This window comes from Nicotiana tabacum, chromosome 7, assembly GCF_000715075.1.
Source record: "Nicotiana tabacum cultivar K326 chromosome 7, ASM71507v2, whole genome shotgun sequence".
Lineage (NCBI taxonomy): Eukaryota > Viridiplantae > Streptophyta > Magnoliopsida > Solanales > Solanaceae > Nicotiana > Nicotiana tabacum.
This window is the reverse complement of record NC_134086.1, coordinates 80,302,052-80,374,140: the sequence shown is the minus strand read 5'-3', so window position 1 is coordinate 80,374,140 and position 72,089 is coordinate 80,302,052. Positions and strand designations below refer to the sequence as shown.

General features: G+C 39.9%; 2 protein-coding genes and 1 non-coding gene across 4 annotated transcripts; 1 reads left to right on the top strand and 2 right to left on the bottom strand.

Annotated features, from left to right (window-relative positions):
- The first annotated feature begins 38,095 nt into the window (after positions 1–38,095).
- Positions 38,096–42,095, top strand: LOC142162149 (uncharacterized). Its single transcript, XM_075218466.1, has 4 exons — positions 38,096–38,894; positions 39,033–39,397; positions 39,538–39,655; positions 40,909–42,095. The coding sequence occupies exons 1-4, from the start codon at positions 38,096–38,098 to the stop codon at positions 42,093–42,095; spliced, it is 2,469 nt and encodes an 822-aa protein (XP_075074567.1).
- Positions 42,096–53,363: 11,268 nt separating this feature from the next.
- Positions 53,364–68,788, bottom strand: LOC107777389 (uncharacterized). 2 transcript variants are annotated; one of them, XM_016597397.2, is made up of 5 exons: positions 68,598–68,788; positions 68,297–68,348; positions 68,004–68,198; positions 67,598–67,774; positions 53,364–55,258 (listed from the first exon to the last, which is right to left on the bottom strand). In XM_016597397.2, exons 2-5 carry the CDS (start codon positions 68,328–68,330, stop codon positions 53,571–53,573), a joined length of 2,094 nt encoding a protein of 697 aa, XP_016452883.1. In that variant the 5' UTR covers positions 68,331–68,348; positions 68,598–68,788; the 3' UTR covers positions 53,364–53,570. The 2 variants fall into 2 exon arrangements, with proteins under 2 accessions (XP_016452883.1, XP_016452884.1); XM_016597398.2 differs by lacking the exon at positions 68,598–68,788 and having other exon boundaries at positions 67,598–67,726; positions 68,297–68,576.
- LOC142162536 (small nucleolar RNA R71) lies at positions 57,346–57,448 on the bottom strand. Its single transcript, XR_012693786.1, has one exon. It is a non-coding gene; the product is annotated as a small nucleolar RNA R71 (small nucleolar RNA).
- Positions 68,789–72,089: the final 3,301 nt, after the last annotated feature.

Below are 72,089 nucleotides of genomic sequence, written 5' to 3'. Positions count from 1 at the left end.
GCACCGTGTTATCTTTGGAGATCTTAGCTTTTCTCAACTCTTCGGGGGCAAAGCATCTCCCCAATTGAGTCAAACCATGGGTCTCACAAACTTCTTCTTTAATATTTTTCCCCTTGTAAGTCACTGTCACTCGTTCATAATTCCACGGGACCGCCTTGCTGTTGACTATCGGTAATTGAGTTACCGGCTTGATATTGACAGGATCTGTGCGGGCACCCTCCACAATTACAACAGGCTTGTTTGCCACTCCCGGCACAACCACTTTTGCTCTTTTTTGTTTTACTGCCATATCACTTGGGGTCCCCTTCTTAACTACTGCAGATGGTTGACTGTTTGCCCCACTCAACCTGATCACTGATTTATCACTTGTTGGCATTTCAACCGGCCTGACTTCACTGGACCGAATCATCATGACGGTCTATGAAGGCTTCTTAGGCACCCCTCCCCTATGCACTATCTCGATCATATTTGTCTCATGATGGGCCGACAATGGATTTTAGTTGATATTGGGCGCCTCCGGAGTTTGGACCTCAATCCGATTAGTATCAATGAGCTCTTGAATAACTGTTTTCAATTGCCAGCATTTTTCTGTGTCGTGCCCCAGAGCACCAGAACAATATTCACAATTCACAGAGTAATCAAGATTCCTTGGGGGAGGATTTGGTAGTTTTGGCTCGATCGGACTCAGCATACCCAATTGTCTCAATCTGTGGAACAAACTAGTATAGGATTCTCCCAATGGAGTGAAGGTTTTTTTCTTTTGCAACCTCTCGTTCTTAAATGCTTGGTTGGGCCGGAAACCTGATCCAAGAGGGTTTTGGTAGGCTCTTGGGGGTGGATAGGCATTTTGTGGAGCTGGGTAGGTATTCTGTGGGTTTGCTGCATGCCATTGCGCGTGGGCCAGAGGTTGGCTATATGTTTGGCATGATGGACAGAAAAATGGGGGTCTGGTGGTGGGTAGTAGTGTTGGGGTGGATTATACGGGGTATAGGAGTAGGTTTGGTGGTGGGGACGAGGCTGATGATAGTGGTGAGGCGAACCTCTGGGTCCTAATCAAGCTCCTGAATCAATCGTTACTACATCCTCTTTCTTCTTCTTTCCAATTACTCACCCAGTTCCGCTTTGAATGGCCTGGGTGGTTGCCTTAATGGCTGAATAGCTCATAATTTTGTTTGTCTTGAGCCCTTCTTCTACCATACCGCCCATCTTTACCACTTCATTGAAGGACTTGCCTATAGCTGATACCAGATAACTGTAATAAGTAGGTTCTAAGGCCTGCAGAAAATAATCCACCATTTCACTTTCTTTCATCGGAGGGTCAACCCTTGCTGCCTGTTCTCTCCACCTAAAACCATACTCCCTAAAACTCTCATTGTGCGTTTTCTCAAGTTTCGTCAAAGACAGACGATCCGGAATAATCTCGAGATTGTACTGGAAGTGACAACCAAATGGCTGGGCTAGATCTTCCCATGTGTACCATCTTTCGTGATCCTGCCAAGTATACCATTCCAACGCTGATCCACTCAGACTCTGACTGAAATAAACCATTAGCAGCTCGTCTTTCCTGCCAGCTCCCCTCATTTTGCTATTAAAACCTCTCAAATGCGCCACTGGATCACCGTACCCATCATACAAATCAAACTTGGGTATCTTAAACACTGCCGGCAGTTGCACATCTGGAAACAAATATAGGTCTTTTTAGGCAACACTTACTTGACCTCCCAACCCTCGCATGTCTCTGAATGACTGTTCCAGGATTTTAACTTTCCTGAACATCTCCTCATGTTCAGGATTTTTAGATGGTTTTTCGGTTTCCGCAGGGAGGTCAAAATGAGGAGTGTAGGAGTAGGTTTCGGGAACCATGAAAGTGGGCTCCGGGGGGTTATACTGGTTTTCGCGAGTCTGGAACAGAGGCTCACTGGAGGATCGGTATAATGCAGCAGGTGGGGGTGCCACAAAAATAGGAGTGACTGGTGGAGGAGGGTACGAGACTTGTTTGCGTGGTGGAGCTTGTGATGTATGGGAAGTGGTGTCGTGGCATTGTTGGTAGAGGGGAAAGGCCAGAGATGAATTCACAGTGGGAGGTTCTTAGGGCTGAGCCAATGGCGGGATAAAAGCAGGGTTGGCAGGGTAAACTGGCGGTGGGTGCTCTTTTGCCCATGCTTGGTACATTTTAGCCATCTGCTGCTTCAGCTTATACAACTCATCTCTTAGATTAACCTCCGATTCTTCTACCTCTTTTGACGGATTGACAATGCTTGCCTCAAGTTCTTGGTTGGTCATGTTCAGCTTGTTTTTGGACCGGGTGTTGTAGGAGTGAGTTGCCCGAATGCCAATCAAACTAACCACTTGCCTGTTACTTGACGACAACAACAAACTTGTTAACGATCAGGGTTTAACAGATAGGCAACCGCACATTTGGGGAATGAATGCACCTAAGCAGTTAACTATTTCTATTATGCATTTGATCGGTTGCTTGCGTCATCCCGGCTTTTCCTTATTTCCATTTGCAACTTCTCTTCTTTTTTTTTCATTCTTTTCTTTCCTTGTTTGATCTCTCTTTGTTTTTATCCTATCATTTCTCTCTCTTGTTTTGCCATTGTTTTCTCCTCACGGTTTCTTATTTTCTCTCTTTTCCTTTTCTTTTCGCTCTTATTTATCCTCTCCTTTTTTTTCCTCATCTTTTTATCACTCTTTTTTTTTTCTTTTGGTTATGGTCGAATCCTGTGGAGATTGCCTACGTATCATGACCCCGCATGAATCAGACCTAGCGTAGTTCTGGAAGATAAGTGCAGAAAATAAATAACAAAATATTTTTGGGATTTCAAATTTTTCCATAAAATAAAACAGTTTTGATTACAACCACTTGCTCTACCAAATTATAAAATTAACAGACTTGAAAAGGGAAATTAACAGACTCTGACTCAAAACAAGACCAACAGACTCTAACAGAAAGGTGAAAACAACAGACTCGAAAACCAACTAATAGACTCCAATAAAAGAAAATACAGACTCGCAAACAGATTAACCGACTCTAATGAAAATAATGAAAACATTAATGCCTCAAATGCTCCTGGGCCCACAGGACATCATTCGGTCTTGCCACGGGCCTATATGCAAGCTCCCTTTGAAGCCTCTCCAAGTCACTCATTATCTGTCGGACAAATGTCATCACTGCCGTGAAGAAGGTGGTGCGATTCATATCCTCACATGCTTGGCATTTCACAACAATGTAGTCGGCAATGGTTCTGATCCTCTCTCGGATTCTACCTTTTTCTTGAAGAAAATGCCCGACCTGTTGATTCCGAGCTTCTAACACCTGATTTTGCAACTGTTGTATTCCTTCATACATATGAGCCATCAAATCATAACAGTGTTCCCTATCAGCTTTAAAGTACTTGGCCTGCTTAGCTACCTCATTCTCGAGGGTATTCATTTTTCTCTTCAGGCTAGTGATTGTCCCTTCATACTTTCTTTCATTCGTCGCACAAACTGTGCCCGCCCTTTTGCATTTTCCGCCAATTGAGAGCGGACTTTCGCCAGAATGGCCTCACACTTTTCTAGGTCATCTTGACACTCAAGGGCTTTCTTTTTCAGACTGCTTATGAGCCTTTCATCTTCTCGACTTCTTTCCGGGTTTCTAGCAGCTATTTTCATCTTTCGGATTTGGGCTTTGAGGACTTCATTTTCCTGAGTTAGTTTTTTCTTCACTCCCTCATCTGCGACGGCTTGCAAACCATTTTCAAACTGAAGGTCCATGACTTGCCTTTCTAACTTGATTATGGTAGCCCTGTACTCGTTTTCTTTGGTCAACCAGTCCGATTGCACCTGTGATTCGTCGGTGAACTGTTGGACATGGGGTCTTTTTGCGAGCCTTTCGGGATCATGATGAACTCGTGATATTTTACCATACCAAGCAGCATAACTAGGCTCCACCTCGCTTCTGGATAGATCTCGTACTTGAGTTCTAGGCTCTAAGAATCTGCACTGATGCCATATCTGACGCAGTCTTTCTTCTGGAAAGCGGCTTTTGGTTCCAACTCAATAACCTGGCGACTCAAATACTCATTGTGTGGGATGGTCTGGTATCGGCCTAACTGACGTAGAACTCAGTGCGGAGCATAAGGCTGGATACCCGGAGACCCACCAATAGCAGAAAACATACCTCAGCTGACATGTAAATTACTTCACTGACCGAGAGCCACCCGAATGTCCATTCGATCTTATTTGCAGTCAAAGATCTCAAATGAGCATGCCATGCTTCCGTACCATCCGGGAACTCATAACCCTCTACCCGCTTTTCATGTTTTTCAATGCACTCGAGGCCAGTCATACCACAATTCAAGTATCCAAGACGGTGGCAAAGGTGTTGCTCCATCCATAATTGTAACAGCATATTGCACCCTTCAAAGAACTTTCCCCCTTCTCGACAAAGGGTCAGAGCTCGGTAAATTTTTGCCAATATCATCGGCACTATGGTCCCATTTGCCTTTTTCATCATAAAGTCAACTATACCCACGAGTCCCAACTCTATGTTCCCGTCTTTTCTGGAGCAAATCAAAGTACCGAGGAACGCCATTATAACAGCTAATCCTCTCCGAGCTTCCCACTTGTCTTGGTTTACGGCATGAGTAAGACCGGTATCTGGCGTCTTGAAGCCACAGGAATTCCCGTAACATTGGTACAAGAAGTAGAAGGTACAGAATCCTTTGGCCAAATTTCCATCTCGGATATCCCGACTGATGCTTAACAAGTTCAAAAATTTGTGAGGGGTTACTGTTCTCGGTGCTATCGGGTATTGATTTCTAAGATTTCCCTCGAAACCGGCGTAGCCTGCTATCTTATCCAGTGTAGGAGTTAACTCGAAATCAGCAAAATGGAATATATTATGTGCTGGGTCCCAAAATGGTATCAAGGCCTCAATTATGTCCTTTCTCGGCTTAACCTTCAAGAGCCCGACCAGACCACCCAACGCTTTTGTCACAACTTTTTTGTTATTGTCCCCCGAATCATGCCACCACATATGTAGCTCCAATGAGATCTCTTCAGACTGAGAAAGGTTCATTTTGAATTGTGTTCATCCTGCACATTTATTAAGCTGATTTTAATTAAAAAAAATTATGACTCATTTTGACTCAGGAAAAATGACCATTTTTTTCAAAATTTCCACAAAAATATTCGGCTTTACCAATACGGCCTTTCAGCACTCCAAAAATGAAGATTTTAAGGTTGTGTTCGCTAACCGGCAAAACCATGAAAAATGACAAAAGGTGGCTATTCTTGCAAAAACGGACTTCCGGCGCCCTTTTGGGGGCATTCGACTAATTTAGCCAAAAATGGCATCACCTTACTTACTTGAAATAAAAAAAAATTGTTCTTTTTGGGCTATTTTTGCAAAAAGGAAGTTGGACCCGATGGGGGTTGCTTACGTATCTCACACCCTGTGAGAATCAAACTGGCGTAGTTCGGGCAATTTTGACAAAACGAACAATCAACTATATTTTTTTAAGAAAACAAAATTTTATTCTTTTTTTTTTAAAATTTCGACAGAGTTTCAGTATATTTTGGATATTAGTTCTTCAAAAACAGACAATTATCTCTTTCAGTCCTTACATTGATTTTCCTTTTCGCAACTTTTCCCTATAAGCCGGTCAACATGCAAATCCAAAGCAAATGAATGCAGAAGTAGCAAATAGGATGCATCAGGATGGTCCTTTGATTTCAGGTGCACCTGTCCTAGACGGACCCAACCCCTGTGATGAGTCCCCAAAGTCAAAATGCACATGATGCAAACAAGTGTTCCTACTAGGGATCTGGCATGAGGCTATGTTATACTAGGTTTAAATACCTGGGTTTATTTGTTCTAGACCTGTCTTACCCGAGCGGACAGCTCGAGCCGAGGGGAGGCAGCGTACCGGGAATACAGAAGCTTCACCGGCTTTGCAACTTGTCCGAACCTCGTTCTAAATTTGGGATATGACTCTAACAGAAAAGAAGTCACACGAAGTGCACACTTCTCCATGATGTAGAAAACGCAGAAGAGGAGGGGTTTCGTAGCAGTTTATATACAGTTCACATAATATCAAAGCGGTAAAAGCAACAATTAGAACATTAGGCCCAAACATATGAATAAAACTAGATAATAAATAAAGTCAAATATAACAATTATTCTAAGCTCGAATTCTGAACCCTGAACCAGAGATTTTGGGTTTGATCCCCAGCAGAGTCGCCAGAGCTGTCACACTTCCTTTTTCCTACACCCTGGAAGGGTATAAGGGAGTTTTTCCAATTAAAGGACAACCGAAACGGGATTAATTTATTAAAAGAGTCAGAGTCCACTTGGAAATTTATGGCGTCCAAAGTCACCGGTTCAAATCCCGAATCGAGGAAAAGATTGACTCTGTATTACAGTCCGCGAACCAGAAATCCGGGTAAGGAATTCTGTTAACCCCGGAGAAGGTGTTAGGTATTCCTGAGTTTCGTGGTTCTAGCACGGTCGTTCAACTGTTATAATTAGCTCATTATCTGATTTAAAACATTTTAGACCTATGTGCAAATTTTAACTTTTAACCGCTTTTATTCATTTTAAAGAAGATTTAACATCGTGTAAAATATGTCTTTGGATCGCGCCACATAAAATGCACCCGCAATCCGAAACACATTTTATTCAACGTTATTAGGATTTGGATTTGGGTCACATGAAATGCACACCCGAGTTTAAGGAAATAAATTATTAAAATAACGCGCCTAAAATGACTGCGTTTGCAATTTGCAAGGGCCATGAAATTTCAACGAAACGGCACGCCTCGAATTCTAAGGATCAATACAAGATTAATTAAAGGAGGGCCATACAATTGTCATTTTTGTTTGGCACGGCGCACCTCAATTCTAATTTTAATAAAAGAAAGAAAGTTCGAGCTAAGTGTTTTGAGGGCCATAAACTATTTTATTTGATATGGCACACCTCTATTTATTCTAACTTCTATACTTAACCATGAGGGTCATAACTATTTATGTTAAATATGGCACACCTCAACTGATTAATTAAAAGAGCAAGAAAGGTTGTCACTAATTTTAGGCTAAACGCTTGGACCAAGTTAAAACTAATAATCCCAAGTCAAGATAACCGCAGGAGGGGCATGAGTGTTTTGTTATTGTGCAAGGATCTTGAGCCCAAACAGTTGGCCCTACATATATAAGGAAAGAACAGGAAATAAAAAATGACGGGCTTACATCCCAGGCCCAGCGTGAACCCCGAATTTGGAGCTTGAGCATCACCAAGTACTGGACTCAAGATCGAGTCTCCAAGCATGTGAAACATCCAATTATATGGGAGTGAATGTGATCCCAGCTTTTGCAAATAAAATGAATATCCCAAGATAAACCTGGCCATTTGGGCTTTCATTAGTTGGGCCAGGCTCCAGCCCAAACCTTAAGACCAAGTCTTCATGTACAGTTACTACTTACATCCCAATTAGAAACCACCTAAAATGAAATTGAACTTTGTTTTCCAAGTTTTAAACTATTAAGTGAACATTTTGAATTATAACCCACGAGTTCCACTTACACATGCTCATAATCAAACCAAAATAAACTGAACCTATTATTGAAATACTATGAATCATTTTTCTTTAAAGCACAATTACAATACCCATGAATCCAATAATACACTCGGCCAACCCAATGGATGAGAACACGCTCAACTCAACACGATTAACATATTACCAAAACTAGAAAAGACTACTCAGCATCCAAGTCCAAACACCTATCTACAATTACCATACTCCTCAAACATGCGTGTATGACCGGAAATTAGATTAAAAATTGTCCCTTCAGTCTTAGAATAGTCCCAAATCAGATACAACAAGCCAAAAACTTATCCACTTAACACAGAGATTGACTAAAATGGCATAGCATACCAAATAAGAAAAGATATTCAAAGTAAAACATAATTAAATCAGAAAACAACTGAAATTATGCTTTAAAATCCTTCTTTCTCATTTTATTCTTCAACTCAAAGCTTCACCAAAACATGTAGAGTTTCAGAAGACATGTACCTGGGAATGAAAAGGCAAAGGGAAAAGTAAGGAATCAGCAGTATGCAGAAATCAACACCAGCAGCAGAACAATCCTAGATTCAACTAAACTCAGCAGTGAAATCGAACCAGAAGAAGGACACCTATTCAACAACTTGAACTAAATCTTGCATCACCCAAGTTTAAACCATTTTTGACCTCAATTAGGATCAGCTATTGTTTAGAAGATGAATGAAAACTTCAAAGTTCAAAACCGAAATTCCAATGGAACAATATTTTTCTTTAAATTTCAGTCGTTTGCTATTTTTCAGAATTCTCACTCTCTCATCTCTGCCTTGAAAGGCAAGAACGTGTGTCTTTATAGGCAAAGGAAGTAGGGGAGCCTAGAAAAGCTTGAGACCAACTTCCATGATCCACTAGCTATGCGTTCTCACAGCCCAGACAACTTGACCGATGAGACGTCTACCTTTACCACGTATTCAAGAGGCAGAATACACTAGGGTTTTCTAATAGCTAGAGAAAGGGAGGTTGGCTTGTATTTATAAAGAGTGCCTACCTGTCACAGGCCAATAGTTATTGGGCCTCACTTATCCACACACAATATTTAATATTAATCCTTTTATTTATCCACCACTTGAGTCACGTCACTATCCTTTCAGGCTATAACCAATTAATGTAAGTCCAAATTCTAACATTCTCCCACTGGGACGCCAACGTTAATTGAGGACAAGAAAATAATTTTAAAACTTTTGAGTTTTAAGAAATCATTTTGAAAAAAGATTTTAGACTCTACAGTGGCCGCACTACTCACATAGCCAAGGATAGAATGACCCATATAACAATCCTTCCAGTCTCTATAGAGAAGACTAACAATGAATTGTAGCATGCATCATACCATTTTAAAGTATGAATTCTATCTACGACCACATATGCTAGAATTTCCATCAACATGGATCAAACATGTGTGTTAAGTATATTATCTTTCTAATCAAGGGGAATAGATTCACACCTCTTAGAAAGAAATAATCCGCCAAGTGATATAATAATCATATCACATTAGGAGCCTCCAAATTAAATGACATTAAAATCATATCACTTTAGGATCTTTCCTTTGTGCCCTACCCGGGATAATCAAGGCAACAAGCAGCAAAACTCAAAGATATCATGAGTTTATGCAATATCCAATTGGAAATAAATAAATTATCATATTAGTCAATAAGCATAACAAATATAAAATAACACAAGCTTGCATAAAATAGAATTTATTAAAAGCAATATCTCATTCAGCAATTACAAAGTAACTCCCACTGACTAAAGTACATCAAAAGACGATAAAATACACATATTTTTAGTATGTTCATTAAATACTACATGCCTAAGACCTTTAGTCAAAGGATCAGCCAACATAGATTCTGTGCTAATATGTTCAATACATATATCACCTTCTTTTACCATGTCTCTTACCTTAAGAAACTTAAGACTAACATGCTTAGAGCCTCTTGTTCTCTCGTTATTCTTAGAGAAGAACAAAACTGCATTATTGTCACAGAAAATAGTCACCGACTTATATATAAAATCCACAATTTGCAATTTAGTAAGAAAATTCCTCATCCAAATAACATGTGAACCAGTCTCAAAACAAGCAATAAACTCAGCTTCCATTGTGGATGAAGTAGTGATACTCTATTTCTTACTTTTCCAAGAAACAGCACCTCCAGCCAACATAAAAATATAACTAGAAGTTGATTTCATATGTCTTGACAACCTGCAAAATTAGAATCTGAATATACTAGAAGGTCCAGATTATCAACTTTTTTGTACACAAGCATGAAGTCTTTGGTGCGTTGTAGATATCTCATCACTTTCTTTGCAGCCACCAAATGTGACCAACCAGGATTAGAAGAAAATCTTCCCAACATATTAACATCAAATGATATATTAGGCCTTGTACAAATATGTATGTATATCAAATAGCCAACAACACTTGCATATGGAACATCTCTCATAGTTCTATTTTCAACATCATTTTTCAGACATTGATCCTTGCTAAGTTTGTCTCCTTGGTGCAACACCAGGTCTACAGTCTTGCATATTGAAAAGTTTTAAGAACAATCTCAATATAGGAACGTTGTGATAAACCCAATAAACCATGTGACCTATCTCTTATAATTTCTATCCCAAGAATAAAAGAGGCTTCAGCAAGATCTTTCATATCAAAAAACCTAGATAAAAATTGTTTGGTTTCATTCATCAAGCCCAAATCATTTGTGGCAAGTAGAATGTCATCAACATAGAGAACCATAATAATGAAATTACCATTAGCTATTTTGAGATAAACACATTTATCAAGCTTATTTTCCACAAATCCAAATTTTGTAATAATTTCATCGAATTTCAAGTACCACTGCCTGGAGGCTTGTTTAAACACATATATGGATTTGCTAAGCTTGCACACTAGATGTTCTTTACCAGCTTCTTTAAACCCTTTAGGTTGAACCATGTAAACTTCTTCAAGCATACTCCCATTCAGGAAAGAAGTTTAACATCCATCTGGTGCAACTCTAAATCAAAATGAGCCACAAGAGCCATCACAACTCTAAATGCATCCTTAGATGAAACAGGACAAAATGTTTATTTATAATCAGTACCTTCTTTATAAGTGTAACCCTCAGCAACCAACCTTGCTTTATAATGGTCTATGTTTCCCTTGGAGTATCTTTTAGTTTTAAACACCTATTTGCAACCAATAGGTCTAAAACCTACAGACAATTCATCTAACTCCCGCACTTTTATGTGTTCCATGGAGCGCATTTCATATTCCATTGCCTCGTGCCATTTATCAGAAAATGGAGAGGAAATAGCTTGAGCATATGATAAGGGGTCAATTAGCTCTCCAGTATCACTAATATTTTCAGTCAAATACACGATAAAACCATCAGAGATGGCAACCCTTCTTTCTCTTTGTGACCTGCGGATAGATTCATTGTGTACATTTTGCTCAGGAACTATGGGATATGCGTCGTTGTTCCCTTGATTCTCCCCCTCATGAATAGGTTGTTTTACCACCTTTTCATGTACAACAGTTACAAGGACAATGACTTCCTTCTCTTACAATACACTTTCCTACCACATGAACAATCACATACAGCATGCTCAAGAAATTTTGCATTAATAGACTCAACGATTTTAGTGTCACGCCCGGGACAGAAAAATCTAAAACCTTTAGAGTGATCAGGATAGCCCATAAATAAACAATTGGTAGTTTTAGGATCAATTTTCTTTTCCGTGGGTGAATAAATACGAACTTCAGCTGGACATCCCCAAATGTGAAAATGGTTCAAGCTAGGTTTTTGGGTTGTCTATAGTTCAACGGGAGTTTTCAAGACAGATTTTGTAGGAACTCTATTCAGTATATAACTAGTTGTTTTTAAGGCTTCACCCTAAACAGACTCAGGTAGGCTAGTCCTTGACATCATACTTCTCACCATTTCCATGAGAGTACGATTTCGTCTTTCAGCCACACCATTCTGCTCAGGAGTACCAGGCATGGTATATTGTGCTATTATCCCACATTCTAGCAAAAATAAAGCAAAAGGCCTCATATATTGACCAGAATCATCATATTTTTCATAGTACTCACCACCACGGTCAGACCTCACTATCTTAATGGACTTCCCAAGCTATTTTTCAACTTCAGTCTAGTAAATTTTAAACTTATCAAGTGCTTCAGATTTTTCTTTAAAAGATATATAGATAACAATATCTTGAAAAGTCATCAATAAAGGTAATAAAATACTTATGATTGGTCAAAGTAGGTACATAAGGTCCAATAATATTAGTATTAATAATTTCTAAGAGTTCAGAGCTCCTACTGGAACCTTTTCTCTTAACCTTGGTCATTTCACCCTTAACACAATCTATACAAGTTTCAAAATCTTTTGGATCAAGAACAGGTAAAATATTTTCCTTTACCAATCGCTCAATTCTTTCTTTAAACATATGACCAAAATGCCTATGCCATAATATGTAAGACGTTTTACTCATATCAGACCTTTTGTGGGCAATATTTTCAACATGCATTGCAGAAACGTTTCATTCAATATATTCAAGCGATATAGGCTATCACTTAAAAAGACATCAACAACAACATGCGAATCATAGGAAATTTTAATAATACCATTATTTTGTTGAAATTAATAACCAACTTTGTCCAAAAGAAAAATCGAAACTAATTTCCGTCTCATAGACGGTACAAAAACAGTATTTTCTAAACGAATACTAGAATTATTTTTAAAAGGTAAAAGAGATGTCCCTATAAACTCTACTTTTGCTTTGAGTCTGTTGCCCACATCAACACTAGCTTCATCCTCTTTTGGCTTTCATCTTCTTACTAGATCCTGCTAGTCATTGGTAACATGAACAATTGCACCACCATCCAACCACCAGGAATTTAAAGGAACATGAACAAGACTAGTTTTAAAGCAGACAAAAGCCAAAAGATTACCTAGTTTCTTTTTCAGATGACAACCAGCTTTCTTATGACCTACTTGTTTGCAATCCTAGCACTTCATTTCTTTCTTAATTACAGCTTGAGGACCAAGAAGATTATGAGACTGACCTTGGCTAACACCAAGCTTATTAGTATGACCTCTATTACCACATGGACAATGAGACTGGCCATGTTTCTTTTTATGAAATTTGGGTTCACCTTTTCTTTTATAAGAGGGATAATCAGGTGATCTAGATGAACTAACAAAGTTCACTACGCCCTCAACTTTCTCCTTTTGGATCCTCCTTCCTCTACCACACAAATAATAGTAAGCTCATCAACACTCCACTTATTGTTTTGTGCATTATAGGTTGTCTTAAGCTGGTTAAACTGCTCAGGAAGAGACCTTAGGCATTGATGAACAAGAAAATCATCGGTAATGATTACACCTAAATTATTCAGTTTGGTGGCAATGTTAACCAATTTCATGATGTGATCACGGGCACTACCTATAAGGTCATATTTTATGGTATATAGGGAATCAATCAGGCTACCTATCTCAGCTTTATCAGATTCTAGGAATTTCTGTCCAATGGCACTCAAGAAATCTTTTGCATTTCCATTATCATTGATCGCACCTTTTATATGATTAGAAATGGATCTCTTCATGATCATAAGGCTCAATTTGTTTGCCTTCATCCATTTCTCATACTTAGCCTTTTCATCAGCAGTGCTAGTAGTTATAGGTTCAACAAGTTTCTTTTTAGTCAATGCAAAGTCCAGGTCCATCAGACCTAACACTATTTCAACATCATATTTCCATTTCATGTATTTGCTACTAGTCAGAGATTCAATGGAATTTAATTGAGTAGTCATGTTGTTAACATTTGTATAAGAAAATAACACAAAAATTAGATAAAATTTTGGGCAGACGTATATAATCCAAAAGTGTCAAAGACATCTATTACATCCCTCCTTTGGGTGGAAGATGCAAGTGTCTCCCTTTTTGAAAAAAAAAATCAAGGAGTTCAAAGCATTCATTGCATCCCCACCTATAGGCAAGAGATACAAAACCTCCTCCCCTTATTATCCAAGAGTACAAGTGTCATGACCCAAAACCCAACCCGTCGTGATGGCGCATATCATGGAACTTGGCCAGCCTCAAACCAACGCAACCCAATACCACAGTGTAAATATTAAAAATCATTTGCGGAAGATTTTCATCATTTTTAAAACAAATTGTTTAAGACATAAGAGAAAGATTCATATTACAATACATTCGTCCCAAAACCATGGTGTCACTAAGATCATGAGTGTCTAAGGTGCATACATAATCCATCAAAGTATCTAAGAGCCAACAGAAAAGTACAACTGGAAATGAGAAGGAGAGCCAAGCCCTGTGAATGCCTTGCAGGTACTTCAATAATCTTCTAAGTCAGAAGCCTCGGTCAAACATTCGCCACTGGATCTGAAGTGCATGAATCTGTACACGAGGTATAGGGGGTAATGTGAGTACACCAACTCAGTAAGTAACAAGTCCAAACTATGGACTGAGAGGTAGTGACGAACTAAACATCTTTATAGGATAAACATGAATATCGTACAGAAATGTAGGCATGCTTTCAGTTAATTAAACAGCTCATAACAAGGAAATAGAGCAAGTATGGACATGATAAAGGAGTATAAGCTCCGCTACATCTACATGCCAATGCACATACTAAATGAAATTCACTATGCCAAGTACCTCATGTGCCCAATAACTCGATACTCGTCCACTCAGTACTCTATATGGCTCGTACAGCCTAGGGAAGATCCATCGCGTATATATATACATCTTTTACAGCAGTCACTCTGTACTGAGGAAGGCCAATCCAACCTATGGAGAAAATCCATCTCCTAGTAATAATAATGACAACTCACAACCACTCGGTATCGTATGTGGCTCACAAGTCCTAGGGAAGATCCATCCTGGAATATATATATACATCACAGACTATCAGTCTCCGGTACCGAGGAACATGCCAATCCAGCTTCATGGAGAAGATCCATCTCCACACCAATACTTCGGACAAGATCCATGTCTAGGGAAGATCCATCCCTCAATATTATCATCTACCGCTCACTGGGGGTGTAAAGACTCCAGAGGGGCTTCTCTGAGCCCAAAAGCTATATCAATACCAGTGAAGGCATGATCAATATCTCGCTACGGCGTGCAGCCCGATACCATACTGTCAACCAATATCAGGCTATCGGCCTCAGTCAGTCAATACTCTCTAGTCTCACACACATGGGCTAAAATGTCATGATATAAGCCCGAACAATGATATGATATGTCAAGTAGCAATAATCGAGATTGAGGCATGATATACTATAGAACTCCCAAATTTTAGGCATGACAACAAGAAACGAACTCTCGGGTCTCAACAATACTGGCGTGAATCCTTAACATGATATTTAGCATGATTTGCAGCTTATCAACTTAATCACACAATTGAGATCCAAGCGCTAACTCCCAAATTTTAGGCTTCAAATCCCCCAAATTTCATGTTTAATTAGGTAGAAATCACAATAGGATCGAGTATTAAGTCCATAAATCTTACCTCCAAGAAGTTCTCTTTGATTCCCTCTTCAATCTTCTTCAAGAAGCTCCAAAACCGAGTTAAAATGGTGAACTTAGGCAAAAATTGCGAAAATGGTCTTTTAAACATTCTGCCCAGCTATTAAAATTACTTAATCGTGATCGTGGGAAATCCATTGCGATCGCGAAGCACAAACTTCGCTGGCCCACAATTTATCTTACACGATCGCATATAACCCCTCGCGTTCGCGAAGCTTACTTGCCCAAACCTACGCGATCGCATCTTGCCTCACACGATTGCATAGAGCAATCGCCTCCACTGCACACCCGCTTACCTACTTCAATGCGAACGCGACCCTGGCCACGCGTTCGCGGTTCATTACCTAAAAAATTCACGTGATTGCAGCTCCAACTACGTGATAGCAAAGACCAATATGGGTTGCCCCCTACACATGCTCTACGCGATCGCGAGCCTCCTCACACGATCGCGAAGAAGAAATACCTGCAATAAAGCTGAAGCAAAAATTTGCAACTTTTTCCAACATGAAATGATTCGTTTAACCACCCGAAACTCACCCAAGGCCCTTGGGACCTCAACCAAACATGCCAACATATCCCATAACATCATTCAAACTTGTTCCAACCTTCGTAATGCTCAGGAAAACATCAAAACACCAAATTTACATCAGATTCAAGCCTAAGAATTCCAAAAATTTCCGAATTCCGCTTTCGATCAAAAAGTCTATCAAATCTCGTCCGAATGACTTGAAATTTTGCACACACGTCACAACTGGCACAACAGACCTACTCCAATGTCCAGAATACCATTCCAATCCTATATCAAAATCTCACCTATCAGTCGGAAAACGCCAAAATTTCAATTTTGCCAATTCAAGCCTATATCTACTATGGACCTCCAAAACCCATTCCGATCACGCTCCTAAGTCCCAAATCACCTTCCGAAGCCATCAGAACCATCAGAATTCACATCCGAACCCTTTTTCACATAAGTCAACGTCCAGTTGACTTTTCCAACTTAAGCTTACTCAAAAGAGACTAAATGTCTCAAACCTTACCAAAACCACTCTGAACCCGAATCAACTAACCCGATACCATATAATACAGCTGAAAAAGACATAAAGAAGCATAAATGGGGGAAACAGAGTTGAAATTCATAAAACAACCAGTCGGGTCGTTACAACAAGGCATACATTGTGTCCTTCCTTTAGTGAGAGACACAAAACCTCCTCTTACATTAAATTATCCTTATTTATTTATTTTATATATATAAATGAGGATCCAAGATATTAAGCTTCATCATTTGGGTTGAAATATAATATCTTATCTCATAAATTAATTAAACGTCACTAGTATCAAAAGGCAAATAACCTCCAAAACTGATGTATCTTTTCAAGGATAATTTAGACATGGTATACTAGAATATTTCAATGATTCAAATAAATAGACCACTTTGGTGAAAACTATTTATTAATCATAAATCTCAATTCATGTATAATATTTTTCACTTGTGTAAAGTTCTAAGAATTTCCAATGACTCCAAATAAATAGACCACTTTGGTGGAAGCTATCTATTAATCATAATTCTTATTTAAACAATATCATATACATGTGAGAAAAATAAAGCCCATATATGTAACTCTTCTAATTACTATTAATTCCATTCTCTGACTATGATTAGAATCCGAATCCAAGTTCCGAGGCCTTAAAAATCTCATTTTCTTTCTCCTCGATTTGCGTGCATAATCCGAGCGCATTTTCAGAAAGCTTATATGTGAAATTTAAGAAAAATATTGAATTTTGCCTTTAAAATTGATTAAAGTTGACTTCGGTTTTTTGGTAAACGGACCCGGACCCCTAATTTAACGGTCCCGTAGAGTCCGTAGTAAAATATGGGACTTGGGCACATGCCCGGAATCGAATTCCGAGGTCCCTAGCCCGAGAAAAGAATCTTTAAAGAAAATTATTTGCTGGAAAATATAAGGACTTTTGGAAATAAAATGGTGTGTGATCTTGATGGTATCGGCCCCGTATTTTGGTTTCGGAGCCGGGTATAGGTTTAATATAATATTTAAGTCGTATTTGTGAAATTTAATAAGAATCGGAGTTGATTTGACGTGATTCGGACGTTCGGTTGTGAAAATAGTAAATTTGAAGTGTTCTTGATGAAAATCATGAGTTTGGGTGCTAAATCCATAGTTTTAGGTGTTATTTTTGTGATTTGATCGCACGAGCAAGTTCGTATGATATTTTTAGACTTGCGTGCATGTTTGGTTTGGAGCTCCAAGGGCTCGGGTGAGTTTTGGATAGACCACAGAGTGATTAGAACTTAGGAAAACTCAGTTGTGCATCTGGTGTTTTGCACAGGCCTCTGATCTCGCAAATGCGAGATCAGGTTTCGCAAATGCAAAGTCTGTCGGCCTGGTAAATGCGACAACATTGTCGCAAATGCGAAGAAGGCTCTAGAGGTCGCAAATGAGACATATGTGTCGCAAATGCGAAGGCAGCAGAAATTCAAAGGGTTCGCAATTGATCGCAATTGCGATAACTACATCCTGTTAAGTGGGATTTTAGACGGGATTTTCACTTCGTTCTTCAAAATTTCAAAACCTAAACTCCAAAGAGCGATTTTCCTAGAGCAAGTGCTTCCCCAAATCATAGGTAAATGAATCTTAACCCTTTTTCTTCAATCTATTTCATCTTTTTACATGATTTCACTTCAAAATCTAGGGGTTTTCATGGGAAATTGGGTGTTCTTGGGTAGAAATTAGGATTTTCAAATTTTGGGGATTTGGAGCTCAATTTGAGGTCGAATTTCAAAACCAATTAAATATTTGAGTTTCGTGGTTGAATGGGTAATCGGTTTTTTGTTCGAACTTCACGTTTTGACTAAGCGGGCCCGGGGTCGATTTTTGACTTTTTGGGGAAAACATTGGGAAATCTATATTCATGCATTTTATTTAGCATTTATTGATGTTATTAAGTAAATTATGACTAGATTCAAGAGGATGATGTTATTAAGTAAATTATGACTAGATTCAAGCGGATTGGAAGTGGAACCGAGAGGTAAAGCGGTAATTGAGGCGTGATTTTGTCCATCGAATTGAGGTAAGTGTTTGGTCCAACCTTAGCTTGAGGTAATAGGTGTTGAGCTCTTATTTGCTACGTGTTAATGTTGAGTACGACGTATAGGTGTGGTGACGAGTATCTATACGTTGGTGTCGAGTATGCTCGTAAGTCTTATACCTTAATTGTTGTGACTCTTATTATGTACCGTCCATGCTTAAATTGATGATTATCAATGTTGAACAAGACTTATGATAATTTCTTGGTAATTGACCATTGTTGAGTATTGGCTCAAGTTGAGATTTATTTTGTGAAGTAACTGTTGGAACGAGATTGGTTATAGCTGAATCCCTTGCCAGGATGTATTTGTTTCTATTGTTGATTCCCTTGCTGGGATGTATTGTTTCTATTGTTTGGGTGAGAAAGAGTGTAAAACACGAAGGGTGATGTCGTGCATGATATTGTGAGTGAGTGTTAATGCATGAAGGGTGATTTCGTTCCATGATTTGAGAGTTAATGCACGAAGGGTGATGCCGTGCCAATATTGTGAGTGTTAATACACGAAGGGTGATGTCGTGCCATGATTTGAGAGTTAATGCACGAAGGGTGATGTGTACCACGATTATGAGAGTTAATGCCTGAAGGTTGATGTCGTGCCATTTCTGTTTGTTTCTTATGGTTAGAACGAGAGTAAAAGCATGAAGGGTGATGTCGTGCACGTGTTACTGTTTCATTATTCTTGTTGATACTAATATGGTGTTCATTATGCTTCTCTATTGAATTACTGTTAGAATTTGATATTCCACACATCATGTTCCCCTTCCCATCTTTATCTATTATTTCCGGTTATTATTGTTTTGTTCGTATATGATTTAGCTGCACAAGTTTATATGGTTGTCATGTCCTAGCCTCGTCACTACTTCGCCGAGGTTAGGCTTGACACTTACTAGTACATGGGGACAGTTGTACTGATACTGCACTCTGCACTTTTTGTGCAAATTTTGGTGTCGGACCTTGTGAGTAGCTTGAGGTTGCTGCCTTCAGTCCAAAGACACCAAGGTAGATCTGCTGGCATTTACAGAGCCTGAAGGCCCCGTTCACCGCTTTAGTTTCTTCTGTTTCTTGAATTACGAGAAGTTGTGCTTCTTTCAGACTTATAGTTTTAGTAAATCTTAGTCGTTTGTGGATTGTGACACCAGATCTATAGGGTAGTTATGTACTTGAGTTGTAGCACTATTATATCATTTCTGCATTTCTTAGTTATTTTGTTTAGCTAATATCTGTTCTTGTTTGATTAATAAAAATGGTGGTAAAATTGTAATTGTTGGCTTGCTTAGCTTTCACGAGTAGGCGCCAACACGATTGCCGAGGGTGGAAAATCCGGATCGTGACAAGTTGGTATCAGAGCACTAGGTTGCCTAAGTCTCACAATTTACAAACAAGTTAGGTTGAGTCTAAGGGATCAGTACGGAGACATTTGTGCTTATCCCAGATGCTACAGAGTTTAGGAAAAACTTCACATCTATTCTTTCCTATCGTGCGACTTGATTCATCAATGCTAATTGAACTTCCACTCTGTTCTTTTGTAGGATAAGAACGCGTACCACTTCATCAACTGACCAGCAGCCCGATCCCCTAGTGGCAGCTCCTACAAGGGTCAGAGGTCGAGGCCGTGCTAGAGGCCGAGGTAGAGGCATGGCTTAGCCTAAAGCTCGAGCAGCAGTACCAGCAGCGGAGCCTCAGGTAGAGTTTGAGGATGAGGTTCCGCCCCAGACAGTTCCAGCAGGGCCAGCTCAGGTCCTAGAAGGGTTCATCGCCACCCCGGTACTCTAGGATGCTCTAGTCCATCTAGTGGTCCTTATGGAGAGTGTCACTCAAGCAGACATATTCCCTGTAGCACCAGCTGTCTCTATGGCTGGATGAGGAGCCCAGACTCCTGCTACTTGCACTTCGGAGCAGATGGTTCCCTAGTTTCAGACTCCAGCAACTCAGCAAGTTAGGGTAGTTCCTTCGGGTGTTGTGGCACAGACAGGTGATGGGTCAGCTATGTCTGCTGATGACTTATGGAGGCTGGCTAGGTTCACCAAGATTTTTACTACCACCTATAAATGTACATCTTCAGAGGATCCTTAGGATTATTTGGACAGGTTTCACGAGGTTCTGTGAAAAATATGGGTAGTGGAGACCAATGGGGTCAACTTTGCTGCTTTTCGTCTGTCAGGTTCTGCTAAGAAGTGGTGGAAATATTATTGTTTATCCAGACCAGCTGGGTCACCAGCTCTGACGTGGGATCAGTTCTCTCAGCTATTTTTGGAGAAGTTTCTCCTTATAACTTGGAGAGAGGATTATCGGAGGCGATTTGAGCGCCTCTAGCAGGGTTCTATGACAGTCACCCAGTATGAGACTAGGTTTGTTGATTTGGCTCGTCATGCTCTTCTTATACTCCCCACCAAGAGAGAGAGAGAGTGCAGAGTTTCATTGAGGGACTCGCTCAGTCTATTCGATTGTAGATGGCTATGGAGACAAGGAGCGAGATTTTTTCCCAAGATGCGGCCAATGTAGCCAGGTGGGTCGAGATGGTTCTAGCTCAGGGGAGCGGTCAATGGTCTGACAAGAGGCCTCGTTATTCTGGTAGGTTCAGTGGTGCCTCCCACCTCATCTGGAGGCAGAGATTCTTTTGGTAGAGGCCATCCTATCAAGCCATTTCATTCAGCTCTACAGGCTTCTCATAGTGCTCCAGGTGGTCATGGTTCTCATATGCAGTATTCCGATCAGCCATCTTATAGTGCATCACCAGCTCCTATTAGTGCACCTCTGCTGTAGAGTTTTCAGGGTGGTCACTTAGGCTATCAGAATCAGTTCCAAGGTCAGCAGTCCCAACAGCCGATTACTTGTTATACTTATGGCAATCCGAGGCACATTACTAGATTTTTCCCTCGAGCCTCGAGCAGTTCTCAACATCAGGGTTCTCGTGCTATGGTTCAGTCATCGAGTGTTCCACTGCCGGCTCAGCCAGCTAGGGGCAGGGGCAGGCAGCTAGAGGTGGAGGTAGAGGTGTTAGAGGTGGAGGTCAGGCTGCTAGAGGTGGAGGCCAGCCAGTAATACACTCAAATTACACTCTAATTAAATAGTGTAAGGCTGTCAGTGTCAAATATAATAACCAAAAAAGCTTGGGGTCGAATCCTACAAGGAATCTGGTGTGAAAAGTTTACTTGATTAGTGTGAAACTTGACTTAAGTCATAATTCTATTTTTTTAATGTAACAAGAGAATGATATAGTTGTGAATTAAGGCGATAACTAATTGTGTTCTAAGAATGTAAATAATTTGATTAAGGAAACCAAGGTTGTGTCCCCGTCAATGGAATGTAATGCTATCGGTGTTAATATGATATATTTCTAATGGAAGGTTCTTTGATAAGCAAATGATTTCTAAATGACTACCCAATATTTTCCAAAGATTGGGTAATATTTTCCCTTTAAGATTTTTTCAAATATAAAAGAGTTGCAATTTAAGAACAACCAATTTATGCCAAGTAGAATCCACTTATTCCTAAGCGATTCTGTTAAACAAGATTTAAACTAATTTCCCAGATTACCCCCTCACACCCTTGTTTATTACTACCGGAAACCCAAATGGGTACGAGTCATTTTGACCCAAGGTTTCAATTTAACCAAATAGACTAAATCCCTCCCTTTTGACCCAAAGCAAATCCAGTTTTCAAAAGAATCAATTGGGTAGAAAATAAATGGGCAAGGGAATTCAAAGGTCCCTTGGCCCAAAATCTCAAATCAGCCCGCAACACTAAAAACTAATAGCAATTGACAGAACTAATACAACGAATCCAAATAGACTAAAAAAAGTAAAAACAAATGTCAATTAAGCTTTACTATGCGAAATGATTTTAGGGAAAAAATCATTTCCCTAAAAATGATTTTAGAGAAGAAGAAGAAATTGATTCCAATCTCAAACCTTCAAACCCTCGCCGATTCAGACTTTTTGGGATTTTAGGGTTGTCTCTTCAAATAAAGATTCAAGAAGTTACGTTAAGATTCGAGGGTAGTGGATTATAGATTAGGGAAGAGGGGGTCGGGATGGGTCTGTGGTGTGATTTTGGTGGGGATTGGGAGTAGCGCCGCCACCTTAAGGCTGTGGGAATTAGGGGCGGCGGGTTAGGGTTCCGTGAAATTTGGTCTCTAAAGGAGAGTGAATTGGGAGAGATGATATAGGGGGGGTGGGTAGTGGAGTTCAGACACTAATATAATAATCCCCACCCCAGTTCCCAACTGTAGGATCAGATAAATAAACGGCCCATATCGATCACGACCAAACAAGGTCGTTTTGATTAATGCTGAGAGAGGCTGGGTCCTAGGGCGGGTTTGGACGGGTTTCTGAAGGGTAAGGGATTGGGTTGAGGGGTTCGTTTGGGCCTGGGGGAGGAGAAATGGATTCAGCCCAAATGACATGTCCTCTCTTTTCTCTTTTTCTTTCTTTCGTTTTTCTAAATTCCTTTTGTTTTATTTTTCTCTTTTTTATAGTTAAATTAATTCCTAAATTAATCCCTAGAACCTAATTAACTAAAACAAAAACACTAATTAAACCTAAATAATAATTAACACAATTAATTAAAAACGAATTAAAAAGAAAACTACTCAAAATAAAAGTTAAAATTAAAAGTGCAAATTAAACCATTTTTGTGATTTTTCCTCTCTTTTTTATAAAATAACTAAATTATTTAATTAATCCTAACATGTTAAATTAAATCCTAAATGCAAATGCACATATATTTTTTTATTTTTTCATTAATTAAAATGCACAGACAAAGTGCAAATAATTAACAGAAAGTGCTACGAAAATCCATAAAATTACAAATGAAAAGAAATTTATTTTTTTGAATTTATGGGAGTAATTCATATAGGGCAAAAATTACGTGCTCAAAATAGTCACTAGTTCATCAGGAAAAGTAATAATAATGATGTAGAAAGAAAAAGTGTAGAAATAGTAATGAATAATAAAGAGCAAATGCATTTGATTAAAACCGAAAAATCATTTAGACACTTACGGCTCGGTGAATTGAGCATTTATTTTGAAACAAGTAAATCTTAAAACAAAATTACTAGAAATCTTAAATGCCTAGAATTGCTATAGAAGTAAAATCTGCCAAGCTACCCAGGGACTCGGCAGGCTCGAGATGGTATAGCAGTCCAGTTCCTGAGAACGGCTCCCTTCTTTACGGTTTAAATGGTGAGGCCTTTTTCATCCTCCTCCTCAATTATGGCACTGCAATCCATGTCCTCAACCTCCAAGAACAAATTCTTCAACCCAGCGAGTGCTTCCTCTTCTGCAGTCCCCCATATCGTATCAGCTTGGTGAAAAGCTTGTTCCAAACGTTCTTATGTGCCTCGCTTAGCACTTTTATTAAAGCGTTCTTATGTGTCTCTGAATTTTGCAATAGTGACAGGATAGATATCTGACATGGGGTTTTGTTCAGATGGTCAATGACGGAATACTCCTTTGCCTGTACTTTCCTCCACAGGTCATCCGGCCCTGTCTCAATGATAGGCTTCCTAGTAGTGGCATCCTTACTTGAACCTCCCAAATGTTCAGGTGTATAGACCCTTCCAGTCCGAGTCATTCCTTGTGCAGCATCAGATTCTTCTACCTTAGCCTTCCCTTTTCGCCGAGCCTCGGCAACATAATCCTAGGGTATTGCTTTTGAGTTGAATGGAGGTGTGGTTGATACTGTCACAGTGAAAGGTGTGACCACCTCTACTTCAAATGGAGCGGGGGTGACTGCAGGCGGAGCCACCTCCACCTCGAATGGAACTGATGCAGTTACCTCAACCTCGATTGGTGCCTGAGTCTGTACCATAATAAGAGTAAGTATGGCTGCTACTTTAAAGTCATCCCCTTCTCGAATAAGCCCAATCGACCCCTCAGGGTCCCATTCTTCGTTCGTCTCTATCACATGTACACCATTACCTCTATGATTAGGGATGGGGTTTTTGCGGACATTAGGTGCGGCTTCCTTCGCCTGTATGACCTTGTTGTTAATCAGCAGCTGGATCTTATCCTTCAATGTTCGGCACTCAGCAGTGGTGTGCCCCTTCATACCAGAATGGTATGCACAAGTTTTTTAGGATTGACCCATTGGGATGGGTTTTCTAATTCCACGGCAGGAACATGAGTGACGTAACCCGTGACTTTCAACCTTTCATACAACTGGTCGATGGACTCAACAATGGCGGTGTATTATTTGGGTGGCTTGCAGTCGAAGTTAAGTCTTGGTCTTGGAAACTTTTGGTGAGTTGGAGGTGATTGAAAATGGGATGGTTGGGAGTTATAGGTGTGATGGATAGCGGCTAGTTGGGAATATCTGAGAGATGAAGGTTGATATGTGGGTGGAAGTGCTTGGTACATGGGTGAAGGTGTTTGATATGTGAGTGGAGGTATTTGATATGTGGGTGGAGGTGTTTGGTATATGGGTGGAGGTGTTTGATATGTAAGTGGAGATTTTGGACCCTAGGCCACCATTACTGCCCCATCATCTCTCTTTTTCGATATACCACCTGATTGTAATGCCTTATTTGTGGCCTGCAGTGCCTCAAAATTTGTTGCCATCCCACTCTTGATTCCTTCCTCGATCCTTTCTCCAAGTTTGATGATATCAAAGATTTTATGATTTTCGATAACCATCAACCTTTTATAATATTGCGGATCATGTGCTCTGACAAAGAATTTGTTCATCTGTTCCTCGTCCAAAGATGGCCTGACCTTAGCCGTTTCTGACCTCCGACGTGTAGCATACTCACGGAAAGTCTCAGTAGGTTTCTTCTTAGGATTCTGAATGTAGAAAACATCTGGTTTGTTCTCTGTATTGAACCTGAATCGGTCCACGAAATCTGACACCATACTTACCCAATTGGACCATTTCTTGGGATCTTGGCTGATGTACCAGGACAAAGCATCCCCAGTAAGACCCCTTATAAAAAATTTCATTCTAATATTTTCGTCTTTCCCGACCCCGACAAGCTTGTCACAATAGGTCCTTATATGAACCCTGGGATCACTTGTGCCGTCGAACATCTCGAACTTGGGAGGTTTGTACCTCTCTAGAAATTCTACATCTGGTTGTATGCATAGGTCTTCAGAGTTCAAACCTCCTATTCCTTTGTCACCTTCGACACTTTGAACTTGGCTTGTCAACTTCTTGAGTTCTTCAACCATATTTTTAATGAGCAGGTCCTTTTCGGAGGATTCTAGTGTATAAGAGACGGGATGGATGGAGTGAGGTACAGTTTCTACGTATATAGGTTTACTTTGATGGGTTCCAGGGACTTGGGTGTAATGATGGTCATTGGTGGAGTTTTTGGGATCGGGAATGGGTTGTGGTGTGTTTTGGGGAGTGTGGTAAGTGGTGTTTGGTGGGTACTGAATTGGTTGATGGTGATGTTGTGGCAGAGTTAGTATTGGCAGTGGATTAAGATTTTGGGTTGGAGTTGTGTATTGATCTGACGCGAGAGGATTTTGTGGATTTGGTTTTGTGTATTCTAGGGAGGTGCTGGGTTCTTTGTGTTTTGTTTGTGGATGTCGGGGACATTGAGGGTGAGTGACAAGTTTGCCAAGTTGCGAACCTGGTCAAGTTCTCTTTCCAATTCCAATATCTTTTGTTCCAATCTCAGGACTAGATCATTTGGGGCAGGAGTACTATGACCATCTGAGGTTTCTGCATTCTCAATATTCTCCATTCAGATACCACTTAAGTCATCCATTTTTGTCTTTCCTTTGCCTTTTGTGTTGCTTGGAGGAGGAGGAGGTGAGGGCATCTAGATCTGGTGTGATACGCTGATAAGGCCAGTATGAGTGAACCAACCTAAGGGGATGAGAATAATCAAAATAAAGAAAAAACAAAAGGTAGCAAGTCAGTGAGGATTCTAAAATATTTGCAGTATTAAATCACATATTGCGGAGATGTAAATTTGTGTCCTAATTTGGGGAGCCTCATTTTGCCCAAGGTAGGCCTAGTGATAAATAAATTTGGATAACTTTAAACTCCAATAAATGCTCCATTTCTTAAATATAAAAATAGACGAATCCCAAAATGACACTAAGATAATAAAATAAGTCACTACTGGCACTTGGCCTTATTACATTTTAAGAAAGCAAATAAATCTAGCCTACTTGGTCCCAGAAGGACCTTTCCTAGATTCGATCTTCCTGACTCCATCATACAGGTTCCCCAGCTCGCGCAGACCCAACAACAAGTAGGTTCTGGCCAGATGTCTTCCTTCAGCTCCTTCAGCATTCTGGCAATCCTCGATCCTCTTTATGACTTTACCTTCCAGCTCCACTATTCCTCGTTCCAGATATTCCAACTTCCGGTTTGAAGTGATTGTCATTTATTTCCACTCTTCAATCAACCTCGCATTCCTCTCATGTATTTCTCGGCGCTCATTCTTAGAGTCGTGGACACTCTTGCGCAACCTATTGTATTTGACTTGAGATTCAGCTTCTTCGTCTATGAATCTATTCCCTCGACCAGCTCCTGGCATCACCATTCCCTTTAGATTGTCTTCTAGCCATGCTGGGTAGAGAGGCTCATACCCCGCATGATACCTATCTGGCTCGACGGTATTCTTTTCCACAATGATTTTGTAATGCCACATGTGCTGGGCTTAGCACTTGTAAGGGACATCATCGTCTTGAAAGTCTGCCTTGAAATTACTCATCTTGGCAACCCTTGGTACAATCAGTTTTCTGCATGCTTGCCTCATAACTCGGATAGGGACATAAGGGTATATCCCTCTCAACCCAATCATCACCAAGTGTGGAGCGTCTCTGGACCTGATGATGAATTCGTCTGTCGGGAACCATTCGAACATCCATTGCACTTGTTCATCGGTCAGATTGTGGAAGAACTCTACCCATTCTTTGGCATTTTCTGGCTGAGCAAATCTGTCTGGAATGTAAGTCATCCGCTTGGGGTGATGGAAGGCAATATGGTCATTCCAAGCCTTTCGCGGAAATTCTTGGCAGTAGTGACCCTTTTGAAAATGTTCTAACAACCACAATTGCAGCAACAAGTTACAACCCTCGAAATGTTTGACCCCTCTTTGACAGCACTCTAGAGCCCTGTAGATGTCGGCTATGATCATGGGGACTATAGTATATGTCTGTCCATTGATCCCCTCCATCAAAGTCTTGGCGACCATGGCCAACCTAGTGTGGATTCTTTCCCTTTTCATTGGGAATACTATCAGGCCCAAGAAGCATACAATGAACACGAACACTCTGCGGTGGATGTGGCCTAGAGAAGTGAGAGAGATCTCATCATGGTAGGTACGGTAGGACTTGCTATGGCCATACCTCTCATACAGATATTCAAAGGGTATGTAAGATTCTTTCTAGCATACCAGGTCAGCATTCTTCTTCAACCCCATCATCTTTAAGAACCCTTTACTGGTACGGTTCTCTGGTACCAATAACCTGAGACTATCCCAAGTCAACCCCGTAAGCCCTCCAATTTCTTCTAGAAGTGGTGTCATTTCTATGTCGCCGAAACGGAACACAGACCTCTCACTGTCCCAGAACAAAGTGATAGCCTCGATCAACTTGTTGTTTGGCTCAATGTCTAGCAGGGAAGGCAAGTTACCAAGGTACTTCCTTACATGTTTCTTGTCACTTGAGGAAAGATCCTCCCACCAATCTAGCAGAAATGGTGGAATGTTGCTAACCATACCGAATCTAGGGACCTCGTGCATTATTTTCTGCAAAACAAAAGGGTTAGGCCTTTCTCCCTCACCAGACTTGACTATTAATACATTTATGATTAGCATATTGGCATTTAGTTCTCCAAATTAATGCATAGAACGTGGTTGTGTCCGTTGGGATTATGGAAACCCCGATGGACTTTGGATAAGGCTTATCTTAAAGGATCATTATGTGGACAACATAACTGATCCGACTAGGTTTGACCATAATGCATGCACAATTTTGATCAGAGTAAGGTTACTATGGGGTTTTAGACTGGTACCCTCAAGCGGACAATTTGAAGGGGAAAGGCACGAAACCGTTGACTGCACCGCTGATCGACTGGTTTTACCGCAAATAAGCCTTTCCGAATTTAAGGGGTAATAAATAAGAAGAGTGCAACCACTGATGAAGCGTTGTTATAGGATTTGATACGCACAAGTGAAATATGATGTGGAGCATGATATATGCATCAATTAATAGCATGTAGTCAGGTATTTGCACGTAGGAAAAATAAATACAGTATTAAACAATTGAAAAGACAGTTATAGAAAAAGAAAACAAAGAGACAAGTTAGTTTCATGAATAAAAGAAATATAAATGCTTAAAATAGGCAGTTAAATTCAAATAAGGGGAAAGGGTACGGGGTAAAACATGCTTGGACTGATTCACGAAAGACAAGTTCGTTATGGCAAGAGCCTAAAGGTATCTCCAGCAGAGTCGCCATGCTGTCGCGCCCCATATTTTCCCTCCGTGGAGAGATGTTCGGGTTCCGACGTTCATGGGAGTGATAACTCATTTTCTTTTGGGAATTGGGTATTTGAAGAGTCATCACCTAACGGATTATGGTGTGTTAGGGCACCTAGAGTAATTAACTATTGGATTGGTTTGCATTACCAGAGATTTAGGGTAAGGGCTCGAAATAACCTCGAGGGGAAGGTGTTAAGCAGCCCTCTCGGTCCACAACGGTGGGTCCCGACCGAACTTATACTTGTTAACTAGTCCATTAACAAATAAATAGTTTTAAACACATAATTGCAAATAAGAGCATATTTTGGACATTACATGACTCAAATAATGAGACAAAGGAAATTTTAGACAAATTTTATACATATGGAAAAGTAAAGTTTAAGCAAAGGGAATTTGGCAAGGAGGGGTCCTAGGTTGGTTATCCTACATGACCACCTCACGCAATGCCCGGTAATCACTTCTCGATGAGGAGCTACACGTGACATTAGCGCATAGTCATCATATCCCATATCTACCCTTCCCATCCCTTAGCGGTTATTAAAGCGAGTGTCGGTTAGTGATCTCTATTACGTGTTGTTACTCGTCCCTTCTTAATGGTCCTGGAGGAGGTTAAGACCTCTACCTACAAGCAGTTCTAGATAGACCCCCTAAGGTTTAAAGGAAAAAATACTAAGGTGACAAGCAAGAACACATAGGACTTTTAGCAAATAAAAGCAGGAAGGGGCAAATAAGAGGCTCAGGTTTACCTCCGTAGATAATGCATGTAAACAACACGACTCAAACACATACAAGGGCAGTATTATTAATAGGATCCTAAGACATGATGTCTAGGTGGGTATCAGAAAACAAGAGACATGCAGATTGATTTATAACTCAGAAACATGGGCCCTAATCAGTTTGCCTACAGATTTTAAGCCTGTTAACCATTAAAAAGTAAACACAAAGAACGATTTCCAGTTTTATAGAGGTTGATTACCTGAGGCTTGCTTAGGCGTAGGATAATGCACAACAGTTATTAGAAATATTAAAATAGTTTATAAGTTATTTTACCCATAGCATGCTATTCTAAGTGTTGCAAAGATATAGGGATTATGACCAGTTTTACTTAAACATGATAACATTGTTTTTACATCATTCATAACTAGTAGTTTACATTAGGTGTGACTGAGCGAGTATGAACGAGATCCTAAAACAGGGGTATCTAACATGCACATATAAATGCAGAATGATTTCAGGATATGCATAATTCCTATAACATGATTTCTAAACGCCCGAAAAGTTACAGCATGATCGCAGGATGCACAGGAGCAACAACTTTATGTTAGTGCGGTTATTTAGCCTAAAGCAGGGTTTCTATGTGATAAAACAATGTCAAGTGAGATGCTGAAATAGTAAACCTAAGAACATGATATCTAATGCATGACATGCTTGGAATGTATTGGTCCTAAACATAGATTCTAATGCACATATGGGAAATGTAATCCTAAGGCACGGTTTCTACCCATTGATATTGATAACATGTATGACTACCCTCCCCTATTCACTAGACGGCCCCAATATCCGTTTACAACAAATTATTACAGACCAATATTGCATGAATTACATAAGTAAATAAGAAAAATAAGAAGTTACACTATAGGGAGCCTGAAAGTAGGCCCAAATGATTTTCCCAAGCCTCCAATTGCCTCAAATGCCAAATTCCATAGACAATATCATTGTCTAGGTGCGTCAGAGTTTCCTAAGGATCTCAAGGATCCCGAGAAGCGCTCTCACCTAGAATTTATAACCATAATTGAGTAAGTGCAATGTGGAAGAGCCAACTCCAGTGCATCAGAGTTCGGAGGGATCTCATAGAGATCCTAAGGCAGTCACAAACTGGAGGGATAAAACTTAAGGACCTAAGAGTGGAGTGAGAGTGCTTGACATGGTTTTGAAAAGGTTTTAATTGGAAAGAAGTATTTGAAAAGACTCATTAGTTTTATAAATAGGAGAGTTGTTCTGTAAAATAGTTTTAACAAGAGTTGTGTAATCAAATAAACAGCAGATTAAACATATAGTCAAGACAGATTCAGCAACACTTAAACAATAGTCCTTCACATAGGGGTGATGGGAATTGAGGAAACATAGAGCACATGAGCATAGCAGTTCTTGTGGGGGTTTATGGGATTAGGGGATAACTAGTGGTACCAACACAGTGTGAATTTAAGAACCAATCATAGAATCAGACATTTAAAGTGACAGATCAGTTTGCAAAGTAAATGCATATCAAAACTGGATAACAAGTAGATAAGCATTCAAAATAGGCTTGAGACAGACTACCAGGGGAGTAGAACATGTTCTAAAATGCCCTAAGAGGGTTAGACTAGCATGATAGATGAAGCAGTAATGAAACCGGTCAATTACATGTTGAACAACAGAGCCATAGATAGAAACAAATTAGAAACATGACAAACTGAAGAAGTAGAAGAAACATATTGGTTTTGGGACTTGAATTGAAATCAGAACATACCAGTGAAGAGATAGTAAACACAAAGTGAAGAATAGGAGAGCATAATAATTAGCCTTGGCTTGCAGCCGACTAACTCAGAATAGTAGCAAGTAACCAAAGAGAGAGAGAGCAAAAAAGTTTTGAGTGTGAGAGAGTTTAAACTAATGTGTTCGTGTGTCTGACTGTTAATGAGATAGCATATATATAGTATTTCGAAACTAGGTAAAATAAGGTAAGAGTCACAATTTTATAGTAATTATGGAACTTAGAACGAATTAGAACAAAATCAGCACAAGTACTCCCTTAATTAAGGGAATCAGTTCAAATGGTAAGAACATGTGGCAAATAAGGAAAAAAATCAATGTGTAACTGGAGCATAAAAGACAAGGAAATAATTCAAACATAGTAGTCACAGAATAAACAATTATGGCTAGGTTCAGAAAATTCTAATTAAGGAGATAGTCGGTAAGAATCAAGTAACAATGTAGACAAGGTAAGGGAAAGTTAGTTTAGGCAAATAAATCAATCTTATTGAGTAGGAAGGTAAGAATCGAAGGTTTAAAGGAATGTTTTCAAATTAAACCAAGAAACAGGGAATTCATAATCAATCAAAGAGAAGGTTTTAAAAGGAAGTTCCAAAAACCCTGATTTTAGAAGAAGACGAAAAACACTTGAAATCACATGATTCTTGTAAAGAACCTCAAGGATGGTATAAAACATTCAAGAAATAACTCAAATCGTCCTAGATCTGTATAGATCAAGGAGGTGTAGAAAAAATTAGGGTTTCTAAAGAAACCCATATAGAGATGAAGAAACCTGTCTGGAAACCCAAAGATCGTAGCAAATATAGAATGATTTCACTTGGAATCACACTGAAATAGCCGGGAACAGGCAAGAGATGAACCCTACATGCAAGTCGGCATGGCCCTAGGCCCTTGAGGGCCTTAGAGAAGGCAAGAATGGCATGAGAGAATCCATGGGAGGCTTAAGAAACGATAAGAGGTCACCGGAGATGACCGGAGATGGGAGGTCGGCATTTGAAAATTAAGGTTAGGTTGAGAGTGTTTTGAGAGCAGAGAGGATTTTAGGGCGGTGGGTGCATAGGAATGATTAGGGTTGGGGGTCGTTTGGAGTTAAAAAGGTAAGTTTAAATGAGGGTCGTTGATCTTTTAGATCAACAGCCATGATCTGATGGGGTCTTGGGTCGGGTAGGTGTATTTAGGGCCTGGGTCGGGTAATTTGATCTGAAATTGGGCTGGGGTATTGGGTTGAATTGAGGCTGAAATTGAAATACAATTTGGCTAAGTTTTAAATAGTCAATTCAACCCTATATAATTTATAATAAATAATAAATAATTTATAAAAAATAATTTATAAAAAATAATTTCGTATACTAAAATGATTTAAAATAATTGTTTAATATTTTAAAAATTTGAAAGACCCTTTTATGCATTAATAACGTAATTGTATATTAATAGGGCTAATATTGCAATTATATGCAAATTGGCTTTTAAAAATGTAAATACAATTATAAAAAATGTACTAAAATATTTAAGCAATATTTTGGCACAAATATACAATTTAGATGGCTAAATCACCACAAAGGTAATTTGAAGGATAATTATTGTAGATCTTATGAGTAAAAAGATAGGAAATAAATCAATTTGAAGCCTTTAAAATTATTATAAAAATGCTTATGCATGCTTATATATGCATATATGCTATTTTGAAAGTATATTTATGTATTAAAAATATATAGGAAAAAATTAGGTATCAACAGACACGGGCACACCATGAAGACGAACAATCTCCCGGATATAGATCTCAGCTAACCTCTCTCAAGAATAGGAGACTGCCACATGAATGAAATGCGCTGACTTAATCAGCCTATCAACAATAACCCATACCACATCGAACTTCTTCTGAGTGCGTGGGAGTCCAAAAACGAAGTCCATAGTGATACGCTCCCACTTCCACTCAGGAATTTCAATCTTCTAAAGCAAAATACCAGGTCTCTGATGCTCGTACTTTACCTGTTGACAATTCAAACACCGAGCTACATATGCAACAATATCCTTCTTCATCCACCTCCACCAATAATGCTGCTGCAAATCCTCATACATCTTAGCGGCGCCCGGATGACTAGAATACTAGGAGCTATGGGCCTCCTCTAAAATGAACTCACGAAAGTCCATCCACATTTGGCACCACTGTGTCGTACTTTGTCCCTAAGGATTAGCAATTGAGGATCATCATACTATCGATCCCTGATACGCTCAAATAACGAAGATCGAGCGACTGTACAAGCTAAAACACGGTTGGGCTCATAAACATCCAACCTCACGAACTGATTGGCTAAAGCCTGAACATCCAAAGCAAGCGATCTCTCACCGACCGGAATATACGCAAGGCTACCCATACTAGCTGACTTCCTACTCAAAGCATCGGCCACCACATTGGCCTTCCTCGGATGATACAAGATGGTAATATCATAGTCTCAATATCTCCAACCACCTTCTCTGCCTCAAATTTAGCTCCTTCTGCTTGAACAAATACTGTAGACTATTGTGACCTATGAACACCTCACATGACACGCCATATAAATAATGCCTCCAAATCTTCAGCGCATGAACAATGGTTGCTAGCTCCAAATCATGAACGGGATAATTCTTCTCATGAATATTCAATTGTCGTGAATAATGTGCAATAACCTTGCCATTCTGCATCAACATCACACCAAGTCCAATACGAGATGCGTCACAATACACTGTATATGGCCCTGAACCTGTGGGCAAAACCAACACCGGCGTTGTAGTCAAAGCTGTCTTGAGCTTCTCAAAGCTCGCCTCACACTCATCCGACCACCTGAACTGGGCACCCTTCTGGGTCAACCTAGTCATCAGGGCTGCTATAGATGAAAACCCTTCCACAAACCAACAATAATAACCCAACAATCCCAAGAAACCCCAGATCTCTATAGCTGAAGTGGGTCTAGGCCAGTCCTTGGCTGCCTCTATCTTCTTCGGATCCACCTGAATACCCTTTGCTAATACAACGTGACCCAAGAAAGCTATTGAACTCAACCAAAACTCACACTTCGAAAACTTAGCATACAACTGACTATCTCTCAGTCTAAAGAACGACTCGAAGATGCTGCTCATGCTCCTCTCGGCTGCGGGAGTAGATCAAAATATCATCAATGAAGACAATCACGAAGGAATCCAGATACGACGTGAACACTCGATTCATCAAATCCACGAATGTTGCTGGGGCATTTGTCAACCCAAATGACATCACTAAGAGCTCATAATGCCCGTGCCGAGTGCGTAAAGTTGTCTTAGGACATCGAATGCCCTAATCCTCAACTGGTGGTAGCCAAATCTCAAATCAATCTTGGGAAACACTTTGGCACCTTGAAGCTAATCAAGCAAGTCATCAATACTCGGTAATGGATACTTATTCTTGATGGTGGCCTTGTTCAACTATCAATAATCTATACACATCCTCATCGACCCATCCTTCTTCTTAACAAACAACACCGGCGCACCCCAGGGCGAGACACTAGGTCTGATAAAGCCCTTATCAAGCAAGTCTTGCAGCTGCTCCTTCAATTCTTTCAACTCTGGTGGGGCCATACGATATGGCGGAAGAGAAATGGGTCGAGTGCCCGGAGCCAAATCAATGCAAAAGTCAATATCCCTATCGGGTGGCATCCCCGACAGGTTTGTAGGAAAAACCTCTAGAAGCTCCCGAACAACTGGCACAGAATCCATAGAAGAAACCTCAGCACTAGAATCCCGAACATATGCCAAGTAAGCCAAACACCCCTTTTCAACCATACGCCAAGCCTTCATTTAAGAAATAACCCTACTGACAAACTGATTAGGAGTCCCTCTCCACTCCAATCGAGGCAAACCCGGCAAAGCTAAGGTCACGGTCTTGGCGTGATAAGGTGACAACCAATCCATCCCTAATATGACATCAAAATTAACCATATCCAGAAGTAAGAGATCTACACGGGTCTCAATACCCCCAATAATAACCACACACGAGTGATAGGCACGGTCTACAACAGTAGAATACCCCACCGGTATGGACACATATACAAGAGCACTCAAAGAATCACGAGGCAGAACCAAATATGTAGCAAAATAAGATGACACATATGAGTATGTAGACCCTGGATCAAATAGAACTGAAGCATCTCTACTATAAACTAAAACCGTACCTGTGATAACGACATCAGATGCCTCAGCCTCAGGCTTGGCTGGGAAAGCATAACATCGGGGCTGGGGCCCACCACTCTGAACTGCATCCTTGGGACGGCCTCCTGCTGACTAATGTGCCATAGAATTTTAGCACATTCGATACCAATTACTTAGATTTTAACTCATCATTTAATGCATTTTTAGTTAATTTTGATTAAGTTTGGTGGTCAAAAGGTTGCAAAAGAATAGAAATACTGCAAGTATGCGGCCACATAATTCACATGCGGACCGCATAATTCAGAGGGTGATCACAGACTGAGACAGATTTATTGGCCAAATGAAGAGAAGAATATGCGGTCCATTATGCGGTCGCATAACACTTGTGCGAGCCGCATAATGGTCGCATAATTCCATTAGATGAAGGTTTTCCTCATGATCTACGATGGCATATGTGGTCGCATAACACACATGCGGACCGCATAATCAATATGCGACTGAAGCTGGAACTGGTGACTTATTAATTCTACGATGGAATGAAGAGTATGCGGACCGCATACGTGGTCTGCGACCACTATGCGGTCGCATAAGATGTCTGAAGGAGTATTTTTGTCCGATTTTGACCACAACTTTTGGTCCACTATAAAAAGAATAACAATGGTTTTTGTGGGACATTCAAGTCTGAAAAAGGTCCTACATAGAGAGAATTGAATACTCATTAATTCGGAAGCTTGTGAAGAAGGAGTCTTGTACTTTTATAAGCTTTATACTTTATTAAATACTTTGCTCTTGTATTTTAGCATGAGTAGCTAGTTTTAAATACTAAGGTTGTGGACCCTAAATGGGTATAATATTAATGGATGTTTAACATTTAATATATATATAATGGTTGGTTGATATTTATTCAATTCTTGTTCTTTATTTATGGTTGGTGGTTGCAAACATTAAATCTATTCCATTTTACTCTTTCTTTTCTTGGAAAAGTAAGTTAGGATTTGGTAGAATTGAATATCAAGAACTCAAGACTTTAAATCTTGTTTAATAGAATCGCTTAGGAATAAGTGGATTCTACTTGGCGTAAATTGGTTGTTCTTAAATTGCAACTCTTTTATATTTGGAAAAATCATAAAGGGAAAATACTACCCAACCATTGGAAAATATTGGGTAGTCATTTAAAAATCATTTGCATATCAAAGGACATTCCATTAGAAATATATCATATTAACACCGATAGCATTATATTTCATTGATGGGGACACAACCTTGGTTTCCTTAATTAAATTATTTATATTCTTAGAACTCAATTAGTTATCTCCTTAATTCACAACTATATCATTCTCTTGTTACATTAAAGGAATAGAATTACGACCTAAGTCATTTTTTACACTAATCAAGTAAACTTTTCACACCATATTCCTTGTGGGATTCGACTCCAACCTTGTTGGGTTATTATATTTGACACCGACCGCCTCACACTATTTAATTAAAGTGTAATTTGAGCGTATCAAATTTTGGCGCTGCCGAGGAATAAGGTTTTGAAATTACTAATTAGTGTGTGCTTTACTTTACGTCTTCTTCTATTCCATCACACTTTGCTTGTTTTGCTTGGTGTTGATAGGAAAACATGGCTGAATATGAGGAAGAAGAAAATCCTTTTGCGGATATAGATGAGTACATTGAGGATACAAATGCTATTGTACCTCCGAGAGTTGACGCTGCCACTTTCAAGGTGGAACATGGTTTAATCCTAATGCTCAAAGCGGAGGGGTTTTTCAGGAATTCCACTAATGATGATCTGACACAACATCTCGGAAACTTCTTGGGTGTGTGTGAGATGCTCAAGCAGAACAATGTCTCAGATGATGCCCTAAGGTTGAGGGTGTTCAAGTACTCACTGACTGGAGAGGCGAGGAAATGGATTCAAAATCTACCACAAAACTCAATCCATTCTTGGCTTGAACTTGTCCGAGCATTCTTAGCTAAATGGTTCCCACAAAATAAGAAATCTGAGCTCCGGGATAAAATTTTCTTTTTCAAGCAACTACTGGGAGAATATCTACATGAGGCACGAGATCAGTTCAAGTTATATTTGGTGAGGTCGCCTAATCATGATTTTCTGGATTCTATCTTGTTGGAGAATTCTACATGGGTTTAGATACTATGAACCAATCTACAACCATGAATGCAGCTGATGGATCTTTTATAGATAAGACATTTGCAAGGATCACGCAAATCCTTGACAAAATGGCAAAGCATAACCAAGCTTGGCACTTAGAGGACACCACAGGTGGAATTGCATATGGTACTCCCTCCTTGACCAACATGATTAAGGAGAACCAAAAAAGAGATCAAGTAATTGCAGGGATTGCCATAACGTCAATGTGTTGACAAAGATTTTCACTGAAAGCCAAACGAAAAAGGTAAATGTGGTGGAAGATGTTCAAACCAAATCAAATGTGGATTTTGAGGAAGCAAACCATGTCAACAACTCTCAAGGAGGCTAAAAAAGGCAACAATACCAAGGTCAAGGACAACAAAATCAATGGAGGCCTAACCCGCAAGGGCAAGGCAACCAACAGTGGCAAAATGACCAAGCTCAAATCAAGGGAATTGAAATAACAACAACAACTTCTCAAATCGGAGTTCAAACCCTTATGTTCCACCAAAGGGGCAATATTCAAATCAAGGTTCCTCAAGTGATTCCAAGTTGGAAAACATGCCTGAACAGGTATTGCAAAATCAAGAAAGGTTCGACACTTCAATGAGGAATATGACCAAACTTGTCAGTTCTTATACCGCATCCATTAAAAAATTACAGATGAAAATGAGAGATCTCTCGAGGGAACAAAATCCAAAGCAAAATGGGACACTCCCAAGTGACATAATTGTGAACCCAAAGGGTAGTGGGAGTGCTCCAACTTCTCATTGCATGGCAATTACTACTCAGAGTGGGAAGGTACTTCAAGGAGAGAGCGAACAAGTGATTGAAATGGAAGAGTCCGAACAAGAGGTTGAGGCACAAGTTGAAGAGTCAATTTTTGTTGAAGCTAAAAAGGTCCCAGAAGAGTTGAAAGTTCAAGAAGTGAACCGGGAAGAGGTTAAGGAAAAGGCAAAAGAGACACCAAAAACTCTACTACCTATTCCTAGACCTTTTCCTCCTTTCCCTCAAAGACTTGCTAAGAGGGTTGATGATAGCAAACTCGAAAAGTTTTATGACATTCTCAAGCAATTATTGGTAAATATTCCATTCGTGGAAGCATTTCAAGAGATGCCAGATTTTGCTAAGTATTTGAAAGACTTGATAACCAAGAAGAAAACCACCAAGAATGAAGTGGTGAATGTGACTCACCGGGTTAGTTCCATCATTTCAACAACCACCGTTCAAAAGAAAGAAGACCCGAGATCCTTCACCATTCCATGCACTATTGGGGCGCATGATTTGGCAAGAGCTCTTTGTGATAATGAGGCTAGCATCAACTTAATGCCTCTTTCTATTTACAAGCAAGTGGGGTTAGGTATGCCGAGGCCTACAAGTATGAGGTTGCAAATGGCCAATCGTTACATAAAGAGACCGGTGGGAATGATTGATGATGTGCTTGTGAAAGTGCGGTAGTTCTATTTGCCCGCCGATTTTGTAATCCTTGATTGTGCAGTTGACAAAGAGATCCCTATCATCTTGGGGAGATCATTTCTTGCTACAGGAAGTGCACTTATGGATTCAGAACAGAATGAGATCAAGTTCTGTGTGAATGATGAAGAGATCACATTCCAAGCAAGCAAGGGTATGAAGCTGCCACATGAATATGAAAGCATCTCGGTGATTGATATTGTTGATGAGGTGGAAGACGCAATTGAAATGAAGATGGAAGAACAATGCCTTGGTGAGGCGTTGGCGGCTATTTTGGTAAATTTCAATGCTGAAGATATGGAGGGGTACATGGAATCAGTCAATGCATTGGAAGGGCTTGGGTCCTACACTTATGCGCCAAAGAAACTCTCGCTCGACTTGGAGAATAGAGTCACACCTCCCGCCAAGCCTTTAATTATTAAGCCGCCATAACTAGAGCTCAAACCACTTGTGCGCACTTGAGGTATAAATTTCTTGGCTCTAGTGACACTCTACTGGTAATTGTTTCTTCTTTGTTGAATGATGTGCAGGTAGAACAATTGTTGAATGTCTTGAGGGAGCATAGGCAAGCTATTGGGTGGGCAATAGCTGACATCCGAGGGATTCCCACTAGAATTTGCGAACACAAGATACAATTGGAGAATGAGAGTAAACCAAGTGTGGAGCATCAATGAAGGTTAAACCCTTCTATGCAGGAGGTGGTAAAGAAAGAAATTATCAAGTGGTTAGATGTCGGGGTAGTCTACCCCATTGCCGATAGTTCTTGGGTGAGTTTGGTGCAATGTGTTCCGAAAAAGGGAGGCATGATCGTGATTGAAAATGACAGAAATGAGCTCATCCCGACAAGAACAGTGACTGGATAGAGGGTTTGCATGGATTACCAGAAGCTAAACAGTGCTACGTGCAAGGACCATTTCCCTATGCCTTTTATTGATCAAATGCTTGATCGGCTAGCGGGGAGGTCATTCTACTTCTTCTTGGATGGATATTCCAGCTAAAACCAAATCAATATTGCATTGGAAGATCAAGAAAAGACAACATTCACTTGTCCATATGGGACGTTCGCATTTAGCTGGATGCCATTTGGGCTATGCAACACTTCGGCTACTTTTCAAAGGTGCATGATGTCAATCTTCTCAGACATGGTAGAAGATTTTTTAGAGGTATTCATGGACGATTTCTCTGTCGTGGGTGATTCCTCTGAGCATTGTCATGACAACCTTAGACAAGTGCTCAAAAGATGTGAATAAACAAACCTTGTGCTAAATTGATAGAAATGCCACTTCATGGTAGACGAGGGCATTCTTTTGCGCCACAAAATTTCCAAACAAGGCATAGAGGTTGACCAGGCAAAGATCGAGATCATTTCCAAGCTTTCTCCACCTACTTCAGTTAAAGGTGTCCGAAGCTTTTTGGGGCATGCCGGCTTCTATAGGAATTTCATCAAGGACTTATCCAAAATTGAAATTCCCATGTGAAAACTCCTTGAGAAAGATGCAAAGTTCGTATTTGATGAGAAGTGCCTCAAGGCCTCTGAGGAATTGAAAGAAAAGCTCACCAAGACACCTATTATTGTCACACCCGATTGGTCTCTTCCATTCGAACTCATGTGTGACGCAAGTGGTGTAGCTATTGGGGCGGTGCTTGGCCAACATCATAACAAGATCTTTCACCCTATCTACTATACAAGCAAGACACTCAATGGCACTCAAATGAATTACATTGTGACTGAGCAAGAACTTCTTGCTCTATGCTTTTGAAAAGATTCGGCCTTATTTGTTAGGGTCCACAGTGATAGTGTACATTGACCATGCTGCTCTTCGCTATCTTATGGCGAAGAAGAATGCCAAACCAAGATTGATCTGGTGGGTCCTTTTAGTTGAAAGAGTTTGAATTTGAAGTCAAGGATCGGAAAGGGACGGAAAATCAAGTTGCGGGTCACCTATCTAGGCTTGAAGAGGCAGAGAGACCAAAAGAAGACCTTGAAATCAATTATGCCTTTCTAGATGAACACATATTGGCATTGACTAACATATTTCCTCCTTGGTATGCCGACATCGCTAACTTCTTGGTTAGTGACATTGTTCCCGATGGATTGGAAGCTTATCAAAAGAAAAAGTTCTTCCAGGAGTGTAGGCATTACTATTGGGAGGAACCCTTTTTGTTCCATATTTATACTGACAACATCATCCGGCAGCGTGTTTCAGAAGACGAGGTAATGCCAATTCTCAAGGCATTCCATGATTCTCCGGTTGGGGGCCATCATGGAGGAAATCAAACGGCGGTAAAAGTGCTTGAATGTGGCTACTATTGTCCATCGATCTACCAAGATGCAAATCAAATAGTAAAGGCATGCAAACAATATCAAAGACAAGGGTCAATATCTAAAAGACATGAGACGCCTATGAATTTAGTACTAGAGGTAGAGATCTTTGATTTGTGGGGGATAGACTTTATGGGCCCTTTCGTGAGCTCTTATGGCATGACCTACATTTTGGTGGTTGTGGACTACGTCTCTAAATGGGTCAAGGCAATTGCCTTACCTAACAATGAAGCAAAGAGTATAACTGCATTTTTGAAGAAGAACACATTCACACGGTTTGGTACTCCAAGGGCCATCCTGAGTGATGGTGGGTCTCATTTCTGCAACAAGGCTCTCGCCGGGCTGCTTGAAAAGTATGGTGTAAAGCACAAGGTGGCCATACCCTATCATCCTCAGTCGAGTGGTCAGGTTGAAGTTTCGAACAGAGAAATCAAAAATATCCTAGCTAAAACTATCAATGCAAACAGGACCGACTGTTCAAGGAAGATAGATGATACGTTGTGGGCATATCACACAACATTTAAGACTCTCATTGGCACTTCACCGTACAGGTTGGTTTTTGGCAAAGCATGTCACTTGCTAGTGGAGCTTGAACAAAAAGCCATGTGGGCATTGAAGAAGCTGAATCTTGACTGGGCCGAGGCTGGTAATATAAGGATGGCACAACTCAATGAGATGGAAGAATTCCGTCTCCATGCCTATGAGAGTGCAGCCATGTACAAAGAGAGGATGAAGTTTGTCCATGATAAGAAGATCTTGAAGTAGGAGTTCAATTTTGGTGACTTGGTCTTACTCTTAAATTCAAGACTCAAATAATTTCCAGGTAAACTCAAGTCCAAATGGTCTAGCCCGTTCAAAGTTGTGAGTGTGTTCCCTTATGGTGCTATTGATCTGGAGTCGGAGGATGGGACTCAAAATTTCAAGGTGAATGGACAACGAGTCAAGCATTACCTCGGTAGCACAGGAGAAAGGCATTTGATAGAACAATTTGCTCTAAGTGATAGTCCGACAACAGCCCCTACCAAGGAATAATCCAAAAGGAGTCAACTACATTGTGCCGCGACGTTAAATTAAGCGCTTCTTGGGAGGAAACCCATGTGTGGTAAAACTCTTTTGTAGTTTATTTATTTATTATTTACGTAGTTTATACTAAGCAAGTTGATGTGTGTGCTAGAGTGCAGGTAGTCCCAAAATATCAAAATAGGGTCCTAGTGCTAAAGAAACTAAAGGAAAGAGAGGTCCAGATCAGGCGACAACTATGCGGTCGCATATGCGGTCGTATAATGACTATGCGAACCGCATAGTCATTACAGAATCAGGTAGAGAACTTGGCTACATTAGTTTCCAACTATGAGGTTTTTCCTTTATGCGGCCCACATACCCACTTGCGATCGCATTTTGCATCACAAAGTGAATCTAGGCTGTAAGTCATAAGTCCACTGCATAACACTTATGCGATCACATATTGTGTTATGCGATGAACTTAAGAGCCTTATATCTGCCAGGTATAAACCCTAACCCACTCTATTCACACACTCACATTTAAACAAAACAAATCAAAAGAACAAAAAGAAAAAAACAAAGAAAAGAAAAAAGAAGAAAAAGAAGAGAGAACACAAAGACATCTAAGGAAGAAAAGGGAAAGGATCAAAATGAATCAATACTCACAAGGAACCCGTTTCTCACAAAGTATAGCGTGCTTCTAGTATGTTTTTTCTTCTCCATCGCATCAGTGTGATGCTTCTGTATTCCTAAGCTCTGATTGGTCACTTCCCAGACCCCTTGGAATCCCTTTGAGATTGTGGTTGATTGTTGTTGATGAAACAAATAGGGGAAAGTCTAAGTACCCTATCCCTTGTGTGTGAATTGACTGTGTGTGAGTCATTTGTTTGGGCTGTGACCAAAGAGGGGGAAGTCTGAGTACCCCTCTCTTTTTGAAATTGAATACATGGACATTAGACTTTTAAATGGGTAGCAATAGGAGACCACATGATTTGGGTAGGGCACTATTTCGTTGAGGAAGATGATCTTTGTGGGCTGCATAATCTCTTTGTGGTCCGCAAAGTCATCGTATATGACCCCTATGTTAGGCTTTCTAGCTTTACCAAATACGATCACTTTGCGATCCCATAACCACTTATGAGGTTGGTTTTGCGATCGCATAACCCATTGCATAGTTGACTCATTTTTTGTTCTTTTTCTTTTGTCTCTAATAAATTCCCTGTGCTATTTCACTCACTCCTACAATGTTTTATCAACAGGTATGGCACCAAAGAAGTCTAATCCAACGCAATCACCGCTCGGTCATTGATAGAAAAGGGCTTCCAATCCTAGCCAACAAGCACAACAAGCAAAACGTCAACGGGCTCAGCAAATCCGCATTACAACTGAGAACTCCTCCCAGTCTGAAGAGGAGGAGTCACAGAGTGACATTGGGCCTTCTGTTGATCTATAGGCTAAGGCACGAAGGAATATGGGGGAGGATCTTAACCTCCGGTTTGGGGTCAAGGGCTCCATAGATCTATACAAAGCCAGGCTCTCAAAGAGAAATATTCTCGAGGAGAAGCAATTGAGTTTAAATGGGTTGTTAGAGCATTACCCTCACATACTCGAGAACATAAAGCAGAGGAAGTGGGAATTCTTCACTGAGGTCCCAGATGAATACAATGAGACAATTGTGAGGTAATTTTATGCTTCATATGGTGCCTCAAGGACTGCTGAACAAAAGCAAAATAGGATCTTTGCAAAATATGTCCTAGTGCGAGGGGTCCAAGTTAGTTGTGGTGATGAGACTATCAATGACCGATATTTCGAGAATTGGAGGTCATGTACAACTGAATATGATGCTAAGGTACCCAACAAGAACAACGAGCGTGCCTGGGTTGCTTCCATCATAGCAAAGGGTACACCGGCCTGGATTGACCCTAAACACAAGATTTACAAGGAGGATCTCACAAGGAAGGTTTGATATTGGCTTAGTTTTGTCACATCCCGTCTAATAACGTCTAGGAATGAAACCGACATCAACATTGAGAAAGCACTCCTCATTGTGTGCATTATGACAGGCATAAAGATTGATGTGGGAGAGATTATATTCCTAGAGCTGGGAATGAGAGCCAACCAGAAACAAACATCATTTCCTTTCCCCTGCTTGATCATCGCTCTCTGCCAAGCTGCAAGTGTGCCTCCTCTGCCTAGGCATGAAAAATGGAGAAAGCTCTTAAAGACATCGATGTCATGAGAATCAGTGACATAGTAGCGAAGGAAACTACAACTCAATCAGAGATTCACATTCCTCCTCCAGCAGACTTAGCATCATCAGAGGCCCCAGCACTGCCTGACACCTCCAAGGCCCCAGCTACTCCACATCACTCCACTGCATAGGCCCAGGTCCCTTTATCAGCTCTCTCCAATCTGGGTCTAATTGCTCAGCACGCCAATGCTAAGGTAGACCAGCTAATCAAGGAAATTCCCAACCTCACCGGCAAGCATTGACCCATATCCAATCCTCAATGAACGTTCTTCAACAACAACATCAAACTTATGAGGATCGCCTCAAACACTTTAAAGTGTGTCTTGATAAGGTTGAGCGGGGTGAGGTTGGAGATATGCCTCAGCTCAGAAAAGTTGTTAATGAATTGAAAGCTGAGCTGCAGAATATGCAGAGCTTAGAGTTTGACTTGACACCCTTTCTACTGAAGGAAGGTGAGCAAGGTGCTAACACTTCCGTCCCAGGAACGGATCTTGATTTCACAACCCTGATGACAGCTCTAGAGGCACAAAGTGTTGAGACCTCAAAGGCTCAAGCTCTTCCTGTACACATTGATGTTCCTTCAGATGAGGAATCCGGAGATACTGAGGAGTTCGATGAGGGGGACTCAAGAGATGAGGAGACAGCTGAAGATACACTAGGAGAGGATTTTGAGTGCCATCAAGACAAGGATAAGTAGGTTGCTGACTCTATGAGGGAAGAGGATGAAGAGGAAGCAGCTGTAAAGACAGGAATTGCACATTCGCTAGCAGATATGGTCTCTAAGGCACATCCATCAACCACTCAGCCATCACCGGGGAAGGCTAGCAGCTCCTAGGCCCCAGCTCCATCCTTATAGCAAGTAGAGCTTCTTGCTATACCCTCACAGTAGTTGGAGCCTCTTGCTCCAGCCATGGAGGACACCACTCAGTCCGAGGTTCCACCAGCTGCAGTTTCACTACCAACAGCTGATCCCACAGCTGCCCCAGATCATTCAGCTTCTCCGAGCACCTATTGCGCCCTAGGGAGTCCCTGAGCTTTCTTTTTTGCTTTATATATGCATTGGGGACAATGCATGATCTTTGGTTGGGGGTGGGGTAGTTATTATCATGATCTTGTACCCCATGTTTTGTGTAAATATTTTGTTGTACCCCATATTTTGTATATAAACTCTTGTAGTTTAGCAATAAATTCCCTTTGGTTTTTCTTCACCGAGTTCTTTTCAAAGGGTGTAATAGTAGATACACGACACTATCATGAAATGATGACTTATTTGATATTGACTGTTGTAGCTTCAAGCATGTGCTAAATGGTGTAAATATATGATACCCTTCCTTCTTTTGAATCTAAAAAAAAGAAAAGAAAAATACAGTTGGTTAGTCATTCTTGTGAATTTGAGGCTCGCTCTTTGACTTTATGCTTATTCAGAATCTAGCATATCTTGAGATGAAAGTGTTGAGTTTCCTGTCACTTGAGGGCTGAAACCATGTTGAATTGAATAATTCATGCGTCGTGAGTGAGTGAGGATTTGTATAAATAATGCACAAGCCTAACTTGTGATGTATAGAACTTGCCCGGTTGGTTTCTTAGTGCGACTCTCAGGTTAATGATTGGATGTTAAAATGATCTTAGGCTTTTCTTGTGACTACTAGCCAGTTTTGCCTAAATTGACCTCCCTGGTACATTAATTACCCTAGTTAGCCCCGTTGAGCCTTTAACCTTTAATTGGCTACCACATTACAACATTTACTCCTTCTATAAAGTAATTCCTTCTTTTGAACTCATCCCTCCTTGAACGTGTGAGATTGAGGTTAAAAGCCTAAGTTGGGGGTGCCATTATAAAGTGGAAATTGGTAAGGTTTGCTACTGTATGTATAAAAAAAGCAATAACATCAAAGTTGTGTATATAACGAAATGCAAGCTCAAAAAAGAAAAGAAAAAAAAACAAAAAAAAAAAGAGAAAAGAGAAAAAGAGTGGAGTCTTGTAGAACTTGAAGAAATACTTTGAGGTGATTCTAGGTCGGTAACCCGAGGTAAATATGGGCTATTTAGTAAAAGAACATAATGTATGTATAGTTCAAGGAGGGTATAACCACTATATTCCCAAATATTCATCCAACCCGTACCAAAGCCTACATTATAACCCGTGAAAAGTCCTTAGTGATCTACGGTCAATCATTCCTGAGATAGCGGCAAAGTTAAAATAAGGGCAAGCATATGGACTGATACTTGTAGCATGTAGCTTTCATTCCAAGTGTTAGAGTATTTTTATTGCATCCTGTGTACATATATGTGAGTGAAGATTTTTTTTTGTTGTGAGCGCGCATGAATTGTAAGACTTAGAAGAAGATAGGTTCTTAAAGTAGAACACAAGTGCAATCAACTGTGAATAGAATTTTGTCAATTTGGTCGAGGCTCTAAGATCACGAGTTGATTAGTCGAATGGTTGAATGATAAGTTGTCTTCCAGGAAAGGTAAATAAATGGAGTTACATGCTTGTTAGCTGTCAGTCAAAACCACCTATAGTCACTATTGTTTTGTGTAATGTCAGAAATAGAAGTGGTATAAAATAGGATAATTTTGTTCTAGTTGCTTGAGGACAAGCAAGAGTTTAAGTTGGGGGTGTTTATGTGTCGTAGAATTTCGGCACATTCGATACCAATTACTCATATTTTAACTCGTCTTTTAATGCATTTTTAGTTAATTTTGATTAAGTTTGATTGTTTTGTAGTGCATGAGCTTGAAGACCCAAAAACATGGAAAAGAAGTCAAAAGTTCGCAAAAGAATGGAAATGCTGCAAGTATGCGGTCGCATAATTCACATGCGGACCGCATAATTCAGAGGGTGATCGCAGACTGAGACAGATTTATTGGCCAAATGAAGAGAAGAATATGCGGTCAATTATGTGGTTGCATAACCCTGGTGTGAGCCGCATAATTTCATTAGAAGAAGTTTCTCATCATGATCTGTGATGGCATATGCGGTCGCATAACACACATGCGGACCGCATAACGATATGCGACTGAAGCTGGAACTAGTGACTTATTAAGTCTGCGATGGAATGAAGAGTATGCGGGCCGCATACGTGGTCACATAAGATGTCTGAAGGGACATTTTTGTCCGATTTTGACCACGAGTTTTGGTCCACTATAGAAATAATAGCTAGGGTTTTGTGGGTCATTCAAGTGTGAAGAAGGTCCAACATAGAGAGCATTGAATACTCCATTAATTTGGAAGCTTGTGAAGAAGGAATCTTGCACTTTTGTAAGTTTTATGACTTTATCAAAGACTTTGTTCTTGTATTTTAGCATGAGTAGCTAGTTTTAAATACTAAGGTTGTGGACCCTATATGGGTGTAATGCTAACTAGTGTTTAACATTGAATATATATAATGGTTGGTTGATATTTATTCAATTCTTGTTCTTTATTTATGGTTGGTGGTTGCAATCATTAATCTATTCCATTTTACTCTTTCTTTGCTTGGAAAAGTGAGTTATTTTTTCATTATGTCTGAAGAGCGTAGAATAAGAGTTTCATTATATTGGGGGGTGAGGTTATGATGGAGAATAACTCTGTGGGCTACAGTTTACCTGCTCAGTGTCATGTTAAATTGCCACTTACAATAGAGTACGATAAATTGATATCGTTGTTATGCAAAAAACTGAGTGTTGAGGAAACGTTCAGTGATACTTAAAGTAATCGGAAGATATCTGTATTCCGTCACTCCGCAAGGGGTTGCTTTTTACTCGGAGTTTAACATCGACGATGATGAAACTTTGAGTGATTTTCTGAGGACTCCGGACGAATGCCGGGAATTTCTTGTAATCACAATGTTGGAGATGTACGTGAAGGTCGAAGACGTTCCAAAAAACGAGGTTGTGCATAGCAGAGATAACCTCCAGTCATCGGGTGGTTATTCTGGAGCAGTTTTTGCCGGACAGATTCCGGATGAAAGAGTTTTCCTTGATTTAAACTTATCACCGTCGGCGAATGAGCAGCGAGAAAATAATTTATACCCTGCTTTCCATAATTCACAAGACGAGTGGTAAACTTCAATTTTCATTTGTGTTAATTATGTATATTTTTGGCGTATTGAATTTGTATTAACGCTCATATATTTAATAGGGGGTACCAGCCGGATATGAATTTTACAAGTGGGTACCGGCCGGATATGAATTTTACAAGTGGCCCATCCGGTAGTCATCACTTAATTGAAAACGTCCATCATGAAATTTCATCACATTACGACTTGTAAGTGAAGTGATATAGCCATATGGAAATCATTTATTAATTCAGTAGCTTATATTTTTGTTGGTTGTGTAGTGAAAACGAGCAAGTTGAACCACCCGTACTCACTCAATTGACCGAAAGCGACGTATTACATCGGGATCTGGCAGATGCACAGAGTGAGGAACAAAACAGTGATTACGATAACAATGCCGATGAATCCGAAGACAAGACACCCTTTTTTCGTGAGGATGGTGATGAGCAGGATGAGGAGGAAGGACATGATTTGAAGAGAGACCCCCTAGACGAAGAGTGTACGAGTCCGAAGTGCCATTTCATTCAAGGGAGATTCCTTACATTGATAACTTGCCAACCGTGCCGGATGTGGAAGCTCTCACAAGGGATTTTTATGAAATCCAGACAGCAATGTGGGATGAGTCTATACCAACGGTGCTTGCAAAGAGGATGCTTTTTCCTGATAAAACGCGCTTAAGCAGGGCTTGTAAAATGCACAACGTAAAAGAGTGTCGTGAGATACAGGTATGGGAGTCAAGTCTGATGGTATACAAGGTTGTTTGCCGCAGATGGTTTTGGTCGAGTAATTGGATGTTGCGTGCGACTAAGAAGAAGACAGGTATGTGGAAAGTGGGTAAATACATTCCCACCCACACATGCGAAATGCACACATTCAACGGGAATCACTTCAACTTGGATATTGACTTGATTTCTCTTGTACTTATTCCGCATATCGAAGCGTCCATAAGGTATACAATCAAAGAGTGCATTACATCGGTCCACCAGGAATATGGCCATACCATTACGAAAAGAAAGGCATTTCTCGGGCGCAAACGAGCGTTTGAAATTGTCTACGGTAATTGGGATAAGTCATTTGCATCTCTGCCAAAGTACATGGCCGCACTGCAGCACTTTAACCCCGGGACAGTTGTTGAATGGAAGCTTGAGCAGAGTCCGGGAACACCAGAATACATATTCAATTACGTGTTCTGGGCGTTTAAGCCAGCAATTGATGGTTTTTCGCATTGCCGGCCAGTAATATCCATAGACGGAACTCATGTCTATGGAAAGTACGATATCAAGCTATTGATAGCCGTGACAGTGGATGCTAATGGACATATATTTCCTCTAGCTTTTGCTGTTTGTGCCAATGAAAGCACAGAGACGTGGACGTTGTTTTTGAACCACCTGAAAGAGCACGTTGTCAAACAGCGTTCAGGTATTTGTCTAATATCTGATCGGCACGGTGGTATATTAAGTTCTGTGGAGAACTTGCCTGCATGGCAAGAACCTTATGCATACCACCATTACTATGTGAGGCACTTTAAGGCCAATTTCCAGAAGGCACATCCCAAAAAGGATCTACATGATTTGATGTGGATGGCAGCAACAGACCACCAACAACATAAATTCCGGAGGCATATGGATTCTATCAGGCAAGAAGACGAGGCAGCCTATCATTGGTTAATGCGACATGACCCTGAAAAGTGGACGTTGCATGCGGATGGTGGCAGACAATGGGGAATTCTTACTAAAAATGTGTCAGAGTCCTTCAACGGGTTATTGAAGTCGACAAGAGGATTGCCCGTCACAGCCATGGTGCAGACCTCACCCCCCCAATATAATGAAACTCTTATTCTACGCTCTTCAAACATAATGAAAAAATGCTGGAGAATTTAAGAACAATAAACGTTTCAACAAGAGTTAAAAAAAATTTGAATGAATTTCTATACAATCCTAACCTCTTTATATAGGAAATGGCTAGCCGGAATTTTATATATATCACCCAAAAAGTTGGCATTATATGCTTTTGAATTATTGAAGTCAGGAATTATTGGCGGGGCCAGAAAAAGAAGTATAGCGCCACTATACCTGGCGCTATACATTAATGATGTATGTATAGCGCCAGTTATTGTGGCGCTATACCTGGTCGTGTTAGCTTTTACAGTATAGCGTCACAATACCTGGAGCTATACATTAATGGTGCCGTTATTGTCACTGTATAGCGCCAGGTATTATGGCGCTATATATAAAAATGTAATTTTTTTTACCATTTATTTGTGTACTTTGAGTCCAAAAAACCACATTTTGGTTCCAAACTCCGACTTTGAAGGGGTACAAGTTATATGACTTGGAGACATAGTCATTCTTTTGTCATTTTAACGGTACGCTTCCTTAGACTTTAAGTCAAGATTATGATTTTATAACAATATGATTGTGTCTTAATCTCTGCTATGGCTGCGATTTAATTATCTTACAAGATCCAAACAATATAGACAATAGACCAGAAAACATAGACAAATATGTAATGCCAAAAATTAAATAACAAAGGCAAACAACAATATCGGGCATATACCCCTGCTTAGCACAGACTCACTTATCTAGTATATGTATATTCAAATATTTTTCATTAAGCTTTCTATAGGGGGAAGTGAACGGTTAGCCACTAATAACACATGTATACTTTTAAGCCATTGTTTAAAATGGCTTTAGTCTTTAGCCACTGCTTTAATAAACTTTACCTGCCCGAACGAAAACACCCATCTGCTCATAAAGTTCAGGACCAAGTGTCCTTAACTTTTGAACTTGCAACTCTAAGTTCAGGACATCAGGACTACATGTCCTTAACTTTTAAACTTGCAACTCTAAGTTCAGCACTTCAAGACTACATGTCCTTAACTTTTGAACTTGCTACTCTAAGTCCAGGACTTCAGGACTACATGTCCTTAACTTTTGAACTTGGAACTCGAAGTTCAGGACCACCTGTCCTTAATTTCTGTGCTTGTAACTCTAAGTTAAGGACTATTTGTCCTTAACTTTTGAACTTGTAAGTCTAAGTTCAGGACTAAGCGTCCTTAACTTTTGAACTTGTAACTGTATGTTCAGGACCAAGTTTCCTTAACTTTTTGGCTTCTTAGCCTAAGTTCAGGACCTATTATCCTTAACTATAGGGCTTCTTAGCCTAAGTTCAAGACTTCAGGACCTATTATCCTTAACTTTTGAACTTGTAACTATAAGTTCAGGACCTATTGTCCTTAACTTTTGAGCTTGTTAGTCTAAGTTCAGGAGCTTTTGAACTTGTAATTCTAAGTTTAGGACCAAGTGTCCTTAACTTTTAAACTTGAAACTCGAAATTCAGGACCAAGTTATAAAAAGAATAGAGGCAAGGATTTGCAAGTTAGCTAGATTCTAGAAAAATTAAAATTAACTTTGTAAGCTAAGTACAATTGAAAATTTTCAGAAAGGAGAACAATAAATATGAAGAAACAAAAACAAAAGATTCAATCGCAGCTTGAAATTGCAAATGGACTAAACTAGATGGTCGACCGGCCATTGGGCTGTATTTTCCCAAATTAGCTCTGGCAAAAGCATAAACGGTTCTGGGTGCCTACTTATGTCTTCCACGGCAGTCCCGTCTCATAGGCGGTACAGTTCTTCTCCCTAACATGAAAGAGATAGAAGAAAGGGTAATACAGTCTTTTCATATTAATTTTAATAGACTAGTGGATACTATTGCTAAGCATTGAAAATGTTGGATAAAAGGTATACCACTTTAAAAAGTGGCTACCCCACACAATTTTTACCTTTCTATATACATTATTATAGTTGGAGTCGAGGACACTGAGTACACGTGGGAGAAATTAAAAAATAGCCAGATTTACATGTGGTCATTCAAAAATAGCCACAATTTCAAAAGTAATTGAAATTTAGTCATTTTTATGTAAAGATAAATCTGAACGAAAACACTGTTCAAAATCCGGAAAAATACTCCAGTATAATATGATGGAGTTCTAGTATACTTATGCTGGAACTCCAGTATAATATACTGGAGCTCCAGTATATTATGCTGGAACTTTCCGCGTGTTGGAGTTCCAGTATAATATGCTGGAAGTTCATACACAGGTGTACCGATCTCCAGTATATTATGCTGGAACTTTCCGTGTTGCAGCAAAATAGTGGTTATTTTTCAATGACTTTGTAAACACTGGCTATTTTTGAATGACCAGTCCGAAAACTGGCTAGCCCGTGCTATTTTTACGGTGCACGTGCACCAACTACTTATCTGTTGGATCCACCTCTAAATGAAGTCAATTAGAATTTTGATGACAAATATTTATGGCCTTGACTAATTCCCATTTCAGCATCCCATTTGAATTTTCATTTCTTATGTGATTATTCTCAACAGTCCACCATTTGTGACCTTGAGCTTAGGACCAATCTCATTTGTCAATCTAGTATACCTAGCAGCAAAATTTTAGACGTTTTCCCATAGTCATGATGACATTTGGCATGCACATAAGGCTATGATCACTGGTTTGCCTTGTGCATTAAGGCCCATAAATTCCTTACCATGTAAGAGGAAAGACAAATCAGACACAATTGATAAGAGAAGCACGCGTACGAGGCCTCAGTAAGACTAGTATTACAATCAAAGGCAGCTGAACTACCTCTGTTAGAAAGTCGCTTAACATCTTACCAAATCAATGTAACAGAATACACATTAAGGGACAAATATTAACAAAATAAAGTAATAACCAAATGAGGAAAAACAAAACGGGAAGTATAACTTATAGTCATCACTCAGACATCTCACAACCTTTTTTCAGTATCTTACAGACTATGCATGCCCTCAACACTCCATTGTGATAAAAAAAAAATGCCACATGAAAATACCTTTAATATGGTGAAAACCCAATCAATTGAGAAAAAGAATCAAAACACAAAACAAATATCTTTTTGAATCTGTTCAATAATGAGTGGCTGCTGTGCAGCAGATGCAAGTGCTGAAGAAAGATGGTCTGGCCTTGCGTTTTCCGCTCCCCTTTGGTGAAGTTAGACAAGTTTCCGTTGCTTGTGAAGTCTGCAATTCTTCTCCTTTCATAACAGCAACATGGTTCTGCTGTGTTTCAGGCGTAAACTTCGGATCACCATTCTTCAACAAGCCTATAAGAGGAGCTTCAGAATCACTTCTTTCCATTCTAATAGTCTTCTCTTCGACTGCTACTGACCCGTAGTTTAGTGAGTTTGACAACTTTGCACTGGAACCAACTGATGCGCTTCTTGTAGGAATCTTCTCAGGACACAGAAGAGGAGTTTGATCTGATTCTAAAGACCTTCTATGAAAAGGGACACCAAAATCAAAGCTTGGCGACTTTCGAAGCTCAATTCCATTGTTTGATTTATCTGGGATCGATTCGAGGCTTAACCTTCCAATACTTTCTGGTGCTTTGGAAAGAGTTTCATCATGAAAATTTGGCACCATTTGATCATAGGCACATTTTTCATTGGAAAATGCTAATGCTTCAAGACTTGGCTGAACATTCTGTGCAATTCCTGACTCAGGAAAAGCTGCAATTTTCGTTATCCCTTTTTCTGATGTCTTGAGTTCAAAAACACCAGAGTCCTCAGTGATAACAAATTCACAGCTATTCTGTTCTGTCAAGGCTGCATTGCATTCTTTTTTATCCTCAACCGACTCAAACCCTCGCATTCTTCCTTGTGCATATGCTATATCGACATCATTTTCCAGTTTTGATGACCCCAACTGCAATATGCACTTCTCCATTATTTCCTTTCTACTAGACTTCTCAACTCCTCCCTTTGCTTTATCAAGAAGACCATTTTCTGTTGAGCTCTCTTGTTCATGATTAGTAGCTGTTCCAAAGAATTTGGTAGGATGCAGTCCCATTTCTACTGGTGGCGTGTGATCATAATGAAGAATATCAGGTTGAACGTTTATGTCATCCCCCTTAATTGAATAATCCATTACAATATCAGTACTAGCGTCGTTTCCTGGTAGATTTTCCTCTGTAGCCTCTTTGGGGTGTGATTCAATCGAAGAAGCTACGTTGTCAATCTGCATTTCATGCACTGCCTGCATACATGACTCAGTTTTCTTCAGATCACATTCCTTTACAGCATTATCCGATTCATTTGATATCAATTCACTCTCTGGAGTGTGAACCGCACATTTGTCTTCTGGCTCAATAGCTGGTGACAGCGAACTCGAAGGAGTACTCAGTGGAATATCTGTCAACAGTGAAACTGTAGCATCGATTTGACTGGACTCCACTTTAGGAATTTCATCCCAATCACTTCCATTTGAGAAACCATTTTCAACCTGATTTTTAGCACTCATAAGCTCATGTTTTTCCTCATTTGATCCATCTGCTGAGGCAGCCATTTCACTCACCAACGAATCGACACTTTGATCATCAGTATCAGAAACAACTCCCTTATCTGCAAGTGCAATTTCAGAGTTGATCAACTGAGTTTTATCTTCCTTCTGGCCTGATCTTCCATTCCTTATAGTTTCTTGTTCCTCAAGTGATGAAGATATGATGCATTCTTCTACTGTCTCATTGGCAACACTTGAGGATTCACCTGGATCGGTCTTTAAAACTTCATCATGAGGTAAACTTCCTTCTGCCTCACCTGTTGTAAGTTTTACCATTTAGAAAGAAATTCCAAAGGGTTTTATTTTTCTGGATTACTTATCACTCTATATATATATAATTATATATGTCCTTGTTATATAATCGCGAAAGAATACTGATATTAGGCTATATAGATGATATTTATACCTTAATAGTACCATGTTGTATTGTTGTTTTATGGGTAAATTGCCAACAAAATGCTCTAAATAGTGTTCTTTTGTTTCGTAGGGAATATTCTAAGTGAGGATGCACCACGGAGTGTTTTGGGAGCAATAATGTGAAGAAAACGCCCACTCGAGAAGTACCCGAGCACAAAGAAGCGAGAAAATGGCCTGAGCAAATTCCACCGCGACCTCGGTGCAACCGCGGCAGACTAAAGCTCGAGGCAGAATGATCAGCTCCCACCGCGGTCGAGCCGCGGTCTTGCCGCGACTGCGGTGCACTGTTCACGTGTCAGAAATTTTTGGACCAAAGTGTAACTTCGGGAAAACTTGTTCCAAACCCTTATAAGCTATAGAAACTCGCCCAAGATTGTTTTAAGCTTGTTTTTAGACTACGTTGGAGGCAAGCACAAGTGTGAGAAGATCAACCAAACATTAGAGTTTTTCTATCTCTTTTATTTTCTTGCAATTACACATTATGAATAATTTAGTAGTTTTATCTTGTTTTGTCATGAGTAGCTAATTCCTTAGTCTAGGGTTTTGATGGAACCTATTAAAGGATAAACGTTTTGTGATGTTAATATAGTTTGCCAGTTTAATCTCTATTTGTTCAACTACGTGTTTGTTGTAGTTAATTGACAGGATCCTCAATTAGTTGTGCCTATTTAGTGTGCATAACTCGGGAGAGAGTGCATATTTAGGTAGTTGTTGAACAAAACTACTCCCAAAGTATATGAGAGATCAATAACTGCAGGTTTAAAGGCGGGATTAGGGATAACGAAGCCTTGGATGCAATCTAAAGTGAGCTGTAATAAATAAAGCCAACTAGCGTATCACGGGAGAGTGCGTCTAGTAAATTATCGTGATTACTCGGGAGAGATTTACGGTAATAGGAGTGCTCATGACTGATAGAGATGATTTGGTGAATCTATATGAAACATAATCGGAAGGGATTCCATCAATAGGGGAAATCATAACCTTAGAACCTTCTATTAATTGGTTACAACTTAATAATAGTTAGTTTTTAGTTGCTTATTTACTTTTATTCTTAGTTAGTAGAAACACCATCAATTGTTATTGACAACGTTTGGGAAGTTGATTCTGTAGAATTTAGTAAATCCAACGAAAGTAATTGATAGGTTGATTCCTTGTGGGTTCGACTCTGGGCTGAATACTCAGATTATATTTGCAACGTCCGCGTATCCTTTTTATAAGGCGTAGTTGGGCGTGATCAAATTTTGGCGTCGTTGCCGGGGACTTAACGGTGTTATCAATTACAATTGAACGAGATACAAAAATTCTTAGTGTAGTCAGTTTTCTCTACACCCAATCTATACATTGAAATTTTAACGTTTGTTGACTTGGTTGTACAGGTGCATGCCTAGAAACTCATTGAGAACTGGTGACGTATTTGAAGCATTATCAAATCCCAGGAAAGTTTTCAAGGCCTTGAATCGGGCCAACCGAAAAAACAAACAACAACAAACAACTGAACAATTCGAACCAAACATGAGATATCACGAAGTAGACCCAGTTGTACCAACAGCGCCAGAGGCTGCTCTCTATGACTGGGCACAACCCACACCTGAAAATCTAGCCACAGCGATTGTAGTCCCGCAGATACAGGCTGAATCATTTCAAATCACGAATAACATGTTGCACTTGTTGCAAAACAAGGGACTATTTTCGGGGTCACAAGTCGAAGATCCTCAATATCACTTGAAGAATTTCCTGTTAATCTGTAAAACCCAAAGGCAGCCCAACATAACTCCGGAAGCAATTAAGCTGTTATTGTTTCCATTCTCAGTGACAAGAGCTGCCCAGACCTGGCTAAACTCACTCCCCATAAATTCCATAACAACTTGGGAGGAGTTTGTCAAGCAATTCCATAACAAGTTCCACCCACCCAATAAGACTTCTCAATAAATTCATGAAATTTTGAGTTTTAAACAGAGACCAATGGAGACACTGCATGAAACATGGGAACGTTTCAAAGGGATGCTGGTTATATGTCTGCACCATGGTATTTCAGATTTGATGTTGGGGCAGCGGTTTTAAATGGTATTGTCAGATAGCGTGAAGAACATTATTGATGCTTCAGCTGGTGGAGCATTTTTGAGCAAAACATGGAGAGAAGGCCAGAGTCTGCTTGATAAGACGACGCAGAATTTGGGATGGACAACTAGGAATGCACCTATCACTCCAGTGGTTCACTCACTGCCCTTAGATCCATCCAACTCTATGGATGAAAATATGGCCACCTTATAGTATACTCACTAAAAAAGTGGAAGAGTCAGGGCAGAAGCAGCAGGTACACATCGTAGAAACTACCAATGTGGGCTTGTGCACATCTTGCATTAGTCAGCCAATTGGTAACCAGTGGAATGCAGAACATGATCATCATCACTACCCTGAAAACATGAACTATGTGTCTAATTTTGCAGGCCAAAGACAGGGTGATCAGAATTGGGGCCAGCAGAATCAGCCGTACAGGCCAGTCCAGCCACAGTTCAACAATGGGAACATGGGAGGTATGAGACACCCTAACAATATGGCACCTTACCCAAGGCCACAATGATATAATAATCAGAATCAGCAGTAGGGGTATCACCCTCCTCAGCAACAGCATGGTGGACGAGTTCTTAGATGGGTTTGCTAGACTTGAGGCAATGATGTAGCAGGTTATTGGGTCTAATGCAAAAATTAGTGAGAGAGTAGATGCACAGGATTTAGCTATCAAGAATATTGAAATGCAGATGGGCCAAATTTCGATGTCTCTAAACAATCGTCCTCATGGGACATTACCTGTTGATACCCACATAAATCCAAAAGATCAAGGCCCGAAGCAGCTGATGGCAGTGAGTCTACGAAATGGCAGAGATTTGGATGTAGAGAAAGAGAGGGCTCGACAAACCAGACAGGCTGAGACACTCATACCAGTACCTATTGAGATGGATGAGTCAACGAAACTGACAGAGGTGATAGTCCAGCCTGCCCAGGAAGAAAATAACATTCAGATTGAGATTGAGAAAGAAGCTGAGACAGCCCAGGAACCAGTCATTGAGGAGGCAGCTGACAAAGATCAATCCAAATCATTGGGAAGAAGAGACCTCCTACACCATTCCCTCAGAGGCTGGCTAAGTACCAAAAAGAAGAGCAATACAAGAAATTCTTGGAGATGCTGAAACAAATCCAGGTAAATATTCCATTGATTGATGTTTTGAAAGAGATGCGTGGGTATGCAAAAATGATAAAGGATTTGATGTCTCGAAAATTCGATTTCCAAGGCTTAGCCATAGTTACTCTTACTCAGACCTGTAGTGCAGTGGTGACTAGACCAATTGCGGAAAAGTTGTCTGACCCAGGGAGATTTACAATTCCATGCATTATTGGTAATTTTGCTTTTGCTAAGGCACTGTGCGATTTAGGGGCCAGCATAAATCTTATGCCCCTGGCAATTTATAAGAGGCTGGCGATTGGAAGAGCTAGACCCACCTCCATGTTGTTGCAGCTGGCTGACAGAACTGTAAAAAGACCCTCTGGTATCATGGACGATGTGTTGATTTAGGTAGGAAAATTTGTGTTCCCTGCAGATTTTGTGATCTTAGACTGCAAAGTGGATGAAAAGATTCCCATAATTTTGGGAAGGCCGTTCTTGGCCACTGGAGAGCTCTCATAGATTGTGAGACTGGGGAGCTAAAGATGAGATTGAACGACGAAGAGATAACATTCAATGTGTAGAAATCTATGAGGCGACCAAGTGAATTCGCCAATTGCTCTCTTATTGATGTCGTGGATGTAATCGTAGAGACTGATGATGAGATCTTGACTATTAAGGACCCTCTTGCTGCATGTCTGATGAATTTAGATGAGGTAAATGGAGAAGAACTGGCGGAATGGGTGTTGGCATTAGAGGGCAGAGGGTTCTGGGATAGAACTCTTGAATTTGAGCCTTTGCACCTGGAGAATAGAGAAACTCCTCCAGCCAAGCCATCCATCGAAGAGCCACCAAAGCTGGAGTTAAAGCCACTGCCAGCCCATCTCAGGTATGAGTTCCTTGGACCTGACTCCACATTACCTGTTATTATCTCATCTATTTTGTTAGATGTGCAGGCATAACAACTCTTGCAGGTACTCAAGGAGTGTAAGACTGCCATTGGGTGGATCATGGCAGACATAAAGGGGATCAGCCCCGCCTACTGTATGCATAAAATTCTGCTGGAAGAGGGACACAAACCTTCCAGGGAACACCAACGAAGGTCGAACCCTAACATGAAGGAAGTGGTGAAGAAAGAAATGATAAAGTGGTTAGATGCGGGAATCATTTTCCCAATATCTGACAGCAGCTGGGTTAGCCCGGTTCATTGTGTGCCTAAAAGAGTGGCATGACGATAGTCAAAACTGATAATAATGAACTGATCTCGACGAGAACTGTCACGGGCTGGAGAATTTGCATGGACTACAGAAAGTTAAATCTGGCCACCGGGAAGGACCACTTACCACTTCCCTTCATTGATCAAATGCTAGATAGACTGGCAGGGAGGTCACACTTCTGTTTTCTGGATGGGTATTCAGGTTACAATCAGATCTCCATTGCACCAGAGGAAAGAGAGAAGACCTCCTTCACTTGCCCATATGGCATTTATGCCTTTCGGAGGATGCTCTTTGGCCTATGCAATGCACCGGCCACATTCCAAAGGTGCATGATGGCCATATTCACTGACATGGTAGAAGACATAGTGGAGGTATTCATGGATGATTTCTCAGTAGTGGGACATTTATTCAATGAGTGCCTTATAAATCTGACTCGTGTGCTGAAACGGTATATCGAGACTAACATGGTTCTTAATTGGGAGAAGTGCCATTTCATGGTACAATAGGACATAGTCTTGGGGCACCGGGTGTCAAGCAAAGGAATTGAGGTAGATCGTGCTAAAGTGGATATGATAGAAAAGCTGCCCCCTCCAACATCAGTCAAGGCAATCAGGATCTTCCTCGGGCATGCCGGTTTCTACCGGAGATTCATAAGAGACTTCTCAAAAATTGCCAACCCCCTCTGTAAGTTGTTAGAAAAAGATCACCCTTTCTTGTTTTCTGATGATTGCAGGGTAGCATTCGAGGAGCTGAAAAAGAGGCTGGTTACAACACCTATCATTGTTGCCCCCGACTGGGAGCAATCTTTCGAACTAATCTGTGACGCTAGTGACTACGCGGTGGGGGTAGTGTTGGGACAGCGGAAAGACAAGCTAATGCATCCAATCTACTATGCTAGTAGAACGCTGAGTGGAGCCCAGCTGAACTACACTGTGACTGAAAAGGAGATGTTGGTTGTGGTGTTTGCTTTCGACAAGTTCAGATCATACCTAATTGGCTCTAAGGTGATTATATACACTGATCATGCAGCTCTCATGTACTTGATTTAGAAGAAGGAGTCTAAGTCGTGCCTAATTCGTTGGGTGTTGCTACTACAAGAATTCGACCTCGAAATTCGTGACCGTAAGGGTACAGAAAACCAAGTTGCTGATCGTCTATCATGACTTGAGGGAGCTGAAAATCATTTGTGGTCGAGGATATTCTGAAGACCTTTCCAGACGAGCAACTGCTCGCTACTAGTCTTGAGGAAGTGCCATGGTATGCAGACTTTGCAAACTACCTGGCCAGCGGTATAGTTCCCTATGACCTTTCTTCTATACAAAAGAAAAAGTTTTATCGTGACTGCCGCATATATTATTGGGATGAACCTTACCTGTTTCGAATATGTGTTGACAATATGATCCGGAGGTGCGTCCCCAAGAAATAACAATCTTCTATTTTGCAGGCATGTCATTCATCAGCGTATGGAGGGCATTTTGGAGGAGTCAGGACAGTTGCGAAAGTGCTAGAGGCCGGGTTCTTTTGGCCAACAATGTTTAAAGATGCGCAAAAATGGGTGAAGGGTTGAAATGAATGTCAGCAGACCAGGAACATCTCCCGTCTCCATGAGATGCCCATGAACCCGATTCAAGAGGTGGAAGTGTTTGATGTCTAGGGGATTGACTTCATGGGACCCTTCGTCAGCTCCTTTGGCAATAAGTACATACTTGTTGTTGTGGATTACATGTCCAAATGGGTAGAAGCGGCAGCGTTGCCCACTAATGATGCAAGAGTGGTGGTGGAATTTTTGAAGAAGAACATATTCACCCGCTTTGGAACACCAAGAGCGATTATCAGTGACAGAGGCACCCACTTCTGTTATAGAGCCTTCGAGAAGTTGCTAGCAAAGTATGATGTACGCCACAAGGTGGCTACCCCATATCATCCCCAGACTATTGGGCAGGTTGAAGTGTCCAACATAGAGATAAAGAGTGTGCTAACTAAGATTGTGAACGCCACAAGAACTGATTGGGCGAAAAAGCTAGATGATGCACTTTGGGCTTATAGAACTGCTTTTAAAACACCAATTGGTATGTCACCATATAAGTTGGTGTTTGGGAAGGCCTGCCACTTGCTAGTGTAACTTGAACATAAAGCTTGGTGGGCACTGAAACAGCTGAACCTAGACATTGAAGTTGCGGGCACAACAAGAATCACTGAATTGCATGAGCTCGACGAGTTCAGACATCTTGCTTTTGAGAGCACAAGGTTGTACAAGGAGAGAATAAAGAGGTTGCACGACTAGAACATTGTTGAGCGACATTTCAAACCCGGGGAGATGGTATTGCTCTATAACTCAAGATTACGGTTGTTCCTTGGTAAGCTTAAGTCATGATGGTCTAGTCCATTTCGAGTGGTCGAAGTCTTCCCTTCAGGAGCTATGGAGATTGCCTTAAAGAAAGACTCTCACGCATTTAGAGTCAATGGGCAGAGATTGAAGCTATACATAGGCATGAAAGAACCAAAGGAAGTGTCTGAGATCCACCTGACGGAACCTCAGAGGTCGAGCGAGCCTTAAATGTGCTTGTCTGTGTCGTGCTGCAACGTTAAATCAGGTGCTGCGTGGGAGGCAACCCACGAATGTGTTGTTAGCGTTCTTGTGTAACTTCATATATATATATAAGAGCTTCAGCACCGCGGTGAGAGGCGCAGATTCTACTTCAGAACTGGGTAGTCCACCGCGACCGCGATGGGACCGCGGTGAACGCTTAGTTCACTGCCTCAAACTTTTGACCCACTGCGACCTCGGTGGGACCGCGGTACGACTGCAGCAGTCGGCGTCAGGTAAGTAATTTTTTTTATTTTTTAAGTTTTTTTCATTTTTTTTATTTTCTACAACCACCCCCTCACAATATTAGACCCCCCCCCCCCCCACCATTCTTATTTCACTAAAATAACCGACCCTCCCCCTCTTTATCTCTCAATCTCTCTCTCTTAACCCTAACTCCCAAAAAAAAATCCTCATTTTTCTTCTTCTTCTTCTTCACTCACACTCCCCCCATCTCCATTCCTCTCACCCTTCTTCCACTAAGGTATGTTACTCACCTCTCCCCTATCTTTTCTTTTTGTATTTTGTTGTAGTATATGCTAGTTTAATATTGTAATGGTGTAGTAATTTTATAGTAGATTGTTGTTAGTTTCTTCTTGTTTTTCTTTTGAATTTCGTTTTTGAGATGGATTGGTGAAGGGGATGTGTGTTTAATGTGGTGGAAAGGTGTATGTTGATTAAAGTATTGTGAGGTGTGATGGTGTAGTAGTATTTTTGATTTGGGGGAAGTTTTGATGTACCCATGAGGGCTATATGTGTTAGGATAGTGACTTGCCCATAAGGTGTTTGGGAAATGGCCCCAATGGAGTTATAAGGGCTAATGTGACATGGTTGTGTTGAAGTCTGAGTAACCACCTATAGTCATATATTTCACACACTCACTAATACGCGTTTCTTTGTTTGACAGGTACAATGAGTTCATCTAGAAAGAGATGCAACACCGGGTCCTCCTCTAGTGGACTGGGAAGCTCCTCGAGAGCTAGGAGTCAGGCTAGTGCACCACAGTTTGACAGCACTAGGTTTGTCTCTAAACCGGCGGAGGACAGATACAATGCAAAGGCAGCAAAGAAATTGCTACATGAGGTACATATTGACAGACAGGCCTTAGAGGTGGAATGCCCGAATATCTTCAATGAATTGAGGAGGTGTCAGCTAGACATCTTCTTCGAGGTACCGGAGGTGGCCAATGTTCAGATGGTTAGGGAGTTTTATGTGAACTTCCTGGAGCGTGAGAATGGGGTGGTTACTGTGCGTAATACTCCGGTAAATGCATCCATCGATGCCATCCGCAGCGTTTATCGGCTGTCAGTGTTCAGGGGAGAAGCTGATGATTATCACACTTTTAGCCGAACAAGTGCCTTGTGGGGAACTCTTCTTGAAACTATCTGTGTTCCAAACAGAGAATACAAATAAAGCCCCGGATCACACTTAACTCCTAGTCTCTCAATTGGGAGGCTAAGTGTTGGCTAACTATTATCAACAGTCGGTTGTTGCCTTCCAGCAACACGACTGATGTCAATCTACCACGAGCGTCAGCAATCTACTGTTTCATGGCTCACAGTGATTTTGATGTAGCCCGGCTCCTCCATGACGAGATGCTCATTAGATCACCTGAGTTGCGCAAAGGCTTCTACTTCCCTTCTCTAGTCACCAGGCTGTGCCCCCTTTCTAGAGTCCCTGAAGACCTTAGGGTTGATGGGAAATTACCACTAAAAGCCCCGTTCTTTGCAAGAAAAATCAGAATTGGGATGGAGCCGGTGGTGAATGTTGATGAATCAAATGATGAATCTGATAATGATGATGATGCTGAGGCAGCTGAGGTCCCACCACCTTCGAGAGGTGAAGAGGCAGGCCCATCACAGCCCTGCCGGAGTACCCACATGATAGCTTTGGAGCAAGAGATGGTTGGGTTGCGTACCTCGGTCAATGATTTGGGTGCCCGTGTAGATACGGTGGCTGACCGGCAGGTGAAGTCGGAGAAGAAATTCTTAGGCTGGCTGAGAGCTCTGGGTCGTGCTTGTAATGTGAACCCAGATACCGTCTCCGATCAAGAGTGATCTTTCAGGGAAGTTCCTTTACCTCACTGTTCTTTAAATTTTTAAGCCGTGAGGACATGTCTACATTTTAAGTGTGGGGTGGGGATACTTCACTGTATGTATGTATTTGTAACAATTGACTGTTTGAGTTTGTTTTGTTTTGCTTTGCTTTGATTGTTTTGGTGTTTTGAGTAATTGTTCATTAGGTAAGTTAAAATAGGTAAGTGACTTGTCCCGACGACGGATCCCTTTCGGCGGGGTTCTTGAGGGACTAAGTCAAGAAAAAAAGGGAATATAGAGACTCTTCCTGATGACGGATCCTTTAGACAATTTTCTTGAGTGAAGTTAGTCTAGAGAAAATACCAAAAAGATTTTTTATTTTACTTTTAGGTAGTGTAGTAACTCCCCCTTAGTTTTTCTTTGGGTCACGGTTCTTTTCCAAGGTTTTAGCTTGAACCGGGTGTAGGTAGTTTTTGTTCATTTTATTTCTTTTTAGTTTTTAGATTAGGATTAATGGGTATGAGCTAAAATCGAAGGAGAAACCCTTAGCGTTGATACACCTGAACACAATAGACACTAGAGTATAACGCTTAGTCTCAATGGTTGAATCTTGCTAAAGTGCCTTAAAATTATATGTTTGTATCTAACTTGAACACTCAAAAGGGAATGTCTTAATAAATCAATCCGGAGTGAGTTATGTGCCATGTGTGTGTGAGTTTTACTATATTCCATGATTCACATTTGATGCCTAAAACTTTCCCTATGTGTTTGCAAAGCGAAATAGTAGTTTCATTCAGTTTTAGAAGTGATATAGGCATTTCATTGTTTAGCTAGACACATAAAGTAAACCCACCTGAATGTAATACATCTTAGTCAAAAAACACATTGCCCTTTCTTTGGCAACCACATTGCGCGCCTTACCCAATTGTTTGAATAGCATGCTGTTTGAACCCTTTTACCTCCCATAAGCACTTGAATAGTATTCAAATTTTGCAAAAAACACAAGTGTGGGGTGGTGGTTTGGTTTTTGAGTGGAACCATTGAAATAGAGAAAAGGTGCAGAGTGTTGAAGAATAAAAGAATGAGAACCACAGAAAAAAAATGAGAAAAGAAAAAAAAATGAGTAAAATATAGTAATTGATAAGTGGTGGTTTGTTACAACTACACCTAATGGATGGGGATGTTTTTAAATAAAAGTGGTGAAGTATTTGGTTGACATAGGTATGGTCTTGAAGGTTAATGTAATTGTGTTAAAAGTGATTAGGGAGGTTAGTCACTATATCCAAATGTATCCTACCCGTCCTTTAGCCTACATTACAACTACGTGAAGTCTTATTGATCTTAGACTGAGTGGGATCAATTAGTAGAGTATTACACTATGGGCAAGCTTATGGTGCATCTTTGTGGCATGTGAATGTTTTTTTTGAGAGTGAGCGAATTTTGTCTATCTAAGTTCCTAATTATTTTAATTATCATCATATGTGGAACTACTCTCTTGTGTGATGTGAGGGCATGTGATTCACAAAGGAAAGGTAAGTCTTGACTCTTGTATAAAGTAGTTTGAGTAAGTGCGAATGTTGCATGGTATGAGAGATTTGACTTTTGAGGTAAAGGTGGTTCACTACTAGGTGCAACTTTGGTAAAATGTTCAAGGTGTGAGTCGTTAAGGGAAAAACTTAGGGAAGGAACTTTGATGGAGTGTGGTGAATTGCTCGAGGACTAGCAATGATTTAAGTGTGGGGTGTTGATATTAGGCTATATAGATGATATTTACACCTTAATAGTACCATACTGTATTGTTATTTTATCGGTAAATTGCCAACAAAATGCTCTAAATGGTGTTCTTTTGTTTTGCAGGGAATATTCTAAGTGAGGATGCACCACAGAGTGTTTTCGAGGCGATAATGCGAAGAAAACGCCCACTTGAGAAGTACCTGAGCCTAAAGAAGTGAGAAAATGGCCTGAGAAAATTCCACCACGACCGTGGTGCAACCGCGGCAGACTAAAGCTCGAGGCAGAATGATCAGCTCCCACCGCGGTCTTGCCGCGACCGCGGTGCACTGTTCACACGTCAGAAATTTTTGGACCAAAGTGTAACTTCGGGAAAACTTGTTCCAAACCCTTATAAGCTATAGAAACTCGCCCAAGATTGTTTTAAGCTTGTTTTTACATTACTTTGGAGGCAAGAACAAATGTGAGAAGATCAACCAAACATTATAGTTTTTCTATCTCTTTTATTTTCTTGCAATTACACATTATGAATAATTTAGTAGTTTTCTCTTGTTTTGTCATGAGTAGCTAATTCCTTAGTCTAGGGTTTTGATGGAACCTATTAAAGGATGAACTTTTTGTGATGTTAATATAGTTTGTCAGTTTAATCTCTATTTGTTCAACTACGTGTTTATTGTAATTAATTGACAGGATCCTCAATTAGCTGTGCCTATTTAGTGTGCATAACTCGGGAAAGAGTGCATATTTAGGTAGTTGTTGAAAAAAACCACTCCTAAAGTATATGAGGGATCAATAACTGCAGGTTTAAAGGCGGGATTAAGGATAACGAAGCCTTGGGTGCAATCTAAAGTGAGCTGTAATAAACAAAGTCAGCTAGCGTATCTCAAGAGAGTGCGTCTAGTAAATTATCATGATTACTCGGGAGAGATTTACGGTAATAGGAGTGCTCATGATTGATAGAGATGATTTGGTGAATCTATATGAAACATAACCGGAAGGGATTCCATCAATATGAGAAATCATAACCTTAGAACCTTCTCTTAATTGGTTACAATTTAATCATAGTTAGTTTTTAGTTGCTTATTTACTTTCATTCAGTTAGTAGAAACACTCTTAATTGTTATTGACAACGTTTGGGAAGTTGATTCCGTAGAATTTAGTAAATCTAACGAAAGTAATTGATAGGTTGATTCCTTCTGGGTTCGACTCTGAGCTGAATACTTAGATTATATTTGCAATGTCCGCGTGTCCTTTTTATAAGGCATAGTTAGGCATGATCAAGTACAACAAAAAGAGGGGAACATGCATAAGAATATAGTTATATTTTCCACTATCAAACATAAGTTACGATAAAAAACTAATTCAATTTTGTTTGATTGAATGCACAAGCAGATTAAATATAGCCAAGGGTATAATTAGGTTCTAAGATGACAGGGGAAGTTACTGACCTTTTTGGTTACATGGTCGGTCACGAGGATCATCCTTCCCCTCCAAAACTGACTCCAGAGGTTGATCAAAATTATGTGTTTCAATATTAGTAACTTCACTCACTAAATCATTTGCAGGTGTTTGAAATCCTGTACATGGAAAAGGATGCTTAAGCTTTGTCTCTCTCTTATATTCATCTGCGTTAGAGATTTGAACGACGTTAGACAACTACTACCATAAAACAAATACTACTACAACATCAACAACAACAAACCCAGTAGTTTCTCACAAGTGGGGTCTGGGGAGGGTAAGATGTACGCAGCCTCACCCCTATCCCTAGAAGAGCAGAGTGACTGTTTCCGAATAAAACATATACTACTACAGAAGAAGCTAATTCCATAACCAAGAAACTTTAGTGAAAATAACCTGTTTTGCCATCTTCAGAGTTCTCAAGGTGAGGTTCTTTAGCTGTTGAAGGGTCATAAGTAGGCAAAGCTGCAACTTTCTCATGATAATCTTTATTTTCACCTTCAGGAATTATGCTGTTTTCTTCTTTAACACCATTTGCATTGCCAGCAGCTTCTCTTTTTTGTTGAGCATCAACTGCAGCATTCTCTGCTTCTGCGACATCAATCATGAAACACATCAAACAAACAGATTCTTGAAATTCAAAAGGAATAATAATAACAATCTTGAACTTCAAAGCTCTTCTGTTTTACCTGATGAATTTGTGTTCCCCATCTCATTTACCATACTCTAACTATGCAACTCCTGCATGAAAAATTATGGTCCAAAAAACATCAATACCATGGTGATGATGACAACAGAGATATTCACTCCTGCATTAAATAGCTAAGAAGCTTTAGAGGACAGCTTAGAACTTTTGGAACATGCCAGAGTGTTATTAGTATGGACACCACTATTAATATTTGCTTCAACTATAAGTGATCTATTTTTCTTGTCATAGGAACATTTCTTGATGATGAGCGTCACATTCTTGATCTAAAAATAACATTTTACCTAGAGAATGTCCTCTTTTGGGGACACTAGATGCTTCATTACATCATGATCTGCTAATCTTTATACTTATAGTTTAGGCTGTTTTCTTTTCCTTTTCTTTTACAAGGCATTTCTTTAGTTTGCCTCCTTTACATTATGGCAATTTAATATATGTATCTATCCCAAACCAAGTACAAAATTGCATTGTGCGGTATGCTGCTGTGCTTTTATGGGACACTAGTTTATTTGTCATCTAATATATTCATGTGATGGTTTCTTTTCTTTCGAGCTAAAGATTTCAATTCTCATATAATTTTTCGGGTTTCTCTTCCCATAATATTTCAAGCATCATTATGACGGAAGCAATAACAGATTAACAGGGAAACTTTGGATTTAGAAAACAAAATCCACAAAAAGGGACAACTAAAACACTTTAGAGGTCGCACATTGCTGGCTTCATGATGAAGCAAGTGTTGAGTTTTATGTTTTTAAGTATATTAAATACTTAAAGGAGGGTGAATGAGAAATAGAGGGAAATGAAATATTTGAGTGAAATTTTAATTTTCCTCCTTGGCAAAGGGACATTGTTCCATATTGGCTTCGGAATAGGTTTTTTTGTGGGTATATAAGCAATTGCTTTTCTTCTAGCTTTTAAAGAGTTGAGAAGAAGGCAAGCCTCGCGCCGTCGTCGCTTGCTCAGCTCGGCTTCGGATTGATTAATTATTTGGACCAAATTTATTTGTTAATAGTAAAATATTAACAGAAATGTTATTAAATATTTGTTTTAATAACAGAATATTAATATTAAAATAAATATTAATATTAAATCCTCCAATCCGTTTTTATGTTCGATTTTCCCTCTTTATTGTTGAGTAAATAACAATTTATGTAATGGCATTTATGTTGTAGCCGTTTTGCATAAATAGCCATTCTGAAGAGTTGCACCTCTTCAGATTTCAGCCTTACTTTGGCTATAAATACAAGACTATTTTGCTCAGAATTTCCATACGATTTTCTGAGTTTTTTCTCCTTCTTCTGCATAGTTTAAACATCAAACAAAGTAACAGTAAGTGTGATTTGCTACCGAACTTTGCGTTCGCTGAAACACTGGGGTTTGAAGTAGCACTACACCAGTGTATAATTCGTTCTATCCTTGGAGGAAATAATCCATAACCTTGGGTACTAGGAGGGGATTAAATTCCTTAAAGAAACACTGTGAATTCAGTGGGCTCGAATTGGTTTTTGTTATTTCGTTGTTCGTTTCTGTTTATGTTCATTTATATTTTCCAGAATTATTTTACAAATACAGTATACTAACAGCAAGTAAGGCACTTGGCCCCCAAAATTGAGGGCATCATTTTGTTTTGCAGTAATAGATTTATAGGTTTTCTTTAAAAATTGGGAAACTTACACAAATGTCCCAAATAGGTCTCCACTTACCAACCTCTAGCCATTAGTCATAGACTTACCAAAACTAGGCAAACATATATAAAAATTAAAAAATCAAATAAATAAGAATCTTTCTCTCAAAGAATCACATGCAAAAATCTCCTTCCATATTTTTAAGTGTGATTAGCAACATCAGATGCAAGATGGAAAGAAAATTTCATGGGCATAGTTGAAATTCATTGACAATACATAAATAAGTCAATATACAAAATTTGAGGAAGATTGGAGGTGATTTGGACTGGTTTTGTATCAAAATTCGTAATTAAATCGAGTTCAAAAAATTCTTCTGCGACACATGTATCAAACATGTATCATGCATGTATATCACACACAGGTATACACGGATATACATATGATACAAATATGGTACATATGTGATACACAAATGATACACATATCATTTTTTGATACACATATATATTTTTTATGTTCAGTTTTTACTTCGAATTTTCAATTCAAACCACCTCAAAACTTCACCAAATCATCCCAAAACTGAGATTCAAGTTCCTTAAGATGTACCCAATCTATTCTAATAATACCCACTCAAAAGAAAGTGAACATTTGACCCTTTTTTTTTTTTGCTACAAATAGCTAATTGGTTAATATTAGTAATATTTTATGAATTGTCCAATTTTTGTAATGAGCTACTTATAAATGGACATAGCTGATAATTTCCCTTAAAAATTTAGGGCTTCCAAATTTTTTTGGGCTAGCCACTAAAGTGCTTGAGCCGCCCTTGGGTCGCAAAAATAAATAAAAAATAAAATAACAAATAAACGTTAATTAGATCCAGGCCCACTTATATTCCTCGAAAGAGGCGAATTTAAGACGCATTTTATAGGTTCAACTAAACCTATTATTTTTTGCTTGAATTATGTATGCATACCAAAAAAACACTTATATATATAATAAGGTCGCGCTAATGTCCAGGTGCATAGGCACATCCGACACCGCATCGTTGACGATTTTTTTAATTAATATGTATGTAAAATACTACGTAAAACAAAATATCAATAAATAGAGCTGATATGAGACCGCCCAACTAAAGAGCTTTGTTGGCACGGTGGTAAAGCAATGCAGATTTCCGGGTGGTAGTCAAGAGTTTGAACCCCTGCTAGGTGGGTTTAATTTTTTTTAAAATTTTCAGCATTATTCTGGAATAGAAGCCAGCAAGGCTTGATCCTACAACTTCTTCTCTAAAAAGCAATAACTAAACCATCTGCGACAGCATTCCATTGGTATATCACTGCCAAAGTAGTTTAATGATTCATAGAATAGAGAAAGAAGTATTTCTAATGAGTCTATTGTAGATACAATTAATTAGAACTCGTCGAAGAGAGAGTTGTAATAGAGTATTTGAATCATGTTTTTTTTTTTAAATATGAAATAGGATATCATTATAGTGTTTTATTTATTGGTTCACTTCTTTAAATATCGATACAGCTTACAAAAACTTTTATATACGCCCTTGTTAATGTCGAACCCTGACTCTAAATCCAGAATTCACCACTATTCCTACAGCTCATGGCAGGACCCCATTACATGAATGAAACCACAACTTAGAAGTTGATTAAGAGGATGAAATTCATGAATGATATGATTAATTGGGTCATTCCTTTTGGCTAATTAACAAACTCATTATATGGTGGGGGTATTGTTTAATGATAAATTGACAGTGGAGCCAAACAAAGCTTATGGCTTTGTTAGTTAGTCTCATCACGACTTCTTTATTGGATAAGGAATAATGGCTCCATTAAGGTCTATTTTTCAAAAAAGATATTTTTGCGTTAAAGTTTAATTCGAATCCAAAGACGGCAAAGTGTAGAATTGTTAGTACTAAACTCATCATCATTTCCTGCATTTCCTTTGGATTTCTTGCCTCTCCCCCCCCCCCCCCCGGTTTAAAGATAACAAGTGGTCCTTTTAATTCCTTTGATCAATTGGAGCGTCTTTGGAAATTAAGAGGGTTGATGGAAGTCCATTATGTTAATGCCTTTGGTATATAATAGTCAAGAAATGATTGTATCAAACTTCTTCCCCTTTGGAACCGTTTTCTTTCTTTCT

What these genes read in the sequence shown, in the direction of transcription:
- LOC142162149 (XM_075218466.1), top strand. Translation starts at nt 38,096, where the DNA reads ATGCCTGAACAGGTATTGCAAAATCAAGAAAGGTTCGACACTTCAATG. An exon ending in TTACAAGCAAGTGGGGTTAG is followed by an intron (nt 38,895 to 39,032) that starts GTATGCCGAGGC and finishes TTGATTGTGCAG; the next exon opens with TTGACAAAGAGATCCCTATC. An exon ending in CGCTCGACTTGGAGAATAGA is followed by an intron (nt 39,398 to 39,537) that starts GTCACACCTCCC and finishes AATGATGTGCAG; the next exon opens with GTAGAACAATTGTTGAATGT.
- LOC107777389 (XM_016597397.2), bottom strand. Translation starts at nt 68,330, where the DNA reads ATGGTAAATGAGATGGGGAACACAAATTCATCAG. An exon ending in GGGGAACACAAATTCATCAG is followed by an intron (nt 68,199 to 68,296) that starts GTAAAACAGAAG and finishes TTGATGTCGCAG; the next exon opens with AAGCAGAGAATGCTGCAGTT. An exon ending in CTCTGAAGATGGCAAAACAG is followed by an intron (nt 67,775 to 68,003) that starts GTTATTTTCACT and finishes TCTCTAACGCAG; the next exon opens with ATGAATATAAGAGAGAGACA.